Source organism: Zonotrichia leucophrys, unplaced genomic scaffold (assembly GCF_028769735.1).
Source record: "Zonotrichia leucophrys gambelii isolate GWCS_2022_RI unplaced genomic scaffold, RI_Zleu_2.0 Scaffold_357_52636, whole genome shotgun sequence".
NCBI lineage: Eukaryota > Metazoa > Chordata > Aves > Passeriformes > Passerellidae > Zonotrichia > Zonotrichia leucophrys.
The window spans coordinates 1-52,636 of NW_026992562.1; the positions used below are offsets into that span (position 1 = coordinate 1).

The 52,636-nt window shown below is 55.3% G+C and overlaps 1 protein-coding gene across 2 annotated transcripts; it reads right to left on the minus strand.

Annotated features, from left to right (window-relative positions):
- Positions 1–15,589: 15,589 nt before the first annotated feature.
- On the minus strand, positions 15,590–40,226 carry SYT3 (synaptotagmin 3). Of its 2 annotated transcripts, XM_064701143.1 has the most exons (9): positions 39,953–40,195; positions 37,519–37,675; positions 31,415–31,853; positions 28,223–28,769; positions 26,292–26,412; positions 23,675–23,846; positions 19,909–20,038; positions 18,533–18,604; positions 15,590–15,783 (listed from the first exon to the last, which is right to left on the minus strand). In XM_064701143.1, exons 2-8 carry the CDS (start codon positions 37,670–37,672, stop codon positions 18,536–18,538), a joined length of 1,632 nt encoding a protein of 543 aa, XP_064557213.1. In that variant the 5' UTR covers positions 37,673–37,675; positions 39,953–40,195; the 3' UTR covers positions 15,590–15,783; positions 18,533–18,535. The 2 variants fall into 2 exon arrangements, with proteins under 2 accessions (XP_064557213.1, XP_064557214.1); XM_064701144.1 differs by lacking the exons at positions 15,590–15,783; positions 18,533–18,604; positions 19,909–20,038; positions 23,675–23,846; positions 26,292–26,412 and adding an exon at positions 27,044–27,400 and having other exon boundaries at positions 39,953–40,226.
- Positions 40,227–52,636: the final 12,410 nt, after the last annotated feature.

Below are 52,636 nucleotides of genomic sequence, written 5' to 3' on the forward strand. Positions count from 1 at the left end.
GGGGGGTTTTGTGGGGCTTTGGGGGGTCCTGAGTGGGAGATTTGGGGGTTAGGGGACATCTGGGGTGATTTTGGGGAGATTTTGGGGGGTCCTAAATAGGAGATTTGGGGGGGTCTGGGTCTCCCGGAAGGTTCTAAATGGGAGATTTGGGGGGGTTTGGGGGGTCCTGAGTGGGAGATTTGGGCGTTTGGGGGTGTTTTTGGGGGTCTGGGGTCTCCCAAAGGGTCCTAAGGGGGAGATTTGGGGGGTCTGGGGGTGTCAGGAGAGGTTTGGGGGGTCCTGATTGGGAGATTTGGGGTCTGGGGTCTCCTAGAGGGTTTTAAATGGGAGATCTGGGGGTGTTTGGAGGGGTTTGGGGGGTCCTGAGTGTGAAATTTGGGGGTTTGGGGGGTCCTGAGCAGGAGATTTGGGGGTTTGGGAGGTCTGGGGTGATATTGGGGAGATTTTGGGGGGTCCTAAGGGGAGATTTGGGGGGTCTGGGGTCTCCTAGAAGGTTCTAAATGGGAGATTTGGGGGTGTTTGGAGGGGTCTGGGGGGTCCCAAGTGGGAGATTTGGGGGTTATGGGGGTGTTTTTGGGGGTCTGGGGTCTCCTGGAGAATCCCCAGGAGGGGATTTGGGGGTCTGGGGTCTCCTAAAGGGGGGGGGGGATTTGGGGGGTCCCGAGTGGGAGATTTTGGGGGGTTATGAGGGGATTTTGGGGGGTCCTGAGGGAGAGATTTGGGGGTCACGAGAAGTTTTGGGGGGTCTGGGGTCTCCTGGAAGGGTCCAAAGTGAGAGATTTGGGGGGGTCTGGGGAGATTTTGGGGGGTCCCAAGTGGGAGATTTGGGGGGTCCCCAGAGGGGTCTGGGGGTGTCAGGGGGGTCCCCAAGGGAGGGGGGGCATTGGGGGGGTCTGGGGGATTTTTGGGGGGAAATTTGGGGGGGTCGGGGTGGGTTTGGGGGGGTTTTGGGGAATTTGGGGGGTCAGGCGGATTTTGGGGGGGTCTGAGTGAATTTTTGGGGGGAATTTGGGGGAATTTGGGGGGTTTTTGGGGGTCCCCAAACGTGTCACACACAGGTGTGCAAAGCCCACCTGTCCTGAGCCCCACGCGCGTGCACAGGTGTGCAAACCGCCCCTGCTCACACGCACAGGTGTGCAAACCCCAGCTGCCACAAACCCAGGTGTACACACACAGGTGTGCAAAACCCACCTGACACAACCCTGCCTGTGCACACACACACACACAGGTGTGCAAACCCATCCCTGCTCACACAGGTGTGCAAACCCATCCCTGCTCACACTCACGGGTGTGCAAACCCCACCTGTCACCGACCCACGTGTACACATGCACAGGTGTGCAAACCCTCCCTGCTCACACAGGTGTGCAAACCCCACCTGTCACAAACCCACGTGTGCACACACACAGGTGTGTAAACCATCCCTGCTCACACGCAGGTGTGCAACCCCCACCTATCACAGATCCCACGTGCACACACAGGTGTGCAAATCCCACCCAAACGCACAGGTGTGCAAACCCGTCCCTGCTCACACAGGTGTGCAAACCGTCCCTGCTCACACAGGTGTGCAACTCCCACCTGTCACAGATCCCACGTGCACACACAGGTGTGCAAATCCATCCCACGCGCACAGGTGTGCAAACCCGTCCCTCTCACACAGGTGTGCAAACCCCACCTGTCACCAACCCCACGTGCACACACGCGCGTGCAAACCCGTCCCTGCTCACACGAGAGTGCAACCCCCACCTGTCACAGACCCACGTGCACACACAGGTGTGCAAATCCAACCCACGCGCACAGGTGTGCAAACCCCGCCTGTCACTGACCCACGTGTGCACACGCACAGGTGTGCAAACCCGTCCCTGCTCACACAGGTGTGCAAACCCTGCCTGTCATAAACACCAGGTGCACAAACACACAGGTGTGCAAACCCGTCCCTGCTCACACAGGTGTGCAACCCCCACCTATCACAGATCCCACGTGCAAACACAGGTGTGCAAATCCAACCCACGCGCACAGGTGTGCAAACCGTCCCTGCTCACACAGGTGTGCAAACCCCGCCTGTCACAAACCCACGTGTACACACACGCAGGTGTGCAAACCCTTCCCTGCTCACACAGGTGTGCAAACCCCGCCTGTCACGGACCCCACGTGCTCACACGCGCGTGCAAACCCTCCCCAGCTCGCACGCGGGTGTGCAAACCCCCCCCCCCCCCACTCACGGGCGCGCGCGTGCACCCCCCCCCCCCCCCCACCCGCCGCGCGTGCCCAGGTGTGCAAACCCCCCCCCATCCCCCCCCCCGCGCGCGCGCGCGTGCAAGGGCCGCCCCTCCCCCCCCCCCCTCCGGCGCCGCTCGCGCTCCGTCCTTGCACGCGCATCCCCCCCAAAAATCCCCAAAATCCCCCCAAAATTCCCCTCCCCCCCCCCCGGCCTTACCCCGCGCCCCTCCCCCCGCCGGGGGCCTCGCTCGGGCCCCGCTCGGAGCCTTCGGCCTCCCCTCCCCCCCCTCCCCCTCCCCCTCCCCCTCCTCCTCCTCCTCCTCCCCCGCCCCCTCCCCCGCTCCTTCCTGCCCCTCCCCCTTTCCCCTTCCTGCCCCTCCCCCACCCCCTCCCCATTCCCGCGCGCGTTTCCCCCCCCCAAAAAAAAAAAAAAAAACGGAGCTGGAGCCCCGCCCCCCCCCCCCAAAGGAACGGAGCCGAGACCCCCCCGGGACCCCCGAAATCCTCCGGGATGGAGCCGGGACCCCCCCGGTACCGCAGGGACCCCCCCGGGACCCTCAAATCCTCCGGGATGGATCCGGGACCCCCCCGGACCCTCCGGACCCCCCCAAAACGGCTCCGAGACCCCCCGGGACCCCCAAAACCCTCCGGGATGGATCCGAGACCCCCGAGATCCCCCCGGGACCCCCAGAACGGCTCCGGAACCCCCGGTACCGCAGGGACCCCCCCGGGACCCCTCAAAATCCTCCGGGATGGATCCGAGACCCCCGAGATCCCCCCGGGACCCTCCGGTACCACAGAGACCCCCCCAGAAACGGCTCCGAGACCCCCCCGGTACCGAAGGGACCCCCCGGGACCCCCTGGAATGGATCAGGGACCCCCCCGGTACCGCAGGGACCCCCCCAAAATCCTCCGGGATGGACCCGGGACCCCCCCGGATCCTCCGGACCCCCCCAAAACGGCTCCGAGACCCCCGGGACCCCCAAAACCCTCCGGGATGGACCCGAGACCCCCCCGGGACCCCCAGAACGGCTCCGGAACCCCCCGGTACTGCAGGGACCCCCCCCCAAATCCTCAAGACCCCCCCGAGAACGGCTCCGAGACCCCCAAAATCCTCCAGAACGGCTCCAAGACCCCCCCTGGTACCGCAGAGACCCCCCAAAAATCCCCCGGAACGGCTCCAAGACCCCCAAAATCCCCCGGGACCCCCCCCAAAATCCTCTGGAACAGCCCAGAAACGGCTCCGAGACCCCCGGGACCCCCCCAAAATCCTCCGAGACGGATCCGAGACCCTCGGGACCCCCCCCAGTATTGCAAGAACCCCCCAAAAATCCTCCGGACCCCCAGGAACGGCTCCAAGACCCCCAAAATCCCCGGGACCCCCAAAATCCTCCAGAACCCACTGGGACCCCCAAAATCCTCCAGAAGGGCTTCGAGACCCCAAAATCCCAGGACCCCCCAAAATCCCCCGGAACGGCTCCAAGACCCCCAAAATCCCCCGGGACCCCCCGAAATCCCCCGGAACGGCTCCAAGACCCCCCTGGGACCCCCAAAATCCTCCAGAATCCCCCGGGACCCCCCAGAATGGCTCCGAGACCCCAAAATCCCCCGGGACCCCCAAAATCCCCCGGAACGGCTCCAAGACCCCAAAATCCCCGGGACCCCCAAAATCCCCCGGAATGGCTCCGAGACCCCCAAAATCCCCGGGACCCCCAAAATCCCCCGGAACGGCTCCAAGAACCCCCCCAGGACGGCAGAGACCCCCCAAAATCCTCCAGACCCCCCCAGAACGGCTCCGAGACCCCTCCCCAAAATCCCCTGGGATCCCCCAGAATGGTCTGAAGACCCTCGGGACCCCCCTGAAATCCCCAGACCCCCCAAAAATCCCCGGGACCCCCCCCCAAAAAAAAATCCCCCTGAGACCCCTCAAAAAAAAACCCCAGAAAAATTCTGGGACCCCCCCAAATCACCAAAAAACTCCAAAACGCCCCCCAAAAAAACCCAAAACCTCTCTGAGACCCCCCCAGGACACCCCAAAAAAACCCTGGGACCCCCAAATCCCCCCCAAAACACCAAAAAAAAAAACCAAAAAACCCAAAATTCTCCACCCAAAAAAAACCCAAAACCTCTCTGAGACCCCCCAGGACACCCCAAAAAACCCCTGGGACCCCCAAATCCTCCCCCAAAAAAACCCAAAATCCCAAATACCCCTCTGAGAGGTCCTCAAAAAACCCCCCAAAAACACCAAAAAAAGCCCAAAAACACCAAAAAAAGCCCAAAAACCCAAAATCCCCCCTCAAAAAAACCCCAAAACCTCTCTGAGACCCCCCCCAGGACACCCCAAAAAAAAACTTGGGACCCCCAAATCCCCCCCCAAAACACCAAAAAAAGCCCAAAAAACCAAAATTCCCCCCAAAAAAAAACCCTGGGACCCCCAAATCTCCCCCAAAACACCAAAAAACTCCAAAATGCCCCCCAAAAAACCCCTCTGAGACCCCTCAAAAAACGCTGGGACCCCCAAATCCCCCCCCCAAAAAACACCAAGATCCCCCCAAAAAAACCCAAAAATCCCAAATACCCCCTCTGAGAGGTCCTCAAAAAACCCCAAAAAACCCTGGGACCCCCAAATCCCCCCCAAAACACCAAAAAAAAAAAACTATAAAACCCAAAATTCCCCCCCCCCAAAAAAACCCAAAACCTCTCTGAGACCCCCCCCAAGACACCCCAAAAAACCCCGGGACCCCAAATCTCCCCCAAAAAAACCCAAAAATCCCAAATACCCCCTCTGAGAGGTCCTCAAAAAACCCCCCAAAAACACCAAAAAAAGCCCAAAAACCCAAAATCCCCCTCAAAAAAACCCCAAAACCTCTCTGAGACCCCCCCCAGGACACCCCAAAAAAAAACTTGGGACCCCAAACCCCCCCAAAACACCAAAAAAAGCCCAAAAAACCAAAATTCCCCCCCAAAAAAAAACCCTGGGACCCCCAAATCTCCCCCAAAACACCAAAAACTCCAAAATGCCCCCAAAAAACCCTCTGAGACCCCTCAAAAACCCTGGGACCCCCAAATCCCCCCAGGACCCCAAAATCCCTCCAAAAAACCCAAAATCCCCAAAAAACCCAAAACCCCTCTGAGACCCCCCCAGGACACCCCAAAAAAAACCTGGGACCCCCAAATCTCCCCCAAAAAAACCCAAAAATCCAAATACCCCTCTGAGAGGTCCTCAAAAAAACCCCCAAAAAAATCCTGGGACCTCCAAATCTCCCAAAAGCACCAAAAAAAACCCAAAAAACAAAAATCCCCCCCAAAAAACCCCAAAACCTCTCTGAGACCCCCCCCCGGACACCCCAAAAAAACCCTGGGATCCCCAAATCTCCCCCAAAAAAATCCAAAAATCCCAAATACCTCCTCTTTTGAGAGGTCCTCAAAAAACCCAAAAAAAACCCCTGAGACCCCAAAATCCCTCCAAAACAACCCCAAAAATTCTGAGAACCCCCCCCAAAACCCCAAAATCCACTCAGGGACCCCCCAAAAGTCCCCCTGGGACCCCAAACTTCACCTGGAGACCCCCAAAATCCACTCAGGGACCCCAAAAACCCCTGGAGACCCCCAAAATCCTGAGAGGGACCCCCAAAATCCAGATGTGGACCCCAAATCCCACATGGGGACCCCCCAAAAAACCACAACAAGACCCCAAAAAATCCACAAAAGACCCCAAAATTCAAATGTAGAACCTCAAAATTGACCTGGAGATCCCCAAAACCCCATAAAGAGACCCCAAAATTCACCTGGAAACCCCAAAATTCACCTGGAAACCCCAAAATCCACAAGAGGACCCCAAAATCCCAACCTGGAGACCCCAAAATCCAAATAAAGAACCTCAAAAATCGACCTGGAGATCCCAAAAATCAAACTTGGGAACCCCAAAATTCACCTGGGGATCCCCAAAACCCCACAGAGAGACCCCAAAACTTCACCTGGACACCCCAAAATTCACCTGGAAACCCCAAAATTCACCTGGGGAACCCCAAAATCCACAAGAGGACCCCAAAAAAAATCCACCTGGGGGACCCCAAAATCCCATCCTGGAGACCCCAAAATCCAAATAAAGAACCTCAAAATCGACCTGGAGATCCCTGGAGATCAATCAAACTTGGGAACCCCAAAATTCACCTGGGGACCCCAAAATTCACCTGGGGAACCCCAAAATCCAAATAAAGAACCTCAAAAATCGACCTGGAGATCCCAAAAATCAAACTTGGGGCCCCCAAAATTCACCTGGACACCCCAAAATCAAAGCGGGGAAGCCCAAAATGCACCTGGGATGGGGGGGGAAAGGGGGTGGGGCCAAAGCTGGGCACACCTGGGCACACTCACAGACACAGACCTGGGCACACTCACACACACCTGGGCACATGTACACCTGTACGTGCCCACATGCACACACCTTTGCACACCTGGACACACTCACACTCACCTGTGTGCACACACCTGTGCATGCACACACACAGCTGGGCACGCTTGTGCACATACACACCCAGGCACATACACACCCATGTGCACACCTGTGTGCAAACACACCTGTGCATGCACACACACAGCTGGGCACACACACCTGGACCCACACACACACACCTGTGCATGCACACACACGGCTGGGCACGCTTGTGCACATACACACCCAGGCACCCGCACACACACACACAGCTGGGCACACCTGTGCACACTTGTGCACATACACACCTGTGCATGTGCACACACACGCACACACTGCTGGGCGCACCTGTGCAAACACACACACACACCTGTGCACACCATCACACACACAGCTGGGCACACACACACACACACCTGTGCACACACACACACAGACACACACACTCGCCTGTGCCTACTTGTGCGCATACACACCTGTGCAAACACACACACACACACCTGTGCACACCATCACACACACACAGCTGGGCACACTCACACACACACACACACACACACACACACCCCCGTGCAAACACACACACACACCTGTGCACACCATCACACACACACAACTGGGCACACACACACACACACACAGAGAGCTGGGCACACTTGTGCACACCTATGCATACACACACATGCCTGTGCACATGGACACACACACACCTGTGCACACCCTTGTACAAACACACCTGTGCACACACACACGCACTCTCACCTGTACACATCTGTGTACAAACACACCTGTGCACACACACACACACCTGTGCATATGTGAACACACCTGCACACACACACCTGGACACACACACACACACACGCGCACACACACATGCACACACACACACCTGTGCACACCTGTGTACAAACACACCTGTGCGCACACACCTGGACACACACACGCACTCTCACCTGTACACACCTGTGCGCACACCTGTGCACACACCCCTTTGCACACTTGTGCACACACACCTGTGCACACACAGACACACTCACCTGTGCACACACACACACCTGTGCACACGTGTACACACTCACCTGTATGCACACACACCTGTGCACACTCACCTCTGCACACACCTGTACACACTCACCTGTCCACGCTCACCTGTATGCACACACACCTGTGCACACACACGCACACACACCTGCGCACACACCGACACACTTACCTGTACACACCTGTGAACACACACACCTGTGTACACAGACACACTCACCTGTGCACACTCACCTGTGCACACACACCTGCGCACACAGACACACTCACCTGTGTGTGCACACACACACCTGTACACACTCACCTGTATGCACACTCACCTGTGCACACCTGTGCACCCCCCCATGGTTTGGGGCTCTCCCGGGGGTCCCTATTGGGGTTTGGACTCAGGCCACGCCCCCCGCCCCAAATGGGGACCCCAAAATCGGGACCCCCAAAATCGGGACCCCAAAATCGGGACCCCAAAACGACCCCCCAAAATTGGGACCCCAAAATTGGGACCCAAAATCCAGACCCCAAAATCAGGACCCCAAAATTGGGACCCCAAAACGACCCCCCAAAATGGGGACCCCAAAATTGGGACCCCAAAATCGGGACCCCAAAATCCAGACCCCAAAATCGGGACCCCAAAATCGGGACCCCAAAATGACCCCCAAAAAAAAGACCCCCCTCCAAATGACACCCCCAAAAGGGGGACCCCAAAACGACCCCCCAAAATCGGGACCCCCAAAATTGGGACCCCAAAATCGGGACCCCAAAATGACCCCCTAAAAACGACCCCCCCCTAAATGGGAAACCCAGAACCGGAACCCCAAAACGGGGACCCCAAAATGACACCCCTGAAACGACCCCTCCCCTAAATGACACCCCAAAATTGAGACCCCAAAATTGGAACCCCAAAACGTCCCCCAAAAAGACCCCTCTAAATGGGGACCCCCAAAATGGGGAACCCCAAAATGGGGAACCCCAAAATGAGGACCCCAAAACGAGCCCAAAAAAAAAGACCCCCCCAAAACGATCCCTCCCAAAATGGGGACCCCAAAACGACCCCCCCCAAATTGATCCCCCTAAATCACCCCCAAAATGAGGACCCTAAAATGGGGACCCCAAAACGACCCCACAAAAAAGACTCCCCCAAAATGGGGACCCCAAAACGACCCCCCCCAAACTGATCCCCCCTAAATCACCCCCAAAATGAGGACCCTAAAATTGGGACCCCAAAACGACCCCACAAAATGGGGACCCCAAAATTGGGATCCCGAAACGACCCCACAAAATGGGGACCCCAAAACGACCCCACAAAAAAGACCCCCCAAACTGACCCCACAACAAAGACCCCCCCCAAATTGACCCCACAAAAAAAAGACCCCAAAATGGGGACCCCAAAACGACCCCCCTAAAAATTCGCAGCCCCAAAACGACCCCCCCCAAAATTAAGACCCCAAAATGGGGAGCCCAAAATTGGGACCCTAAAACGACCCCACAAAAACGACCCCCCCCAAATTGACCCCACAAAAAAGACCCCCCAAAATTGGGACCCCAAAACGACCCCCCCAAACTGACCCCACAAAATGGGGACCCCAAAATTGGGACCCCAAATCGACTCCCCCAAAATCGAGCATCCCAAAACGAAGCCCCCCAAATTGATCCTACAAAAACGACCCCCCAAACTGGGGACACCAAAAATTCACAGCCCCAAAACGACCCCCCAAAAACGACCCCACCAATCTGACCCCACAAAATGGGAACCCCAAAATTGGGGACCCCCCAAAACGATGCCCCCCAATCTGACCCCACAAAATGGGGGCCCCAAATTTGGGACCCCAAAATTTGGGACGGCAAATCGAACCCCCCCAAATCGAGCATCCCAAATCGACCCCCCCCCCAAAATTGGGACCCCAAAACGACCCCACAAAAACCAACCCCCCCCCCAAATTGACCCTACAAAAAAGACCCTCCAAAAATTCACTGCCCTAAAACGACCCCCCCCCAAAAACGAGCCCCTTAAACTGACCCCAAAAAATGGGAACCCCAAATTTGGAACCCCAAATTTGGGACTCCAAATCGACCCCCTCCCAAATCGAGCATCCCAAAACGTCCCCCCCCCCAAAAATTGGGACCCCAAAACGACCCCCCCCAAACTGACCCCACAAAATGGGGACCCCAAAACCGCCCTCCCAAAATCAGGACCCCCAAAATGGGGACCCGCAAATCGAACCCCCCCCCCCAAATCGAGCATCCCAAATCGACCCCCCCCCCCCAAAAAAAAACCGGGAACCCCAAAAGGAGCCGGGTCCATACTGGGAGGGGGATGGGGGTCACTGGTCCATACTGGTCCATACTGGGAGGGCGCGCTCCGTTACTGGGAGGGATGCGGAGGGCCCGCTCCGTGCTGGGAGGGGGGATGGGGGTCACTGGTCCGGACTGGGAGGGGGATGGGGGTCACTGGGAGGGGGGCGGGGCTCACTGGTCCGTACTGGGGGGGGGATGGGGGTCACTGGTCCCTACTGGGGGGGTCCCCACTCACCGGGCCGGGCCTCAGCATCGCTCCAGCGGCCGCCGGGGCCCCGCGCCCCCGCCCGCGCTCGGCTCCGCTCGGCTCGGCTTCGGCTCGGCTTCGGGAGGGTTCGGCAGCGCTTCGGCGGCGTTCGGGCTCGGTTCGGATGCGTTCGGAGCGGTTCGGAGAGGTTCGGATGCGGTTCGGCCGCGCTCGGAGCTGCCCGGCCTCGGGTTCGGCTTCGCTCGGCTCCCGTTCGGCTCCGTTCGGGCTCGGGTTCGGCTCCCGTTCGGCTCTGCCCGCTCTCGGCTTCGGCTCCGGTTCGGCCGCGCTCGGCTCTGCCCGGCCGAGGGTTCGGCTCCGTTCGGCTCCGTTCGGGCTCGGGTTCGGCTCCGCTCGGCTCCGCTCGGCCCCTCCGGAGGGGGCGGGGCTGGGGAGGGGGACAGAGGGGACAGGAGGGGACGGGGGGGGAGGGGACAGAGGGGACAGGGCGGGGACAGCGACGGCCCCACCCCCCCCGCGCGTCCCCCAAAGCCCGCGCGCCCCCAGTGGTGTCCCCAATGTCCCCAATGTCCCCAAAAATGTCCCCAATGTCCCCTCCATGTCCTCAGCCCCCGCAACATCCCCGATGTCCCCAACGTCCCCAATGTCCCAAACGTCCCTGATGTCCCCAAACCCCTCAAATGTCCCCAAATGTCCCCAGTGTCACCAAAGTTCCCAATGCCCTCTCCATGTCCCTAAACATTCCCAACCCCCCCTGTCCCCAATGTCCCCAAATGTCCCCAAAGTTCCAAATGTCCCCAAACGTCCCCAAATGTCCCCAATCCCCCCAACTCCTGATGTCCCCAAATGTCCCCAAAGTTCCCAATGTCCTCTCCAAATGTCCCCAATGTCCCCAACACCTCCAACGTCCCCAATCTCCCCAAGTGTCCCCGATGTCCCAACCACCCCAATGTCCCCAAATGTCCCCAGCCCCCGCAATCCCCCAATGTCCCCAAAGTTCCAAATGTCCCCAAATGTCCCCAAACGTTCCCAGCCCCCGACTGTCCCCAATGTCCCCCCAACGTCCCCAAACTCTGATGTCCCAGATGTCTCCAAACCCTTCAGTGTCCCCAATGTCCTCAAATGTCCCCAACCCCCCGATGTCCCCAAATGTCCCCAACTCCCATTGCCCCCAAAGTTTCAAATGTCCCCAAATGTCCCCAACCCCCAAATGTCCCCGATTTCCCCAAACTCCCCAATGTCCACAGTGTCCCCAACCCCTCCAACGTCCTCAAATGCCCCCCAATGTCCCCAAATGTCCCCAAATGTCCTCAGTGTCCTCAATGTCCCCGATGTCCCAACCCCCCAATTCCCCCAATGTCCCCAAACATTCCCAACCCCCAAATGTCCTCAGTGTCCCCAAACCCTCCATTGTCCCCAAATGTCCCAAACGTCCCCAAAGTTCCAAATGTGACCAATGACCCCAAACCACCCAAATGTCCCCAAACGTTCCCAATCCCCCAAACTGTCCCCCAGTGTCCCCAACCCCTCCAATGTCCCCAAGCCCCTCAACCTCCCTGATGTCCCCAATGTCCCCAAATGTCCTCAATGTCCCCAATCTTCCAGATGTCCCCAATGTCCCCAACTGTCCCCAATGCCCCAAATGTCCGCAAAGTACCAAATGTCCACAAATGTCCCCTACCCCAAATGTCCTCCAATGTCCCCCACTGTCCCCAGTGTCCTCAATGTCCCCAACATCTCTTTGATGTCCCCAACCGCCCCAAAACCCGCCAATGTCCCCAAATGCTGCAACACCCCAACGTCCCCAAAGTCCCCAAAGTTCCAAATGTCCCTGAAGTCCCCAAATGTCCTCAGAGTCCTCAATGTCCCAACCCCCAATGTCTCCAACCCCCAATGTCCCCAGTGTCCCCCAAAGTTTCAAATGTCCCTGATGTCCCCCTGATGTCCCCAAACCCCAATGTCCCCAAATGTCCTCAGTCCTCAGTGTCCCCAATCCTCAAATGTCCCCAATCCCCAAATGTCCCCCAAATGTCCCCAAACCGCCCAGTCCCCCAATGTCCCCAAATGTCCTCAGAGTCCTCAGTGTCCCCAACCCCCCAATGTCCCCAATCCCCAAATGTCCCCAACCCCCAAATGTCCCCAATGTCCCCAAACTCCCCAACCCCCCAATGTCCCCAATGTCCCCAATTCCCCCTTCTATCCCCAACGTCCCGAAAGTTCCAAATGTCCCTGATGTCCCCCAAATGTCTCCAACCCCCCCAATGTCCCCAAATGTCCTCAGAGTCCTCAGTGTCCCCAATCCCCAATGTCCCCAAATGTTCCCAACACCACAAAATGTCCCAAACATCCCCAAGTTCCAAATGTCCCCAAATGCCTCCAAAACCCCCCAACCCCCAATGTCCCCAATGTCCCCAATTCCCCTTCTGTCCCCAATGTCCCCAAAGTTCCAAATGTCCCTGAAGTCCCCAATGTCCCCAAATGTCCTCAGAGTCCTCAGTGTCCCCAACCCCCAATGTCCCCAATCCTCAAATGTCCCCAACCCCCTGAAATGTCCCCAACCCCCCCAATGTACCCAATGTCCCCAATGTCCCCAAACCCCCCAACCCTCCAATGTCCCCAATTCCCCTTCTGTCCCCAGTGTCCCCAAAGTTTCAAATGTCCCTGATGTCCCCTGATGTCCCCAACCCCCCACATGTCCCCAAATGTCCTCAAAGTCCTCAGTGTCCCCAATCCTCAAATGTCCCCCAAATGTCCCCAACCCCCCAATATACCCCAATGTCCCCAAACCGCCCAACCCCCAAAGTCCCCAAACCCCCAATGTCCCCAATGTCCCCAATCCCCCCTTCTATCCCCAACGTCCCGAAAGTTCCAAATGTCCCTGATGTCCCCAACCCCCAATGTCCCCAAAGCCCCCAATGTCCCCCAAATGTCCCCAATGTCCCCCCAATGTCCTCAATCCCCAAATGTCCCCAATGTCCCCAATGTCCCCCAATGTCCCCAATGTCCCCCAATGTCCCCATCCCCAAATGTCCCCAATGTCCCCCCTGGTGTCCCCAATGTCCCCAATCCCCAATGTCCCCAATGTCCCCAATGCCCCCAATCCCCCAATGTCCCCAATGTTCCCCAAATGTCCCCAACCCCCCCCCATGTACCCCAATGTCCCCCCAATATCCCCAATGTACCCCAACCCCCAACCCCCCCAATGTCCCCGCTGTCCCCGCTGTCCCCAGGTGCCACCAGCCTCTCTCGGGGTCGTTATTTCGGTTTTATTGATTTTGGGGTTTTTTGGGGGGGGTTTTATGGCTTTGGGGACCCCCCCGGCCCCACACGGACACACCCGGGGGGGGAGGGGACACACGGGGACACCGAGGGGACACCGGGGTGGGGGGGGGACACCGAGGTTTGGGGGTCCCCGGGTCCCCTTTGGGGACAAACACACATGGGGGGGGGGGGAGCGGAGAATTTGGGGGGACACACACGGGGGGGGGGTGACAAAATTGGGGACACTTTCTGGGGGGGGGTGACAAAAATGGGGACGCTTTTTTTGGGGGGGGGACAACGGACACCCCCCCCCAGGGTCCTTTTTTGGGGTCCCTTTTTGGCAGGGGGACATCGGGGTCCCTTTTTTGGGGGGGGCAAGGGACAACCCCTCAGGGTCCTTTTTTGGGGTCCCTTTTTTTGAGGTCCATTTTTGGGGTCCCATTTTGGGGTCCCTTTTTTGGGGTCCCTTTTTTGGGGTCCCATTTTGGGGGTCCCTTTTTTGGAGTCCCTTTTTTTGGGGAGGGGGGCAAAGAACATCCCCCAGGTCCTTTTTTGGGGTCCCTTTTTTGGGGGTCTCTTTTTGGGGGGTGGGGGGGACACCGAGGGTCCCTATTTGGGGTCCCCCAGGTCCCATTTTGGGGTCCCTTCTTTGGGGTCCCTTTTTTGGGGTCCCTTTTTTGGGGTCCATTTTTGGGGTCCCATTTTGGGGGTCCCTTTTTTGGGATCCCTTTTTTTGGGGTCCATTTTTGGGGTCCCATTTTTGGGGTCCCATTTTGGGGTCCCATTTTGGGGGTCCCTTTTTTGGGGTCCCTTTTTTTGGGGAGGGGGGCAAAGAACATCCCCCAGGTCCTTTTTTGGGGTCCCTTTTTGGCAGGGGGACATTGGGGGGTCCCTTTTTTGGGGGTCCCTTTTTGGGGGGGGGGACACTGAGGGTCCCTATTTGGGTTCCCATTTTGGGGGTCCCTTTTTGGGGTCCCTTTTTGGGATCCCTTTATTTTGGGGTTCCCCAGTTCCTTTTTTTGGGGGTCCCTTTTCGGGGTATTTTTTGGGGGTCCACCCACTCTCTTTTTGGGGTTCCTTTTTTGGGGTTCCCATTTTGGGATCCCCCCTCTCCCTTTTTTTTTGGAGTTTCTTTTTGGGGTCCCCTCGCTCCCATTGTGGGGTCCCCCCTTCTCTTTTTTGGGTCCCCATTTTAGGGTATTTTTTGGGGGTCCCCCCAGTCCCATTTTGGGGTCTTCTCCCCTTTTTTAGGGTCCCTTTTTTGGGGTCCCCCCTCTCTCCTTTTTTTGGGTCCCATTTTGGGGTCCCCCCTCCCCCATTTCGGGTCCCCTTTTTGGGGTCCCTTTTTTGAGGTCACATTTTGGGGTCCCCCAATCCCATTTTGGGATCCCTTTTTTTTAGGGTTTCCTTTTTTTTTTGGGGTCCCCTCCTCCCTTTTTGGGGTCCCTCAGTTCCATTTTGGGATCCCTTTTTTAAGGGTTTCCTTCTTTTGGGGGTCCCTTTTTTTGGGGTCCCCCCTCCCTTTTGTTGGGATCGCTTTTTTTTGAGGATCCCTCTTTTAGGGTCCCCCCGCTCCCTTTTTGGGGTCCATCCATTTTTTGGTCCCAAATTTTGGGGTATTTTTTTGGAGTCCCCCCACTCCCATTTTGGGGTCGGTTTTTTTTTTGGGTCCCATTTTGGGGTCCCCCAATCCCATTTTGGGATCCCTTTTTTTGGGGTCCCTTTTTTTAGGGTTTCCTTTTTTTGAGGTCCCCCTCCCCCATTTTTGGGGTCCCCCTCCCCATTTTGGGTTCCCATTTTTGGGTCCCTTCTTTAGGGTTTCCTTTTTTTGGGGTCCATCTTGGGGTCTCCCTCCCCCATTTTTGGGGTCCATTTTTGGGGTCCCCCTCCCCCATTTTGGGGTCCCCCTCCCCCATTTTGGGTCCCATTTTTGGGTCCCCTCTCTTTTTTGGGTCCCCTTTTGGGGTCCCCTCTCCATTTTGGGGTCCCATTTTGGGGTCCCCCTCCCCATTTTGGGGTTCATTTTGGGGTCCCCCTCCCCCATTTTTGGGGTCCATTTTGGGGTCCCCCCTCCCCCATTTTTGGCCCCCCCCCCCAAACACGAACTGACACACACGGTGGGGGGGGGGTGTGGGGGAGGGGCGGGGGGGGAGCCCCATTTTTTTGGGGGGGGGTTCCCCTCCCCCCCCCCACCCCCCCCGGTATTTTGGGGGTTCACAGTGGGGGGGGGCGGGGCCCCCCCGTGTCTTGGGGGGCCCGGGGGGGGCCCGGGGGGGGCCGGGGGGGCCCCCATGGCTTCGGCCCGGCGGCCCCGGCGGCTCCGCCCTGCGGGACCAGTACGGACCAGTATAGACCAGTATGGACCAGTATGGAACGGTATGGAACGGTATGGAACGGTATGGAACGGTATGGACCAGTATAGACCAGTATGGACCGGTATGGAACGGTATGGAACGGTATGGAACGGTATGGACCGGTATGGACCAGTATGGAATGGTATGGACCGGTATGGACCGGTATGGACCAGTATAGACCAGTATAGACCAGTATGGACCGGTATGGAACGGTATGGACCGGTATGGACTGGTATGGACCAGTATGGACCAGTATGGACCAGTATAGACCAGTATGGACCAGTATGGACCGGTATGGAACGGTATGGAATGGTATGGACCGGTATGGACCAGTATGGAATGGTATGGAACGGTATGGACCGGTATGGACCACTATGGACCAGTATGGACCGGTATGGACCGGTCTGGACCGGTATGGACCAGTATAGACCAGTATGGAACAGTATGGACCGGTATGTACCAGTATGAACCAGTATGGACTGGTATGGAATGGTATGGAACGGTATGGACCAGTATAGACCAGTATAGACCGGTATGGAACGGTATGGACCAGTATAGACCGGTATGGACTGGTATGGAATGGTATGGAACGGTATGGACCAGTATAGACCAGTATAGACCGGTATGGACTGGTATGGACCAGTATGGAACGGTATGGACCAGTATGGACTGGAATGGAACGGTATGGAAGGGTATGGACCGGTATGGACCAGTATAGACCAGTATAGACCAGTATGGAACGGTATGGACCGGTATGGAACGGTATGGACTGGTACGGAATGGTATAAACTGGTATGAACCAGTATAAACCAGTATGGACTGTATGGACCAGTATAAACCAGTATGGACCAGCATGGACCGCTATGAACCAGTATAAACCAGTATGAAATGGTGTGGACTGGTATTGAATGGTATAAACCGGTATGGACTGGTATGGACCAGTATAAACCAGTATGGAATGGTATAAACTGGTATGGACCAGTATGAACCAGTATGGAATGGTACAGACCAGTATAAACCAGTATGGACTGGTATGGACCAGTGTAATCTGGTATGGACTGGTATAAACCAGTATAAACCAGTATAAACCAGTATAAACCAGTATAAACCAGTATGGACTGGTATGGACCAGTATAAACTGGTATGGACCAGTATGAACCGATACGGACCAGTATGGACCGGTATGAACCAGTATGGAATGGTATGAACCAGTACAAACCAGTATAGACCAGTATGGAACGGTATGGACCAGTATGGGAATGGGAACTCCCAGTATGGACCAGTATGGACCAGTATAAACCGGTATGGACCAGTGATTCCCAGTATGGCCCAGTGCCCTCCCAGTATGAAAATGTGAATTCCCAGTCCCTCCCAGTCCCTCCCAGTTTGCCCAGTTTGGTTCCCAGTCCCTTCCAGTGTTCCCAGTCCATCCCAGTGCTCCCAGTTTGGTTCCCAGTGTTCCCAGTTTATCCCAGTTTGGCTCCCAGTCCCTCCCAGTGCTCCCAGTTGGGCTCCCAGTCCGTCCCAGTTTATCCCAGTTTGGCTCCCAGTCCATCCCAGTTTGGCTCCCAGTTTATCCCAGTCTATCCCAGTCCATCCCAGTTTGGCTCCCAGTTTATCCCAGTCTATCCCAGTTTGGTTCCCAGTCCCTCCCAGTCCATCCCAGTCCATCCCAGTTTGGCTCCCAGTCCATCCCAGTCCCTCCCAGTTCCATCCCAGTCCATCCCAGTCCATCCCAGTCCATCCCAGTTTATCCCAGTCCATCCAAGTTTGGCTCCCAGTTTATCCCAGTCCATCCCAGTTTGGCTCCCAGTCCATCCCAGTCCCATCCCAGTCCATCCCAGTTTGGCTCCCAGTCCATCCCAGTCCCATCCCAGTCCATCCCAGTCCATCCCAGTCCATCCCAGTTTATCCCATTCTATCCCAGTTTGGCTCCAGTCCATCCCAGTCCATCCCAGTTTGGTTCCCAGTCCATCCCAGTTTATCCCAGTCCATCCCAGTCCCTCCCAGTCCATCCCAGTCCATCCCAGTCCCTCCCAGTTTATCCCAGTCCATCCCAGTTTATCCCAGTCCATCCCAGTCCATCCCAGTTTGGCTCCCAGTCCATCCCAGTCCCTCCAGTCCCTTCCAGTCCATCCCAGTCCATCCAGTCCATCCCAGTCCTCCCAGTCCATCCAGTCCATCCCAGTCCATCCAGTTTGGCTCCCAGTCCCTCCCAGTCCATCCCAGTCCCTCCCAGTCCCTTCCAGTCCATCCCAGTCCGTCCAGTCCATCCCAGTCCATCCCAGTCCCTCCCAGTCCATCCCAGTTTGGCTCCCAGTCCATCCCAGTCCATCCCAGTCCATCCCAGTCCATCCCAGTCCATCCCAGTTTGGCTCCCAGTCCATCCCAGTCCATCCCAGTCCATCCCAGTCCCTCCCAGTCCCTCCCAGTCCCTTCCAGTCCCTCCCAGTCCATCCCAGTCCCTCCCAGTCCATCCCAGTCCATCCCAGTCCCTCCCAGTCCATCCCAGTCCATCCCAGTCACTCCCAGTCCATCCCAGTCCCTCCCAGTCCATCCCAGTCCATCCCAGTCCATCCCAGTCCATCCCAGTCCATCCCAGTTTGGCTCCCAGTCCATCCCAGTTTATCCCAGTCCATCCCAGTTTGGCTCCCAGTCCATCCCAGTTTGGCTCCCAGTCCATCCCAGTCCCTCCCAGTCCATCCCAGTTCGGCTCTCACCGCTCAGGGCGGGCCCAGGGCCTCTCCCGGGGCCGCTTTGTCCCGCGGGGCCGCCTTGGTCAGAGCCTTCTCCTGGGGACGGACGGACGGACGGACGGGGGGCAGACGGACAGGGAGGGACAGATGGACAGGGAGGGACAGAAGGATAGAAGAATGGACATGGGGACACACGGACACACGGACACCGGGACAGACGGACAGACAGAGGGACATGTGTGACAGGGAGGGACAGACGGACACGGGGACATGGGAACGGACACGGGGACAGACAGAGGGACACGGGGACAGGGACAGACAGACAGAGGGACACGGGGACGCAGGGACAGACGGACGGACAGGGGGACAGGGAGGGACAGACAGACACACGGACGGGGACACAGGGACGGACACAAGGACAGATGGACACAGGGACAGGGAGGGACAGAGGGACGGGGGACACAGGGACAGAGGGACACCAGGACAGATGGACAGAGGGACGGACAGGGGGACAGACAGAGGGACACCAGGACAGACAGATGGACACGGGGACAGGGAGGGACAGACGGACACAGGGATGGACAGACACGGGGACACGGGGACAGAGGGATAGACGGACAGAGGGACACGGGGACAGACAGAGGGACATGGGGACAGACAGACAAAGGGGCAGAGGGACAGACGGACGGACACGGGGACAGGGAGGGACAGAGGGACAGGGATGGGGACAGACGGATGGACAGGGACAGAGACAGAGGGACAGAGGGACACGGGGACAGACGGAGGGACACGGAGATGGACACAGGGACAGACGGACAGAGGGACAGGACAGGACAGACGGACGCTGTCAGGGATCCCGAGGCCCCCTTTGGATTCCGGGGCCCCCTATGGGATCTGGGGGATCCTATGGGTTTTGGGGTGTCCCTATGGGATTCTGGGGATTTTGGGGTCCCGGGGGGCTTTTTGGGGGTCCCCAGGGGGATTTTTGGGGTCCCCAGGGGGTTTTGGGGGGTCCTGACCTCCACCAGGGTGTGCCAGTGCTCGATGGGCTTGGGGGTTTCTATGGGATCCTTATGGAGTCTGGGGGTTCCCTATGGGATTCTGGGAGTTTTGGGGGGTCCTAGGGGGATTTTTGGGGTCCCCAGGGGGGGTTTTGGGGGTCCCCAGGGGGTTTTGGGGGTCCCCAGGGAGATTTTTGGGGGGTCCTGACCTCCACCAGGGTGTGCCAGTGCTCGATGGGCTTGGGGGTTTCTATGGGGTCCTTATGGGATCCCTATGGGATCTTTATGGGATCTGGGGGTTCCCTATGGGATTCTGGGGGTTTTGGGGGGTCCTGGGGGGATTTTGGGGGTCCCCAGGAGGGTTTTGGGGGTCCCCAGGGGGTTTTGGGGGGTCCTGACCTCCACCAGGGTGTGCCAGTGCTCGATGGGCTTTCGGGGGTTCGCCAACATCTGTGCCCAGTGCTCGCGGCCGGGGCCGTCGGCGTCGCTGCCCACGCGGCACAGCCCGATCACCTCGTTGTGCCCGATGCTATCGAGGGGGTCACAGGGGGTCAGGGGCACCCCAAAAAACCCCAAAAAACCCAAAATATCCCCAAAAATCCCCTAAAAAAGCCCCCACTCTGTATGATCCCAAAAACCCCCAAAACGACCCCAAATCTGGCCCCGTTGGTTTCCCAGCCCGATCACCTCGTTGGGCCCGATGCTGTCGGGGGAGGGGGGGTCACAGGGGGTCAGGGGCACCCCAAAAAACCCCAAAATACCCCCAAAATATCCCCAAAAATTTCCCAGTTAGAAGGACCCCAAAATCCCCCAAATCGACCCCAAAATCCCCCAAAAGTAACCCCAAATCCGACCCAACCAGAACAGCCCCATCACCTCCTCGAAACTGATTTTGGGGGATCAGGGGGACCCCAAAACCATGGGAGGAACCCCAAAATCCCCCTCAAATCCCCCCAAAATTCCCATTCTTCAGAGCCCCAAAATCCCCCAAAACGAGCCCAAATCTGGTCCACCCACAACAGCCCCATCACCTCCTCCTGCCTGATTTTGGGGGATCAGGGGGACCCCAAAACCATGGGAGGAACCCTAAAAACTCGGGGAGACCCCAAAATCCCCCCCAAAAATTCCCCGTTCTTCGGAACCCCAAAATCCCCCAAAATTACCCCAAATCCAGCCCAACCTGAACAGCCCCATCACCTTCAGGTGTCCAATCTTGGAGGGGTCAGGGGGACCCCAAAACCATGGGAGGAACCCCAAAATCCCCCCTCAAACCCCCCCAAAATTCCCCATTCTTCAGGACCCCAAAATCCCCCAAAACGACCCCAAAATCCCCCAAAAAGAGCCCAAACCCGGCCCCGTTGGTTTCCCTGCCTCGATCACCTCAACCAAAGGGCGTCCCGTTCCTCCAGGATGATCCCAAACACCCTAAAAACCCCAAAATCACCCCAAAATTCCCTCCAAAGACCCCCCCAGTACAAACCAGTACAAACCAGTTCAACCCAACAATGACGACGACGTTGACGTTCTCATGGAGGACGTCAACCAAGGAGCGTCCCATTGATCCGGGATGACCCCAAATGCCCCAAAATCCCCAAAAATGCCCCCAAACCCCCTCCAAGACCCCAAAATTCCTTCCAAAGACCCCCCCAGTACCTCCCAGTACAAACCAGTTGAACCCAACAATGATGACAACGTTGATGGTCTCACGGAGGACGTCAACCAAGAAATGTCCCATTGCTCCGGGATGACCCCAAACACCCAAATCCCCAAAATCACCCCAAAACCCCTCCAGGACCTCTCAAAGAACCCCAAAATTCCTTCCAAAGACCCTCCCAGTACAAACCAGTTGAACCCAACAATGACGACAACGTTGACGGTCTCATGGAGGACGTCAACCAAGGAGCGTCCCATTGCTCCAGGATGACCCCAAATGTCCCAAAATCTCCCAAATCCCCCCAAAACCTCTCAATGATCCTTCAAAACCCCCAAGAGATCCCAAAGACCCTTCAAATTCCATCCTGGAGCCCTCCCAGTACAAACCAGTTCAACCCATCAATGGTGATGATGTTGACGTTCTCATGGAGGGCGTCAACCAAGGAGCGTCCCATTGCTCCAGGATGACCCCAAACACCCCAAAACCACCCAAATCTCCCCAAAACCCCTCCAGGACCTCTCAAAGAACCCCAAAATTCCTTCCAAAGACTTCCCAGTACTTCCCAGTACAAACCAGTTGAACCCAACAATGACGACAACACTGACGTTCTCATGTTGGACGTCAACCAAGGAGCGTCCCATTGCTCCAGGATGACCCCAAATGTCCCAAAATCCCCAAAAATCACCCCAAAACCCCTCCAGAACCCCAAAGTTCCTACAAAGACCCCCCCAGTACAAACCAGTACAAACCAGTTCAACCCAACAATGACGACAACGTTGACGTTCTCATGGAGGACGTCAACCAAGGAGCGTCTCATCGATCTGGGATGACCCCAAATGCCCCAAAATCCCCCAAAATGCCCCCAAACCCCCTCCAAGACCCCAAAATTCCTTCCAAACACCCCCCCAGTACAAAACAGTTGAACCCAACAACGGTGACAATGTTGACGTTCTCATGGAGGACGTCAACCAAGGAGCGTCCCATTGCTCCACAATGACCCCAAATGTCCCAAAACCCCCCAAATCTCCCCAAAACCCCTCCAGGACCTCTCAAAGAACCCCAAACCCCCTCCAAAGACTTCCCAGTACCTCCCAGTACAAACCAGTTGAACCCAACAATGAGGACAACGTTGACGGTCTCATGGAGGGCATCAACCAAGGAGCGTCCCATTGCTCCAGTATGACCCCAAATGTCCCAAAATCCCCAAAATCACCCCAAAACCCCTCCAGAACCCCAAAGTTCCTACAAAGACCCCCCCAGGACCTCCCAGTACAAACCAGTTGAACCCAACAATGACGACAACGTTGACGGTCTCATGGAGGACGTCAACCAAGGAGCGTCTCATCGATCTGGATGACCCCAAATGCCCCAAAATCCCCAAAAATCACCCCAAAACCCCTCCAGAACCCCAAAGTTCCTACAAAGACTTCCCAGTACCTCCCAGTACAAAGCAGTTGAACCCAACAATGATGACAACGTTGACGGTCTCATGGAGGACGTCAACCAAGGAGTGTCCCATCGATCTGGGATGACCCCAAATGCCCCAAAATCCCCAAAAATGCCCCCAAACCCCCTCCAAGACCCCAAAATTCCTTCCAAAGACCCCCCCAGGACCTCCCAGTACAAAACAGTTGAACTCAACAATGATGACAACGTTGACGTTCTCATGCAGGACGTCAACCAAGAAATGTCCCATTGCTCCGCGATGACCCCAAATGCCCCAAAATCCCCCAAATCCCCCCAAAACCTCTCAATGACCCTTCAAAACCCCCAAGAGATCCCAAAGACCCTTCAAATTCCATCCTGGAGCCCTCCCAGTACAAACCAGTTCAAGCCAACAATGACGATGATGTTGACATTCTCATGGAGGACACCCACCAAGGAGCGTCCCATTGCTCCGGGATGACCCCAAACACCCCAAAACCCCTCCAGGACCTCTCAAAGAACCCCAAAATTCCTTCCAAAGACCCCCCAGTACAAACCAGTTCAACCCAACAATGACGACGACGTTGACGTTCTCATGGAGGACGTCAACCAAGGAGCGTCCCATTGCTCCGGGATGACCCCAAATGCCCCAAAATCCCCCAAATCCCCCCAAAACCTCTCAATGACCCTTCAAAACCCCAAGAGATCCCAAAGATCCTTCAAATTCCATCCTGGAGACCTCCCAGTACAAACCAGTTCAAGCCAACAGTGGTGATGACATCGACGTTCTCATGCAGGACGTCAACCAAGAAATGTCCCATTGCTCCAGGATGACCCCAAATGCCCCAAAATCCCCCAAATCTCCCCAAAACCCCTCCAGGACCTCTCAAAGAACCCCAAACCCCCTCCAAAGACTTCCCAGTACCTCCCAGTACAAACCAGTTCAACCCAACAATGAGGACAACGTTGACGTTCTCATGGAGGACGTCAACCAAGGAGCATCCCATTGCTCCGGGATGACCCCAAAAGCCCCCAAAACCACCCAAAATGACCCCAAAACCTCTCCAGACCCCTCCCAGGGCGCACCAGTCGTAGTCGACGACGGCGATGGTGAGGCTGACGTGGTGCACGCTCTCGTGGGGCACGTCGAACACCAGCGCCTCGTTGTAGTTGGGGTTCAGCGTGTTCTTCTTGATGGACGTCTTGCGCTTCTTCAGCCGCCGGCCCTCGGCCATCAGCGAGGCCTTCACGTAGGGGTCTGCGGGCCCCACACACTCATGGGACCCCAGAGCGCCCCACAATAATCCATGGGGCCCCATAGAACCCCATAAACCCCATAGCACCCCATAAACCCCATAATAATCCATAGAACCCCATAGCACCCCACAGAACCCCATGGATCCCATAGCACCCCATAGAACCCCATAGAACCCCATAGATCCCATAACACCCCATAGAACCCATAGTACCCCACAGAACCTCATAATAACCTATGGACACCATAATAACCCATGGAACCCCACAGGCCCCATAGAGCCCCATAATAACCCACGGAACACCAAAGTGCCCCACAATAATCCATGGGGCCCCATAGACCCCATAGAGCCCCATAATAATCCATAGAACCCCATAGCACCCCATAGAACCCATAGCACCCCATAATAACCTATGGACACCATAATAACCCATGGAACCCCACAGACCCCATAGAACCCCATAGCACCACATAGATCCCATAGCACCCCATAGAACCCCATAGAACCCATAACACCCCATAGCACCCCATAGAACCCATGGTACCCCATGGAACCCCATAATAACCTATGGACACCATAATAACCCATGGAACCCCACAGACCCCATAGAACCCCATAGATCCCATAGCACCCCAGAGCACCCCATAGATCCCATAGCGCCCCATAGAACCCCATAGATCCCATAGCACCCCATAGATCCCATAGCACCCCATAGAATTCATAGTGCCCCATAGAACCCCATAATAACCTATGGACACCATAAGAACCCATGGAACCCCACAGACCCCATAGAGCCCATAATAACCCACGGAACACCAAAGTGCCCCACAATAATCCATGGGGCCCCATAGACCTCCATAAACCCCATAGCACCCCATAGAACCCCATAGAACCCATAACACCCCATAGAACCCACAGTACCCCATAGAACCCCATAATAACCTATGGACACCATAATAACCCATGGAACCCCACAGACCTCATAGAGCCCCATAATAATCCACAGAACCCCATAACACCCCATAGAACCCACAGTACCCCATAGAACCCCATAGAACCCCATAGCACCCCATAGATCCCATAACACCCCATAGCACCCCATAGAACCCATAGCACCCCACAGAACCCCATAATAACCTATGGACACCATAATCACCCATGGAACCCCACAGACCCCATAGAGCCCCATAATAATCCACAGAACCCCATAATAACTCATGGGACCCCAAATAGCCCCACAATAATCAATAGCGCCCCATAGATCCCATAGCACCCCATAAAACTCATAACACCCCATAGAACCCCATAGACCCCATAACACCCCATAGAACCCCATAGACCCCATAACACCCCATAGACCCCATAGCACCCCATAGAACCCCATAGCACCCCATAGAACCCATAGCAGCCCATAGAACCCCATAGATCCCATAACACCCATAGTACCCCATAGAACCCCATAATAACCTATGGACACCATAATAACCCATGGAACCCCATAGCACCCCATAGAACCCATAGTACCCCATAGAATCCCATAATAATCTATGGACACCATAATAACCCATGGAACCCCACAGACCCCATAGAGCCCCACAATAATCCATAGAACCCATAACACCCCATAGATCCCATAGCACCCCATAGAACCCCATAGAACCCCATAGCACCCCATAGAACCCATAGTACCCCACAGAACCTCATAATAACCTATGGACACCATAATAACCCATGGAACCCCACAGACCCCATAGAACCCCATAATAACCCACGAACACCAAAGTGCCCCACAATAATCCATGGGCCCCATAGACCTCCATAAACCCCATAGCACCCCATAGAACCCCATAGAACCCCATAGAACCCATAGTACCCCTGGAACCCCATAATAACCTATGGACACCATAATAACCCATGGAACCCCACAGACCCCATAGAACCCCATAGATCCCATAGCACCCCATAGCACCCCATAGATCCCATAGCACCCCATAGAACCCCATAGATCCCATAGCACCCCATAGATCCCATAGCACCCCATAGAACCCCACAGACCCCATAGAACCCCACAGAACCCATAGCACCCCATAGAACCCATAGCACCCCAGAGCACCCATAGATCCCATAGCCCCCACAGAACCCCATAGATCCCATAGAACCACATAGAACCCCATAGATCCCATAGCACCCCATAGATCCCATAGCACCCCATAGAACCCATAGCAACCCATAGAACCCATAGCAACCCATAGAACCCCAATATACCCCATAATAACCCACAGGATCCCATAGACCACAAAACACCCCCAAAATCCACACCCAAATCCCCCAAAATTACCCCAAAACGACCCCAAAATGACCCCAAATCCCCCCAAATGACCCCAAATGACCCCTGTGACACACCTGTGACACACCTGTGACTCACCTGTGACACACCTGTGACTCACCTGAGTAGCCGGTGAGGTCCATGGCGCGCAGGTTGGAGGCGCGGATGACGGTGACCGTGAGGCGCCCGGCCGTGGGCAGGTAACAGAGCGAGAAGTTCACCTCGCCCAGGTCGGCCTTCTCCTGCAGGTGGGACAGGGACAGGTGAGGGGACAGGTGGGACAGGTGAGACAGGTGGGACAGGTGGGACAGGGACAGGTGAGACAGGTGGGACAGGGACAGGTGGGACAGGGACAGGTGGGCCAGGTGAGGGGACAGGTGGGACAGGTAACAGAAATTCACCTCGCCCAGGTCGGCCTTCTCCTGTGGGTGGGACAGGTGGGACAGGTGAGGGGACAGGGACAGGTGGGACAGGGACAGGTGGGACAGGTGAGGGGACAGGGACAGGTGGGAAAGGGACAGGTGGGACAGGTGGGACAGGTAACAGAAATTCACCTCGCCCAGGTCGGCCTTCTCCTGCGGGTGGGACAGGGACAGGTGAGACAGGTGGGACAGGTGAGGGGACAGGTGGGACAGGGACAGGTGGGACAGGTGGGACAGGGACAGGTGGGACAGGAGAGGGACAGGTGGGACAGGGACAGGTGAGACAGGTGGGACAGGTAACAGAAATTCACCTTGCCCAGGTTGGCCTTCTCCTGCGGGTGGGACAGGGACAGGTGAGACAGGTGGGACAGGTGAGGGGACAGGTGGGACAGGGACAGGTGGGACAGGTGGGACAGAGACAGGTGGGACAGGTGGGACAGGTGGGACAGGGACAGGTGAGACAGGTGGGACAGGTAACAGAAATTCACCTCGTTCAGGTCGGCCTTCTCCTGTGGGTGGGACAGGGACAGGTGGGACAGGTGGGACAGGGACAGGTGGGACAGGTGAGGGGACAGGGACAGGTGGGACAGGAGAGGGACAGGTGGGACAGGAGAGGGACAGGTGGGACAGGAGGGACAGGTAACAGAAATTCACTTTGCCCAGGTTGGCCTTCTCCTGTGGGTGGGACAGGTGGGGACAGGTGAGGGGACAGGTGAGGGGACAGGGACAGGTGGGACAGGTGAGACAGGTAGGACAGGGACAGGTGGGACAGGTAACAGAAGTTCACCTCGCCCAGGTCGGCCTTCTCCTGCGGGTGGGACAGGTGGGACAGGTGAAGGACAGGTGAGGGATGGGGACGAGGACAGGTGAGGGGACAGGGACAGGTGAGGGACAAGTGAGAGGACAAATGAACACAGATGAGGGGACAGGTGGGACAGGGACAGGTAACAGAGCGAGAAATTCACCTTGCCCAGGTTGGCCTTCTCCTGTGGGTGGGACAGGTGAGGGGACAGGTGGGGGACAGGTGAGGGGACAGGTGAAGGACAGGTGAGACAGGTAGGACAGATGAGGGATGGGGACGAGGACAGGTGAGGGACAGGTGGGACAGGGACAGGTGAGGGGACAGGGACAGGTGCCATAGGTGCCTCCAGGTGACCCCCGTGGGTCACCATCTCCAGAAGGTTCTCCAGCCCCACCTGCTCACCTCACCTGTCCCATCACCCTGTCCTATGGAATTTCGAGGTGTTTTGGGGTTCTCCCTTTCTCCTCATGAGTTCCCCGAGATTTCAGTGTCCACTCACCCCCGTCCCCTCCTGGATGTCCCTCAGGTGACCATCTCCAGAAGGTTCTCCTCCACCATTTACCCCATGAATTTTTCATATTTTTCTGCATTTCTTTGGGGATTTTTTTTAGGAGTTTTGGGATCATTTTGAGGTTCCCCACATGTTCCCCAAGATTTCAACGTCCACTCACCCCCGTGCCCTCCTGGATGTCCATCTCCAGAAGGTTCTCCAGCACCATTTACCCCATGAATTTTTGTGGTTTTTATGTTTTTTCCAGGTTTTTTTAGGAGTTTTGAGGTCTTTGTGATGCTCCCCATGGGTTCCCCACCATTCCAGCGTCCACTCACCCCCGTGCCCTCCTGGATGTCCTTCCAGATGGCCACCTCGGGCCGCGCCTCGGCCGCCTCCAGCAGGTTGTCCATCACCACCTGCCCGATGAGGTCGTGCCGCGAGAAGCGGTCGAAGTCGTAGACGCTGAAGTGCAGCCGCCGCGCCGGCAGCTCGGCGAAGGGCACCCCGAAGCTGAAGGTCTCGTCCCACTCGGGGTTCAGCGTCCTCCTCAGCACCTTGGTCTGGAACTTCTTCTTGCGGTCGGGCAGCAGGTAGATCTTCACGTAGGGGTCCGAGAAGCCGTTGGAGTCCTTGGCCGGCAGGTCGCGGGCGCGCAGGACGCGCACCAGCAGCTGCTGGGAGCCGTACGAGTAGCGCAGGGACACCTGCAGGCGCCCGCACGGAGGGGACGCGGGGACACCGCCGGGGCCACCGCCGGGGCCGCCACCGGGGCCACCACCGCGGGCACCGCCCGGCTCGGCGTCACCGGCGGGGCCGTAGAGCTCGGGCTGGATCTGGCCCAGGTGGGCAGGGGGCTCCTCGGGCACCGGGGGCAGCGACGAGCTGGGGGGACACAGCGGGGGTGGGGTCAATGATGATTTTGGGGTCGTGGATTTGGGGGATTTGGGGTTGAGGATTTGGGGCTCAAAATGGGTTTGGAGTGAGGGATTTGGGGTTAGAGATGGTTTTGGGATAGAGGATTTGGGGTTCAAGGTGTTTTTGGGGTCACGGATTTGGGGTTAGGGATGGTTTTGGGATGGAGGTTTTGGGGTTAAGGATGGTTTTGGGGTCATGAATTTGGGGTTAGGGATGGTTTTGGCATGAAGGATTTGGGGTAAGGGATGGTTTTGGGGTCACAGATTTGGGGTTAAGGATGGTTTTGGGGTCATGGGTTTGGGGGATTTGGGGTCGAGGATTTGGGGTTCAAGATGGTTTTGAGATGGAGGTTTTGGGGTTAAGGATGGTTTTGGGGTGGGGTATTTGAAGTTACAGACGGTTTTGGGATGGAGGATTTGGGGTTAGAGATGGTTTTTGGGTAACAGGTTTGGGGTTAGGGATGGTTTTGGGGTGCTGGATTTGGGGTTAGAGATGGTTTTGGGGTAACAGGTTTGGGGTTAGAGATGGTTTTGGGGTGCTGGATTTGGGGTTTGAGATGGTTTTGGGATGGAGGTTTTGGGGTTAAGGATGGTTTTGGGGTGGGGTATTTGAAGTTAGAGATGGTTTTGGGATGGAGGATTTGGGGTCAGAGATGGTTTTGGAGTAACAGGTTTGGGGTTAAGGATGGTTTTGGGGTCATGAATTTGGGGTTAGGGATGGTTTTGGCATGAAGGATTTGGGGTTAGAGATGGTTTTTGGGTCACAGATTTGGGGTTAGGGATGGTTTTGGGGTCGTGGTTTGGGGATTTGGGTCGAGGATTTGGGGTTCAAGACGGTTTTGAGATGGAGGTTTTGGGGTTAAGGATGGTTTTGGGGTCACAGATTTGGGGTTAGGGATGGTTTTGGGGTGCTGGATTTGGGGTTAAAGATGGTTTTGGGATGGAGGTTTGGGGTTAGAGAAGGTTTTGGGGTCACAGATTTGGGGGTAAGGATGGTTTTGGGGTGATGGATTTGGGGTTAGAGATGGTTTTGGGGTCATGGATTTGGTGTTAGGGATGGTTTTGGGGTCACGGATTTGGGGTTAGGGATGGTTTTAGGGTCAAGGATTTGGGGTTAACGATGGGTTTGGGATCACAGATTTGGGATTAGGGATGGTTTTGGGGTCATGAATTTGGTGTTAGGGATGGTTTTGGGGTCACAGATTTGGGGTTAAGGATGGTTTTGGAGTCATGAATTTGGGGTTAGAGATGGTTTTGGGATGGAGGATTTTGGGTTAGAGACAGTTTTGGGGTGCAGGATTTGGGGTTAGAGATGGTTTTGGGGTAACAGATTTGGGGTTAAGGATGGTTTTGGAGTAACAGATTTGGGGTAAGGATGGTTTTGGGGTCATGAATTTGGGGTTAGGGATGGTTTTAGGGTCAGGGATTTGGGGTTAAGGATGGGTTTTGGGGTGCAGGATTTGGGGTTAAGGATGGTTTTGGGGTGAGGGATTTGGGGTCAGCGTTGGTTTTGGGGTGAGGGATTTGGGGATTTGGCGAGGAGGATTTTGGATTAGGGATGAGTTTGGGGTTGAGGATTTGGGGATAAGAGATGGTTTTTGGATGAGGGATTTGGGAGAAAGGATGGTTTTGGGATGGGGATTTGGGGTTAGACAGACCCCCTGTCCCACCCAGCCCCCCTTGTCCCCACATCCTCCCATCCCCCCTGTCACCCTCAAATGTCCCCAAATGTCCCCAAATGTCCCCAAATGCCCCAAATTCCCCAATGTCCCCATGGTACCTAAATGTTCCCAAATCCCCCAAATGACAACAATCTCCCAGATGTCCCCCAAATGTCCCTAATATCCCCAATGTCCCCATTGTCCCCAAATGTCCCCAATGTCCCCAATCCCCCAAATGCCCCCAATGCCCCCAAATTTCCCAAATGTCCCCAATCCCCAAATGTCCCCAACGCCCCCAAGTGTCCCCAATGTCCCCATGACCCAAAATGTCCCCATGGTACCCAAATGTCCCCAATTTCTCCAATATTCCCAATCCCACAATGTCCCCAAATTTCTCCAAATGCCCCAATGTCCCCAATCCCCCAAAGTCCCTAGATGTCCCAAATATCCCCAATGTCCCCAAACGTCCCCAAAGTCTCCAATATCCCCAATGTCCCCAACACTCCCAAGTGTCCTCAATTCCCCCAATGTCCCCAAATGTCCCCAAATCCCCCCATTGTCCCCAATGTTCCTATATCTCCCAAGTGTCCCCAAATGTCCCCAATATCTCAAATGTCCTCAATGTCCCTCAATGTCCCCAAGGTCCCCAAATGCCCCAAAATGTCCCAAATCCCCAGAAGTCCCCATGGTACCTAAGTGTCCCCAATGTTCCAAATGTCCCCAAATGTCCCCAAATGTCCCCAAATCCCCCCATTGTCCCCAATGTTCCTAAATCTCCCCAAATGCCCCCAATATCTCCCATGTCCCCAATGTCCCAAATGTCCCCAAACGTCCCAAATCCCCCAAGTCCCTGGATGTCTCAAATGTCCCAAAATGTCCCCAATATCCCAAATGTCCCCAAATCCCCCCAAATGTCCCCAAAAGGTCCCCAAACTCCCCCACCCCCCCTTACCTGCCGCCCATCCCCCCCCCGAGCTGCTGCGAGGGGACGCTGGGCAGCCCCCCCGCCCCTCCCCCACCGTCCCCCCCAAACTCGGGGGGGCCCTGGGGGGGTCCCGAGCCGGGCAGGGGGAGGGGCGTGGCCAGGGGCGGGGCCAAGCCCCGGGACCCCCCCCCAATTTCGGGGCAGGGCCCCATGTCCAGGTAGCAGCGCTCGGGGGGGGGCTCGGGGGGGTCCCCCCGGTCGGGGAGGGGGTCCCCAAAAGGGCCCGGAGCCCCCCCCGGCCCCCCCAGGCCGCCTTGGGGGGGGTCTTTCCTCGGGGGGCCCCCCCCGGGACCCCCCTTGTGGCGCCAGGGGACCCAGCAGAGCTTCCAGGAGACGAAGAGGGAGACGCCGAGCAGGACCAGGCCGCAGAAGGTGACGATGACAGAGAGCAGCGACACCGACACCTCTGGGGAGAACAAAATTGACCTAAATCAGACAAATTTAACCCAAAATTAACCAAAATGCAAAAAAAACCCCATAAAAATTCGTCCAGGATTGACCAAAATCCAGCCAGGATTGCCCCAAACCCCAGCAGGACCAGGCCGCAGAAGGTGACGACGATGGAAAGCAGCGACACCGACACCTCTGGGGGGGAGAGAGACCCAAAATCACCAAAATTCAACCCAAAATCTGCAAAAATACAAAAAAAACCCATAAAAATCCAGCCAGGATTGACCAAAATCCAGCCAGGATTGCCCCAAACCCCAGCAGGACCAGGCCGCAGAAGGTGACGATGACGGAGAGCAGCAACACCGACACCTCTGAGGGATAAAAACAATTACCAAATCAACCCAAATTATACAAATGCCAAAATTACACAAAATCGCAAAAATACACTCAAAATCAAAAAATCCAGCCAGGATTGACCAAAATCCAGCAGGATTGCCCCAAACCCAGCAGGACCAGGCCGCAGAAGGTGACGATGACAGAAGCGGGTACACCGACACCTCTGGGGAGAAAAAATGACCTAAATCAGACAAATTTAACCCAAAATTAACAAAATGCAAAAAAAAAAAACCCATAAAAATCCATCCAGGATTGACCAAAATCCACCAGAATTCAGAAATCACCAAACACCCTGAGCAAGACCAGGCCGCAGAAGGTGACGATGACGGAGAGCAGCGACACCTCTGAGGGATAAAAAACCCAAAATTAACCAAATTCCACCCAAATTCTATACAAAATGCACAAAAATGTACACAAAATCTGCAAAAATCCACTCAAAAATCACAAAAATTCCAGCCGGGATTGACCAAAATCCAGCCAGGATTGCCCCAAACCCCCAGCAGGACCAGGCCGCAGAAGGTGACGATGACGGAGAGCAGCGACACCGACACCTCTGGGGAGAACAAAATTGACCTAAATCAGACAAATTTAACCCAAAATTAACCAAAATGCAAAAAAAAACCATAAAAATTCGTCCAGGATTGACCAAAATCCAGCCAGGATTGCCCCAAACCCCAACAGGACTAGGCCACACAAGGTGACGATGATGGAGAGCAGTGACACCGACACCTCTGGGGGGAGAAGACCAAAATACCAAATTCAACCCAAAATCCAAAAATCAAAAACCATAAAAATCAGAGGATTGACAAAATCCAGCCAGGATTGCCCAAACCCACAGACAGGGCAGAAGGTGACGATGACGAGAGCAGCGACACCTTGGGATAAAACCAATAACCAAATCACCAATTAAAAACACAAAATGTACACAAAATGCAAAACACAAAATAAAATCGCCAGATTGACCAAATCCAGCAGGATTGCCCCAAACCCAGCAGGACAGCGCAGAAGGTGAGTACGGAGAGCATGACACGACACTGGAAAAAACCAAAATAAAAAATTAACCAAAATTCAAAATCAGAAAGCAGCGACACCGACACCTCTGGGGAGAACAAAATTGACCTAAATCAGACAAATTTAACCCAAAATTAACCAAAATGCAAAAAAACCCCCATAAAAATCCATCCAGGATTGACCAAAATCCACCCAGAATTCACAGAAATCCACACAAACACCCTGAGCAAGACCAGGCCACAGAAGGTGACGATGACAGAGAGCAGCGACACCAACACCTCTGAGGGATAAAATCACCCAAAATAAACCAAAATTAACCCAAAATTATCAAAAATACAAAAAAAAAACCCATAAAAATCCATCCAGATTTGACCAAAATCCAGCCAGAATTGCCCCAAACCCCAACAGGACCAGGCCGCAGAAGGTGACGATGACGGAGAGCAGCGACACCGACACCTCTGAGGGATAAAATCACCCAAAATAAACCAAAATTAGCCCAAAATTATCAAAAATACAAAAAAAATCCCATAAAAATCCAGCCAGGATTGACCAAAATCCACCCAAATCCCTCAGGATGCCACTCCCAGCAAGACCAGGCCGCAGAAGGTGACGATGACGGAAAGCAGCAACACCGACACCTCTGGGGGGAAAATAACCCAAAATTAACCAAATTCAACCCACATTCTACACAAAATGTACACAAAATCTGCAAAAATCCACTCAAAAATCACAAAAATCCAGCCAGGATTGACCAAAATCCAGCCAGGATTGCCCCAAACCCCAGCAGGACCAGGCCGCAGAAGGTGACGATGACAGAAAGCAGTGACACCGACACCTCTGGGGAGAACAAAATTGACCTAAATCAGACAAATTTAACCCAAAATTAATCAAAATGCAAAAAAAACCCCATAAAAACTCATCCAGGATTGACCAAAATCCACCCAGAATTCACAGAAATCCACACAAACACAATGAGCAGGACCAGGCCGCCGAAGGTGACATTGACAGAGAGCAGTGACACCGACACTTCTGGGGGGAAAATAACCCAAAATTAACCAAATTCAACTCAAATTCTACACAAAATGCACAAAAATGTACACAAAATCTGCAAAAATCCACTCAAAAATCACAAAAATCCAGCCAGGATTGACCAAAATCCAGCCAGGATTGCCCCAAACACACAGCAGGACCAGGCCGCAGAAGGTGATGATGATGGAGAGCAGTGACACCGACATCTCTGAGGGATAAAATCACCCAAAATAAACCAAAATTAGCCCAAAATTATCAAAAATACAAAAAAAATCCCATAAAAATCCAGCCAGGATTGACCAAAATCCACCCAAACCCCTCAGGATGCCACTCCCAGCAAGACCAGGCCGCAGAAGGTGACGATGACGGAAAGCAGCGACACCAAAACCTCTGAGGGATAAAATCACCCAAAATAAACCAAAATTAACCCAAAATTATCAAAAATACAAAAAAAACCCCATAAAAATCCATCCAGATTTGACCAAAATCCAGCCAGGATTGCCCCAAACCCCAACAGGACCAGGCCGCAGAAGGTGACGATGACGGAGAGCAGCAACACCGACACCTCTTGGTGGGAGAAAATTCTCCAAAATCACTCAAATTCAATCCTAAATTATCAAAAATACAAAAAAAACCCCATAAAAATCCAGCCAGGATTGACCAAAATCCACCCAAATCCCTCAGGATGCCACTCCCAGCAAGACCAGGCCGCAGAAGGTGACGATGACGGAAAGCAGCGACACCGACACCTCTGAGGGATAAAATCACCCAAAATAAACCAAAATTAACCCAAAATTATCAAAAATACAAAGAAAATCCCATAAAAATCCAGCCAGGATTGACCAAAATCCAGCCAGGATTGCCCCAAACCCCAGCAGGACCAGGCCGCAGAAGGTGACGATGACGGAGAGCAGCGACACCGACACCTCTGGGGGGAAAATAACCCAAATTTAACCACATTCAACTCAAATTCTACACAAAATGCACAAAAATCTGCACAAAATCTGCAAAAATCCACTCAAAAATCACAAAAATCCAGCCAGGATTGACCAAAATCCAGCCAGGATTGCCCCAAACCCCAGCAGGACCAGGCCGCAGAAGGTGACGATGACGGAGAGCAGCGACACCGACACCTCTGAGGGATAAAATAACCCAAAATTAACCAAATTCAACCCAAATTCTATACAAAATGCACAAAAATGCACACAAAATCTGCAAAAATCCACTCAAAAATCACAAAAATCCAGCCAGGATTGAAAAAATCCAGCCAGGATTGCCCCAAACCCCACAGGACCAGGCCTCTGAAGGTGACGATGACGGAGAGCAGCAACACCGACACCTCTTGGTGGAGAAAATTCTCCAAAATCACTCAAATTCAATCCTAAATTATCCCAAAATACAAAAAACCCTAAAAAATCCAGCCAGGATTGACCAAAATCCACCAAATCCTCAGGGGTGCCATGCCCAGCAAGACCAGCGCAGAGTGACGATGACGGAGGCAGCGACACGAACCTGAGGTAAAATCACCAAATAACCAAATTTAACCAAATTATCAAAATACAAAGAAACACAATAAAAATCAGCCAGATTTGATCAAATCCAGCCAGGTTGCCCAAACCCAGGACCAGGCCGCAGAAGTGACGATGACAGACAGTGTGCACACCGACACCTTGAGGGATAAATCACCCAATAATACCAAAATTACCCAAATTATCAAAATACAAAAATGCCCCATAAATCCAGCAGGATTGCCCCAAACCCCAGCAGGACCAGGGCCGCAGAGTGACGATGCAGAACTGCAGTGACACGACACCCTGCGGGAGACAAACTTTACCAAAATCACCCAAATTCAACCCAAAATCCAATAAAATCAGCTAAAAAATTCCGGCCAGAATTGACCAAAATCCAGGTGTATTGTACCTGTGCCAGCGGGCCGCGGGTGCCCGCGGTGCTGCAGCAGGTGTGTGCAGGTGTGCTGTACCCATACCCAGCTGTACCCAGGTGTGTCTGTACCCATGCCCAGGTGTGCCCAGGTGCGTTACCTGTATCCGCGGGCCGCGGGTGCCCGCGGTGCCGCAGCAGGTGTGTGCAGGTGTGCTGTACCCATACCCAGCTGTACCCAGGTGTGTCTGTACCTATGCCCAGGTGTGCCCAGGTGCGTTACCTGTATCAGCAGGCCTTGGGTGCCCACGGTGCCGCAGCAGGTGTGTCTATACCCATACCCAGCTGTACCCAGGTGTACCCAGGTGTAACTCAGGTGTGCCCAGGTGTGCCCAGGTGTGCCCAGGTGCGGTACCTGTATCCGCCGGTCGCGGGTGCCCGCGGTGCCGCAGCAGGTGTGTGCAGGTGTGCTGTACCCATACCCAGCTGTACCCAGCTGTACCCAGGTGTGCCCAGGTGTGTCTATACCATCCCACTGTACCAGTGTCCAGGTGTGTCTATACCCATCCCAGCTGTGCCCAGGTGTGCAGTGCTTACCTGTATCCGCGGCCGCGGGTGCCCCGCGGTGCCGCAGCAGGTGTGTCATATGACCCATCCCAGCTGTACCCAGGTGTGTCTGTACCCATGCCCAGGTGTGCCCAGTGTGCCCAGGTGTGCCCAGGTGTTACCTGTATCCGTGGGCGCGGGTGCCCGCAGTGCCTCATGCAGGTGTGTCTATACCCATCCCAGGTGTGCCCAGTGTGCCCAGGTGACTGTTACCATGTATTACGCAGCGGCCACGGGTGCCCGCGGTGCCGCAGCAGGTGTGTCTATACCCATGCCCAGGTGTGCCCAGCTGTACCCAGGTGTGTCTGTACCCATGCCCAGCTGTGCCCAGGTGTGCCCAGGTGCGTTACCTGTATCCGCGGGCCGCGGGTGCCCGCGGTGCCGCAGCAGGTGTGTGCAGGTGTGTCTATACCCATGCCCAGGTGTGCCCAGCTGTACCCAGGTGACCTGTACTGTCCCAGTGTATGTACATGGTGTGCGGCGCAGTGCCGCGGTGCCGCAGCAGGTGTACCCAGGTGTGTCTTCCATCCGCTGTGCCCAGCTGTGCCCAGGTGCCATACCTTGTCAGCGGCCGCGGGTCCCGCGTGTGCCCAGCAGGTGTGTGCAGGTTGCTGTACCATATCCCAGCTGTACCCAGGGTGCCCAGGTGTGCCGAGGTGTGCCCAGGTGTACCCAGGTGTGCCCAGGTGTGTCTATACCCATGCCCAGCTGTACCCAGCTGTACCCAGGTGTGCCCAGGTGTGCCCAGGTGCCCATACCTGTATCCGCGGGCCGCGGGTGCCCGCGGTGCCGCAGCAGGTCGGTGAACTCGAGGCAGCGCGCGTGGGGCGGGCGGGCGCGGGGGGCGAAGCAGAGCTCGTGCACCAGGCGCAGCGCGCTGCGGCAAACGTCCTCCTCGTAGTCCCCGGACATGGCCTGGGAATGGGGCAAAAACACGGGAAAATGGGAAAAAATGGGTGGAAAAACGAGGGGTTTGTGTTGCCCCAATATCCTGAAAAAATGGGAAAATTTGGGGAAAATACGGCCAAAATATGAAGAAAACACACAGTGATAAATGTATGGGATAAACGTCCTCCTCGTAGTACCCGCACATGGCCTGGACATGGGGCAAAAACACGGGAAATTGGGAAAAAATGGGCTGAAAAATGAGATTTTTGGGATGCCCAGATGTCCTGAAAAAATGGGGCGAAAATGTGGAAATTTGGGGAAAATGTGGTGAAAAATATGAATGAAATCATGCGGCAAATGTCCTCCTCGTAGTCCCTGGACGTGGCCTGGGAATGGGGAAAAAACACGGGAAATTGGGAAAAAACGGGGGGGAAAAATGAGAGGTTTGTGTTGCCCCAATTTCCTGAAAAAATGGGAAAATTTGGGGAAAATACAGCCAAAATACGAAGAAAACACACAGTGATAAATGTATGGGATAAACGTCCTCCTCATAGTCCCTGGACATGGCCTGGAAAATGGGGAAAAAACACAGGAAATTGGGAAAAAATGGGTGGAAAAATGAGATTTTTGGGATTTCTGGGTGTGGGGGAAAAATGGGGAAAATTGGGGAAAATAAGGAGAAAATACAAAGATAATACACAGTGATAAATGTATGGGATAAACGTCCTCCTTGTAGTCCCTGGACATGGCCTGGACTTGGGGAAAAAACACAGGAAATTGGGAAAAAATGGGTGGAAAAATGAGATTTTTGGGATGCCCAGATGTCCTGAAAAAATGGGGGGAAAACGTGGAAATTTGGGGAAAATATGGAGGAAAATACAGATGACATCAAGAGGCAAACGTCCTCCTCGTAATCCTCAGACGTGGCCTGGAAATGAGGAAAAAACACAGGAAATTGGGAAAAAATGGGCGGAAAAATGAGATTTTTGGGGTTTCTGGGTATGGGGAAAAAATGGGGGAAAAATGAGGAAATTTGGGGAAAATATGGAGAAAATGTGGGGAAAATGTTCTCCTCAAAGTCACCAGAAGTGGCTAAAAATGGGGGGAAAATGGGCAAAAAGGAAAAAAAGGGAAATAAAGGGGAGGAAGTGGGGAAAAAAGGGGGAGGAATGAGGAAAAAATGGGGAAAATTTGGGGAAATTTGGGGGAAATTGGGGGTGAATGGAGAGGGAAATGGGGAAAAATGGGGGGATGAGGAAAAAATGGCAAAATTGATGAAAAATTCGGAAAAAATGTGGGGAAGGGCTAAAATGGGAGTGGTTAAAATGGGAAAAAATGGGTTAAAAATTGAGGAAAAAATGCAGGAAAAAATGGAGGAGAGGAATGAGGAAAAAACGGGAAAGATTGAGGAAAAAAATTGGGGAAAAAGGAGGAAACATAGGGAAAAATGGAGGGGGGAAATGGATGGAAAAAACAGGGGTAAAATGTGGAGAAAATGGGGGAAAAAAGGGAAAAATTGGGCAAAAAACTTGGGGAAAAAACATCCTGGTCATGATCCACAGATATGGGGGGAAAATGGGATAAAACCACAGAAAAATGGGCAAAAATGGGGAAAAAAGTGGGAAAAATTCTCATCGAAGTCCCTGGACATGACCGGGGAAAAAATATGGCGCTGAACACACCTGGGCACACCTGGGCACACCTGGGCACACCTGGGCACATCTGGGCACACCTGGGCACACCTGGCACAGCCCCTTCCATTTTAGCCCCTCCCCTTTTTGCCCCTCCCACTTTAGCCCCTCCCACTCTCGATCCCTTTAAGCCCCACCCTGTTAAGCCCCTCCCATTTAACCACACCCACTTTAGCCCCTCCCCGATGAAGCCACGCCCCATAAAGCCCCACCCCTTTATGCCCTCCCCTTTAAACCCCACCCCTTTAAGCCCATCCCACTTTAGCCCCTCCCCCTTAAGCCCCACCCACTGAAGCCCCGCCCTGACGAAGCCACAACTCTTCAGGCTCCGCCCCTTTAAGCCCCACCCCTTTAAGCACCTCCCACTTTAAGCCTCTCCCTGAACCCTCACCTCATTAGGGCCCCTCCCCTTTTAAGCCCCACCCCTTTAGCCCCCACCCATTTAAGCCCCTCCCCCTCACTCCTCAGACATTTGAGCCCCTCCCCTTTAAGCCCCACCCACTTTAGCCACTCCTCCTTTAGCCACACCCATTTCAGCCCCTCCCATTTCAGCCCCTCCCATTTTAGCCCCTCCCAATTCAGCCCCACCCATTTAAGCCCCGCCCCCTCTCACCTTTGGGGTCTCCCGACTTTGGGGGGGGTCAGAGGGGCCCGGGGGGGGGTCTGGGGGGGCGGGGCCGGGCCATGGAGGGCGGGGCCAGGGGGGGCCCCCTCGCGTCACCTGTGGGGGGACAGGAATGAGGGGGATGCCACAGAAGTGACCCCAAAATGAACCCCAAATTCACCCAAAATGGCCCCAAAATTACCCCAAAATTACCTAAAAATTGACCCCAAATTGACCCCAAAAACTGACCCCAAAATGGCCCCAAAATGACCCAAAATGGCCCCAAAATTGACCCCAAAATGACCCAAAATCTCACCCCAAAAGTGACCCAAAATGGCCCCAAAAGTGACCCTAAAAATGTCCATAAAATCACCCAAAAACTGACCCCAAAATGGCCCCAAAATGATCAAAATCTGACCCCAAAATGGCCCAAAAAGTGACCCCAAAATGGCCCCAAAATGATCAAAACCTGACCCCAAAATGACCCAAACTTGGCCCAAAAATGACTCAAAACTTGACCCCAAAATGGCCCCAAAAGTGACCCCAAGATGAGCAAAAATCTGACCCCAAAAGTGACCCAAAATGGCCCCAAAAGTGACCCCAAGATGAGCAAAAATCTGACCCCAAAATGGCCCCAAAACTGACCCCAAAATGACCCAAAATCTCACCCCAAAATGGCCCCAAAAGTGACCCAAAATGACCCCAAAATGGCCCCAAAAGTGACCCTAAAAATGTCCATATAATTACCCAAAAACTGACCCCAAAACGACCCCAAAAGTGACCCCAAAATGGCCCCAAAATGACCCAAAATGGCCCCAAAATGATCAAAACCTGACCCCAAAAGTGACCCCAAAATGCCCCCAAAAGTGCCTCAGACCAGGTGTTACCCCAAAATTGCTCCCCAAAATCCCCGCCCCAAACACCTGAACCCCAAAATCCCTTCCCTAAATCTGCCCCACGCACCTGAACCCCAAAATCCCCACCCCAAAATCTGCCCCACACACCTGAACCCCAAAATCCTCACCCCAAAATCAGCCCTGCACACCTGAACCCCAAAATCCCCACCCCAAAATCCCCCCAAAATCAGCCCCACACACCTGAACCCCAAAATCCCCACCCCAACCCTGATCCAAACACCTGAACCCCCAAAACCCTCACCCCAAAATCAGCCCCACACACCTGAACCCCAAAATCCCTTCCCTAAATCTGCCCCACGCACCTGAACCCCAAAATCCTCACCCCAAAATCAGCCCCACACACCTGAACCCCAAAATCCTCACCCCAAAATCAGACCCCAAAATTACCCATGCCACCACACACTGAACCCCCCAAATCTGTTCCCCAATATCTGTCCCACTCACCTGAACCCCAATACCTGCACCCCAAAATCATCCCTTCACACCTGAACCCCGATACCTGTCCCCCCAAAACCACCCCATAAAACCTGTCCCCCCAAAACCGCCCCCCTTCACCTGCCACACACACCTGAACCCCAAAATCCCCACCCCAAACCTGATCCAAACACCTGAACCCCAAAACCCTCACCCCAAAATCAGCCCCGCACACCTGAACCCCAACACCTGAACCCCAAAATCCTCACCCAAAATCTCCCTACCTGTCCCCATCACCTGCCCCACACCTGAACCTTAAATCTGCTCCCTGTCACCTGAACCCCAACACCTGAACCCAAAATCCCACCCCAAAATCAGCCCCACTACCTGAACCCCAAACCTACCACCCCAAAATCTGTCCCCATTATCTGTCCACACACCTGAACCCCAATACCTGACCCCAAAATCCATCCCCACAAACCTGTCACCCCGATACCTGCCCCACACCAAAAACCTCACCCATAAAACCTTCCCCACAAAACCCACTGTCCCATATCTGCCCACTCACCTGAACCCCAATACCTGCACCCCAAAACTGATCCAAACACCTGAACCCCAACTGTCCCCAACCACCCAAAAACCTGTCCAAACACTGACCCCCAAACCCCTCACCACTAAAAATTCACCCCACACACAACACTGAACCCCAAACCCTCACCCAAAATCTGCCCCCCGCCTCAACACTGACCCCAAAATCCTCACCCCAAAATCTCCTCCCTACCTATCCCCCATCACCTGCCCCACACCTGAACCTTAAATCTGCTCCCTATCACCTGAACCCCAACAACCTGAACCCCAAAATCCTCACCCCAAAATCAGCCCCATTACCTGCCCGCACACCTGAACCCCCCAAATCTGTTCCCCAATATCTGTCCCACTCACCTGAACCCCAATACCTGCACCCCAAAATCATCCCTTCACCCTGACCCTTCACAATCCTACCCCATTCCATACCTGCCACCCAACTAAATCATCCCTTCCACCTGAACCCCAACACTGAACCCCAAAATCTCCCCAAACCTGATCCCATCACCTGCCCCAAACCTAACCTTAAATCTGCCCCTGCACACCTGAACCCCAACACCTGACCCCAAAACCTCCCCCATCACCTGATCCAAACACCTGAACCCCAAAACCCCCACCCCAAAATCAGCCTCTCACACACTGAACCCCAAAATCCCCACACCCCAAAATCACCCCAACCTGAACCCCCAATAATCCTCACCCCAAAACGCCCCACACACCTGACCCAAATCCTGAACCCCAAAATCAGCCCCATTACCTGGCCACACACCTGAACCCCACCCAAATCTGTCCCAATACTGTCCCACTCACCTGAACCCCAAAATCCTCACACCCATCAAATCAGCCCCACACACTGAACCCCAAAATCCTCACCCCCACATAATCTCCCCCATACTGTTCCCCCATATTGCCCCCACCTGAACCCAAATACCTGCCCAGCACACTGAACCCCAAACACATACTGAATCCCAAATCCTCACCCCAAAACAGCCCCATTACCTGCCACACACACCTGAACCCCCAAATCTTTCCCAATATCTGTCCACTCAACCTGAACCCAAATACCTCACCCAAAAATCACCCCCATTACCTGACCCCAAATCCTGAACCCCAATACCTGTACCTCACACACCTAAACCCCAACTCATAAATACTGTCCACCACCAAACCCCCTCCATCACCTTGCCCCCATCACTGACCTGAACCCCAAAAACTACACCCAAAATCGCCCCACACTCCACACCTGAACCCCAAAATCCTCACCCCAAAATCTCTCCTTCACCCTGACCCCAAACCTGCCCCACACCACCAAATCTGATCACACCTGAAACACCTGAACCCAAAACCCCACCCAAAATCAGCCCCACACACCTGAACCTCAACAACCTCACCCCAAAATCAGCCCCGCCAACACCTGAAACCCCCCAAAATCCCACCCCAAAAATCAGCCCCCAGCCACACCTGAACCACCAAAATTTCCCACCCCAAACCTGATCCAAACACCTGAACCCCAAAATCCCTCAGCCCCAAAATCCCCCCAAAAACCTGAACCCCAAACCCACCCCAAAATCAGCCCTGCACACCTGCACCTCAACACCTCACCCCAAAATCAGCCCCATACCTGCCACACCTGAACCCCCAAATCTCTCACCCCAATATCTGCCCACACACCTGAACCCCAAAATCCCCACCCCAAAATCATCCCCCATTACCTGCCCTTCACACCTGAACCCCGATACCTGTCCCCCCAAAACCACCCCATAAAACCTGTCCCCCCAAAACGCTCTCCATCACCTGCCACACACACCTGAACCCCAAAATCCTCAACCTCCAAAAATCACCCCACCAACACCTGAACACCCAAATATCCCTCCCACACACCACCAAAATCCCCACCCAACCTGACAACCTGACCCAAAACCCTCACCCAAAAATCAGCCCCGAACCCAACACCTGAACCCCAAAATCCTCACCCCAAAATCACCTCCCTACCTGTCCCCCATCACCTGCCCCACACCTGAACCTTAAATCTGCTCCCTGTCACCTGAACCCCAACACCTGAACCCCAAAATCCCCACCCCAAAATAAGCCCTGCACACCTGAACCCCAAAATCCCCACCCCAAACCTGATCCAAACACCTGAACCCAAAACCTACCCAAAATCAGCCCCACACACCTGAACCCCAAACCTGCACCCCAAAACCGCCCCCCATCACCTGCCACACACACCTGAACCCCAAAATCCTCACCCCAAAATCAGCCCCATTACCTGCCCCAACACACATCTGGACATGCCCCAAAATCACCCTGATACCTGAACCCCAAATACCTGCACCCCAAAACGCCCCTCACCTGCCCCACACACCTGAACCCCAAATTCACCCCAAACACCTGCAACCTACCCAAATACCTGACCCCAAAATCAGCCCTCACTCACCTGCCCCACACACCTGAACCCCCAAAACCATCCCCTACACCTGCATCCCTCACACACCTGAACCCCAAAACCGCCCCCCAAAATCAGCCCCAAACACCTGAACCCCCAAAACTGCCCCCTAAAACCTGTCCCCCATCACCTGCCCCCACACCTGTACCCCAAAATCAGCCCCACACACCTGAACCCCAAATACCTGAACCCCTCAAATCTGCTCCCCATCACCTGAACCCCAAAGCCACCTCCAAACCAGCCCCCCACACCTGAACCCCAAACACCTGCACCCCAAAATCAGCCTCGCACACCTGAACCCCAAAACCGCCCCCCAAATTCAACCTCACGCACCTGAACCCCAACACCTGTCCCCCCCAAATCCTCTCTCCATCACCTGCCCCCCACACCTGTCACCCCCAAATCCCCCCAAAACCTCCCCCCCACCCCTCTCCCACCCCCACCTGCCCCCCATCACCTGCCCCCCCCACCTGAACCCCCAAAATCTCCCCCCGCCCCCCCCCCGGACCCCGCGGTCCCTCCGGCCGGGCCCCGCTCACCTGCCGGCCCGAGCGGAGCCGAGCGGAGCCGAACCGGAGCCGAACCGGCCCGAGCGGCACCGAGCGGAGCCGAACCGGCCCGAGAGGCACCGAGCGGAGCCGAACCGGCCCGAACCGCAGCCGAGCGGTGCCGAAGGTGGCCGGGAGGAGCCGATGGGAGCCGAGAGGGGCCGAGCGCGGCCGGCAGGTGCCGAGAGGATTCGGCTGCGCCCGGAGAGAGCGGGGAGGGGGCGGCTGGGGGGGATTTTGGGGGGATTTTTGGGGGGATTTTGGGGGAGTTATTGGGGATTTGGGGGGGATTTTGGGGGGCTATGGGGAGGGTTTATGGGGGGATTATTGGGGGATTGGGGGGATTGTTGGGGGGGTTTATTACGGAGATTATCGGGGGGCTATGGGGGGTTTATGGGAGATTTTGAGGGCATTATTGGGGGGGTTGGGGGGCTATAGGGGGGTTTCGGGGGGCTATGGGGATTATGGGGGATTATTGGGGGGATTATTGGGGGATTATGGGGGGCCATAGGGGATTTATTAGGGAGATTATTGGGGGGTATGGGGGGTTTATGGGGATTATTGGGGGGCTATGGGGGATTATTTGGGGATTTTTGGGAGGGTTTGGGAGATTTTTGGGGGCTATATGGGGATTTTGGGGGACTATTGGGGGATTATTGGGGAGAGTTTGTGGGGTTTTGGGGGCGATTATTGGGGAGAGTTTGAGGGGATTATTGGGGGGCTATAGGGGATTTATGGGGGGATTTGGGAGGGGTTTTGGGGGGGATTTATTGGGGGGATTTATTGGGGGGATTATTGGGGTGGTTTATGGCAGGATTATTGAGGGGCTATGGGGGATTTTGGGGGGATTTTTGGGGGATTAATGGGGGGTTTATGGGGAACTATGGGGAGATTTGGGGGGATTATTGGGGGAATTATTGGGGGAATTTGGAAGATTATTGGGGGGCTATGGGGGGTTTATTGGGGGATATGGGAGGGTCTAGGGGGATTATTGGGGGATCTATTGGGGCCCTATGGGGGGATTATTGAGGGATTTTTGGGAGTTTATGGGCAGATTTTGGGGCCATTTTGGGGGACTTTGGGGGATTATTGGGGGGCTATGGGGGATTTTGGGGGGGTTTATTGGGGAGATTTTTGGGAGAATATTGGGGGGTTTATGGGGGGATTATTGAGGGGCTATGGAGAGATATTGGGGGGATTTGAGGGGATTTATGGGGGCTTTATGGGGGGACTTTGGGGGATTATTGGGGGGCTATGGGGGATTATGGGGGGATAATTTGGGGGATTATTGGGGGGTCTATGGGGGTCCTTATGGGGGATCTATGGGAGAATAATTTGGGAGACTATGGGAGATTCTATGGGAAATTATTGGGGGGCTGTGGGGGTCCTTATGGAGGGATCTATGGGGAAATTATTGGGGGATTATTGTGGGGTCTGTGGGGGATTATTGGGGAGCTACTGGGGGATCTATTGGGGGATTATGGGGGGCTATGGGGGATTTTTGGGGGGACTATGGGGGCTCTTTGGGGGACTATGGGGGCTCTATTGGGGGGAATTATGGGGGCCCTTATGGGGGTCTATGGGGAAATTATTGGGGAGATTATGGGGAGGTTGGGGGAGATTATGGGGGTTCTATGGGGGATCTATGGGGGATTATTGGGGGTTCTTATGGGGGCTCTATGAGGAATTATTGGGGAGATATGAGGAAATTATTAGGGGATTATTGGGGGGTCTATGGGGGCTCTATGAGGGATAATTGGGGAGATATGAGGAAATTATTAGGGGGTTATTGGGGGTCTATGGGGGGCTCTATGAGGGATAATTGGGGAGATATGAGGAAATTATTAGGGGATTATTGGGGGGACTATGGGGGGCCTAAGGGGGAATTATGGGGGATTTTTGGGGGGATTATTGGGGGGTGATGGGGGATTTTTGAGGGAATTTTGGGGGGATTATTGGGGGGCGATGGGGGATTTTTGGGGGGACTATGGGGGGCTCTATGAGGGATTATTAGGGAGATATAAGGAAATTATTAGGGGATTATTAGGGGGTCTATGGGGGGGGCCTAAGGGGGAATTATTAGGGAGCTATGGGGGATTTTTGGGGGATTTTGGGGGATTATTGGGGGCGATGGGGGATTTTTGGGGGACTATGGGGGCTCTATGAGGGATTATTAGGGAGATATAAGGAAATTATTAGGGGATTATTAGGGGTCTTTGGGGGGTCTAAGGGGAATTATTGGGGAGCTATGGGGGATTTTTGGGGAATTTTGGGGGATTATTGGGGGGCGATGGGGATTTTTGGGGGGATTATTGGGGGCTATGGGGGATTTTTGGGGGACTATGGGGGCACTATGAGGGATTATTGGGGAGATATGAGGAAATTAATAGGGGATTATTGGGGGGTCTATGGGGGGGTCTAAGGGGGAATTATTAGGGAGCTATGGGGGATTTTGGGGGGATTATTGGGGGCTATGGGGATTTTTGGGGGATTATTGGAGGCTATGGGGATTTTTGGGGGACTATGGGGGCTCTATGACAGATTTTTGGGGAGATATAAGGAAATTATTAGGGGATTATTGGGGGGTCTAAGGGGGCCTAAGGGGGAATTATTAGGGAGCTATGGGGGATTTTGGGGGGGATTATTGGGGGGCTATGGGGGATTTTTGGGGGGACTATGGGGGGCTCTATGAGGGATTATTAGGGAGATATGAGGAAATTATTAGGGAATTAATCGGGGGTGTATGGGGGAATTATGGGGCAATATGAGGAAATTATTAGGGGATTATTGGGGGGTCTTTGGGGGGGTCTAAGGGGGAATTATTAGGGAGCTATGGGGGATTTTTGGGGGATTTTTGGGGGGATTATTGGGGGGCTATGGGGGATTTTTGGGGGATTATGGGGGGCACTATGAGGGATTTTTGGGGAGATATGAGGAAATTATTAGGGGATTATTGGGGAGTCTTTGGGGGGATATTTGGGGGAATTTTGGGGGGATTTTTGGGGGGCTATGGAGGATTTATGGAAGATTATTGGGGAATCTATTGGGGGATTATTGGGGGGTCTATAGGGGGGTCTAAGGGGGATTATTGGGGGGACTGTGGGGGTCCTTATGGGGGGATATGGGGGGCTCTATGATGGAATTATTGGGGGTATTGATGGGGAAATTTTGGGGGTTTTGGGGGGTTTATTGGGGGTTTATGGGGAATTCTTGGGGAGATTTTTGGGGGGTTTTGGGGTGATTTTGGGGGGATAATTGGGGGTCTGTGGGGGGATTTTGGCGGGCATTTGGGGGGATTTGGGGGATCTGGAGGGTCTATGGGGTGATCCCTATAGGAGGTTTTGTGGGCGTGGCCCAAACGAGGGGGCGTGGCCTTCAGGAGAAGGCGTGGCCCAGAAAACGGGCGTGGTAAAAAGGGGGCGTGGCCCCAAGAAGAGGGGGCGTGGCCACACCAAATCACCGTCGGGCCGCCAGGGGGTGCTGTTGAAGTGGGGCGTGGCCAAAAAATGGGCGTGGTCAAGAAAGGGGCGTGGTCAGGTCCCGCCCTTGCACACACGTGTGAACCCATGTGGGGGCCGTGTGCAAAAACCCCCTCCCATTGCACACCCCCCTGGCCACGCCCACCCCATTTTGCACACTTGGCCCCGCCTCTTTTGCACGCCCCGCCCCTCCCCCACCGCTTGCACACCCAGGCAAAAAAACTTCCAAAAGGCGTCCATCCGTTCATTAATGAATTCGTTATTAATTAATTACTGAATTATTAATTAATTATCCCGTAATTACACCCGAGCCGCTGCGTGGGGTGGGGGAGGGGCGCGGGGTGTGGGGGGAGGGGCAGCTCGGCAGCGCTTTGGGGGTGGGGGAGGGGCTTTGAAAAGGGGAGGGGCTTTGAAAGGGGAGGGGCTTTGAGGGGACGGGGCGGGGTTTGATTTTCTCTATAATTGGCGGGAAAAAAAGGGAGGGGGCGGGGCTTGTTGGACGGGTGGGGGGAGGGGCTTTGGCGGGTGGGGGGGGGGGCCGTGAGCTCGCCCCTCCCCCCGCCCCCCCCGCTTTGGGTCACAGTGAATTTTTTGGGGGAGGGGGAGGGGTTTGAGGAGGGGGGGGGTGCGCCCCTCCCCCACCCTGGGGGCGGGGTTTATTTGGGGGGAGGGGGCGGGGTCTGGGTGGGGGAGGGGCGCTGGAAGACATTCGAGTGGGGGTCGTTGCCTCTTTAAAGGGGGCGGGGCTTTGGGGGGTGGGGGAGGGGCCACGACCCTGAGAGAGCCCTTAGAGATGGGGGGGAGGGGCGGGGCTTGGGGGGGCGGGGCCCGTGAGCATGCGGGGCACGGGCGGGGGGAGGGGCGGGGGGGCACGCGCGTGTGCAAAGGGGGGAGGGGGAGGGGCACGCTCGTGTGTAAAGGGGGAGTGGCTCAGAGCGCGTGTGCAAAGAGGGGGAGGGGTGAGTGTGCAAGGGGAGGGGAGGGGCACGCGCGTGTGCAAGGGGTGAGGGCTGAGTGTGTGAGGGGGCGTCGGTGGGAGTGCAAGTGATGGTGAGAGTGTCACACACGAGTGTGCAAGGGGGTGTGAGTGAGTGTGCAAAGGGCGTGGGTGAGTGTGCAGAGGGAAAGGCAAGACTGTGGAACACGAGTGTGCAAGGGGAAGGACAGGAAAGTGACACACGAGTGTGCAAGGGGTTTGAGTGTGTGTGCAGGGAAGAGTCAGTGAGTGTGCCAGGGATGGGGTGAGTGTGTTGCACACAAGTGTGTAAGAGGGGGTGGAAGAGTGGCAAACAAGTGTGCAAGGAGGCTGGGTGGGTGTGCAAGGGATGGTTTAAGTGTGGGGGTCATGAGTGTGCAAGGGCTGTGTGTGAGACGAGCTGCGAGTGTGCAAGGGGTGCGTGTGTGTCAGTGTGTGTGCAAGGAGGGGGTGCAAGGAGGCGTGAGTGTGCAAGGGGAAAGCAGCGAGTGTTCAAGGGGCAGCTGATTGTGACCTGTGAGTGTGCAAGGTGTGTCAGAGCGGCTGCGAGTGTGCAAAGAGTGTGGGTGAGTGTGCAAGAGCACATTGCGAGTGCGTGACACGTGGGAGAGTGCAAGGGACACGTGACAGTGAGTGTGTGATCCTTGCACACGCGCGTGCATGGGGCCGCCGTCACCCCCACACGCGCGTGCAAGCCTTGCACACGCGCGTGCCCGGCCTTGAGGGGGATCCCACCCCCCCCTTTGCACGCCCGGTCACACTCCCACGTCCCCTTGCACGCCCAGGGGCTCTTGCACGCCCGGCGGCGCCTCCCGTTGCACACTCGGCGCCTCTTGCACGCCCGGGTCCGGCGCCACGTTCACGTCTCGTTGCACAATCATTGCCTCTTGCACAATCATCGCCTCTTGCATAATCACGTCCTGTTGCACGCCCGCCTCCGCCGCCTGTTGCACACCCAGGAGCTCCCCTTGCACGCCCGGCTCCCATTGCACGCCCATGTCCGCGTCCGGCAGCTCCTGTTGCACGCCCACGTGTCCTTGCACGCCCATCTCCGGTTGCACGCCCATCTCCACGTCCCACAGTGTGCCGGGCGCTCCTTGCACGCCCAGCTCCGGTTGCACGCCCATCTCCACGTCCCGTTGAACGCCCAGCTCCCGTTGCACGCCCGGCTCCCATTGCACGCCCAGCTCCAGCTGCCGTTGCACGCCCAGCTCCTGTTGCACGCTCAGCTTCCTCTGGATCTCCACCTCCCGTTGCACGCCCAGCTCCTGTTGCACGCTCAGCCGCCGCTGCGCCTCCAGCTGTTGCACGCTCAGCTTGCGCTGCTGCTGTTGCACGCTCAGATCCCGCCGGGCGCCCAGGTCCATCTCCTGTTGCACACTCAGCTCCCGTTGCACGCTCACGTCCCACCGGATGCCCACGTCCACGTCCCGGCGCCCGCTGTCCACGTCCCGTTGCACACTCAGCGCACACCCGCCGCACACCCACGCGCCCCCTTGCACGCCCAAACCCCCTTGCACGCCCAGGTTCCCTTGCACAATCGGGTCCCAGGGTGCACTCGGGTCCTGTTGCACACTTGGATCCTGTGGCACGCTCAGATCCCGTCACATTCCCATGTCCGGATCCCTTTGCACACTCAGATCCTGTTGCACACCTGGATCCTTTCACAGTCTTAAGTCCAGATCCTGTTGCACACTCGGATCCTGTTGCACACCTGGATCCTGTTACATTCCCATATCCACGTCCCTTTGCACACTTGGATCCCTTTGCACACCGAGATCCTGTTGCACACTTGGATCCCATTGCACACTGGGATCTTGTTATACATTCAGATCCCATTGCACACTTAGATCCCATTGCACACCCAGATCCCTTTGAACACCCAGATCCCGTTGCACACTCGCATCCTTTCACAGTCTTAAGTCCAGATCCTGTTGCACACCTGGATCCCGTTGCACACTGGGATCTTGTTACACATTCAGACACCGTTACACACTCAGATCCCATTGCACACTCAGATCCTGTTACATTCCCTTGTGCAGATCCCGTTGCACGCTTGGATCCCGTTGCACACTTGGATCCCATCACATTCCCATGTCCAGATCCCGTTGCACACTCAGATCCCATTGCACACTCAGATCCCGTTGCACACTCGGATCCTTTCACAGTCTCAAGTCCAGATCCCGTGGCACACTCGGATCCCTTTGAACACCGAGATCCTGTTACACACCTGGATCCCTTTGCACACTTGGATCCTGTTGCACACTCGGATCCCATTGCACACTCAGACCCCATCACATTCCCGTGTCTGGATCCCATTTTACACCTGGATCTCTTTGCACACTCGGATCCCGTTGCACACCTGGATCCAACTGCATGCTCAGATCCCACGGCACACCTGGGTCCCGTTGCACACTCGGATCCTTTCACAGTTTTAAGTCCAGATCCTGTTGCACACTTGGATCCCTTGGCACACTTGGGCTCCATTTTACACCTGGATCCAATTGCACACCCGGATCCCATTTTACACCTGGATCCTGTTGCACACCGAGATCCCCTTGCACACTCGGATCCCGTCGCACACCTGGGTCCCGTTGCACACTCGGATCCTTTCACAGTCTCAAGTCCAGATCCCGTGGCACACTCGGATCCCTTGGCACACACGGATCCCGTTACACACCTGGATCCTGTTGCACGCTGAGATCCCATTGCACACCTGGACCCCGTTGCACACTCACATCTCCCCTCTCCCCCTCTTTCCCTCACACCTGGGGTCCCTCTTTGGTACCTAAAGGTGCTCCCCTCACACCTGGGAGTTTCTCATTGACACCTGAGGGTCCCTCCCTCACACCTGGGCATGTCTCCTCAGTACCTGAGGATCTCTCCCTGGTACCTGGGGGTCTCTCCCTCACACCTGGGAGTCTCTCATTGACACCTGAGGGTCCCTTTTCGGTACCTGAGGGTCCCTCCCTCACACCTGGGTGTCCCTCCATCCCACCTGGGAGTGTCTCCTGGGCACCTGAAGGTGCCCCCCTCACACCTGGGAGTCTCTCATTGACACCTGAGGGTCCCTTTTCGGTACCTGAAGGTGTCTCCCTCACACCTGGGGGTCTCTCCTGGACACCTGAGGGTCCCTCCCTCACACCTGGGAGTTTCTCATTGACACCTGAAGGTGCCTTTTCGGTACTGGAGGTTCCCTCTCTCACACCTGGGGGTCCCTCTCACACACCTGAAAGTCTCTCTGTCACACCTGGGGGTCCTGCCTCAGTACCTGAAGCTCTCCCCCTCACACTTGGGAGTCTCTCCTCTGTACCTGAAGGTCCCTCCC

Coding starts and splice junctions, on each gene's coding strand:
- SYT3 (XM_064701143.1), bottom strand. CDS start 37,672: ATGTCCGGGGACTACGAGGAGGACGTTTGCCGCAGCGCGCTGCGCCTG. Junction 26,413..28,222: donor ACATCCAGGAGGGCACGGGG/GTGAGTGGACGC, acceptor TCCCACCTGCAG/GAGAAGGCCGACCTGGGCGA. Junction 23,847..26,291: donor GGACCTCACCGGCTACTCAG/GTGAGTCACAGG, acceptor TGGGGCCCGCAG/ACCCCTACGTGAAGGCCTCG.